This window comes from Vicia villosa, linkage group LG3 (genome assembly GCF_029867415.1).
Source record: "Vicia villosa cultivar HV-30 ecotype Madison, WI linkage group LG3, Vvil1.0, whole genome shotgun sequence".
Lineage (NCBI taxonomy): Eukaryota > Viridiplantae > Streptophyta > Magnoliopsida > Fabales > Fabaceae > Vicia > Vicia villosa.
In genome coordinates this window covers 19,701,721-19,773,298 of record NC_081182.1, presented here as the reverse complement: position 1 = coordinate 19,773,298, position 71,578 = coordinate 19,701,721, and the positions used below count along the sequence as shown (strand labels likewise).

Sequence of the window (71,578 nt, the reverse complement as noted above, 5' to 3'; positions counted from 1 at the left end):
GAGATCACAAAGTATATCACAACAAAGATATACAAAACCAATTATTGTGTAAGCTGTCTGTAAGCTATACCATTCAGAAGTGTAAGCCTGGTGAGGCTAAGAATACATAGAAGAAAAAGTTGTTGTAAGAAGATTCAATAAAGGATAATCTCACAAGGTGTGGGGACTGGACTAACCACATTGGTGAACCAGGATAAATCTCTTGTGTGATCTCTCTTAAACTCTACTTTATTTATTTATTATATACTGTTAATCACATTGTTACACACACTACACTAAATATTATATGATATTTACTCTAACCATTCTTCTCCAAGGATTCCTTGAGAGGTTGTGTTTTTTATTAAAGTAAATCTAGATTTTAAAAGGGTCACAATTCAACCCCCCCTTCTCGTGACATTTCTATTTACTTCAATTGGTATCAGAGCACTGACTCTAAGTTTAAGCACTTAACCGTGTAAGAGGAAAAGATCCAGGAAGAAATGTCAAAACCAACAAATTGTGTACATGTAGTTGGAACCTCAAGTAGACCATCATTTTCGAATGAAATGGTTAAGAATAAAAAACACTCCCAAAGAAATAGAAAGACAGAGCATCAACGTTACACTCAACATGTTGAGGATGAAGGCGAGTTAGTGAGTTCAAAAGAAATTCAACAAATGCATAAAAGACCATCCTCAAAATTAGAAAAGAAAGAAGCCAACATGTGTCTAATGACAAACTCATATATCGAAGAGGTAGATGTTTCTCAATCTTGCTCTTTATGTAAACATCTTGAAATAGAGTTTGATAATCTTTTAAATGACTCAAACACTTTGTCTAAAATATGTTTATCTCTAAAAAATCAACTTTATGAGATAAATAAAGAAAAAGAAAAATTGCAAATTAAGAATGATGAGTATCTTAAAATCATTCAAAATATGCAACTGACTCAGTGTAACAATTCTGAACAACATAAGATCCTCAATGAGAGGATAAGTGAGGTTCATCCTCAAAGTCTTTGTGAAACTCAAAAAGAGAACAATTCTTTGAAAACAAAAGTTGAAGAACTAACAAATGATCTTACTAGCTTTGTGAAATCCACTGAGACATTTCAAAAAATTATGGGATCTCAAGTTGGAATATTTGACAAAGCTGGAATAGGTTTTAGAACCTCACAAAAACAAAAGCTTTATGAAAATTTTTTTGTACCTAAAAAGGAAGATTTAAAGTTCAAAAAGATATGCTCTTACGGTAAAAAAATTGGACATGTTGTGTTAGATTGCTATCATAAGAAAAAAGTTGGAAATTTCAAAAAGGGATGTTCTCATTGTGGCAAGCCTAACCATCATGAATCAAAGTGTTATTATAAATCTTTTGACAAAATTAAGAAAAGATGTTCTTTTTGTAACAATCATGGTCATCATGAATCAAAGTGTTATAGTAAGAAAATATTTCATAAAGGCATTAACCATCAAGGACCCAAATCATTATGGGTACCAAAATCACTACTAACTTGTGATATAGGAATATCTTCTGGCAAACAAGAAAAAGCTTTGGTACTTGGACATTGGCTGCTCAAGACATATGACTGGAGATAGAAAATGCTTCTTATCATTCAAAGAAAAAGATGGTGGATTAGTAACTTTTGAAAACAATGTCAAATCCAAAATCAAAGGTATTGGTATCATTGGTAAGATTTATTCTATTAAGATTGAGGATGTTCAATACGTGGAAGATTTGAAATATAATTTGCTAAGTATAAGTCAACTATGTGATAGTGGCTTTGAAGTTATTTTCAAACCTAACATGTGTGAAGTAAAACAATCATCCTCGGGAAAAACCATTTTCTTTGGATCAAGAAAGAAAAATTTGTATTTATTAGACTTAGATGAACTCTCAATTAATTCATGTTTTATATCCATTGAAAAAGAAAGATGGATCTGGCATAGACGAGTTGGTCATATAAGTATGAAGATTATTTCCAAATTATTCATTCTTGATCTAGTTAAAGGTCTTCCTAAAATCAATTTTGATAAAGAAAAATTATGTGAAGTTTGCATCAAAGAAAAACAAGTAAAGAGTAGTTTTCAATCCGAAAATACAATTTTTACAAATAAACCTCTTGAACTTCTTCATATTGATATTTTTGGTCCTATCAAAACTACAAGTCTTAATGGAAATAAATATGGTCTTGTAATAGTTGATGATTTCTCTAGGTTTACTTGGGTTTTATTTCTAAAACAAAAAGATGATTCTTTGGATGCATTTAAATTTTTTTGCAAAAGGGTTCAACGTGAAAAAAGTTTATACATTATTTCTGTAAGAAGTGATCATGGGAAAGAATTTGAAAATTCATCCTTTAAATCTTTCTTTGATCAAAATGGAATCACTCATAATTTTTCTTCCCCAAGAAGTTCTAAACAAAATGGAATTGTTGAAGGAAAAAATAGATCTTTGCAAGAAATGGCTAGAATTTTTTTATTTGAATCAAATGTTGAAAAACAATTTTGGGCCGAAGCCATTAACACTGCTTGCTATATTTTGAATCATGTTTCAATTAGAGATATCTTGAATAAAACTCCATATGAACTTTGGAAAAATAGAAAACCAAACATATCATACTTTCATATTTTTGGATGCAATTGTTATATTTTTAAAAATAAAGAAAGTATGAAGAAGTTTGACTCAAAATCAATCAAAGGTATATTTTTAGGATATTCTACATCCTCCAAAAAATATAGGGTATACAATCTCAAAAATCAAAGTGTAGAAGAAAATGTGCATGTTATTTTTGATGAATTTAATGACTTTGATGATAAAAGAAAGGAAAATGATGATGAAGATGAACAACACTACAATTTTGATATAAACAAAAATAGTGAGGTTATACAAACTCCATCCTCTCAAGATCCTCCAAAGAGTCGGAAAATTATCAAATGTCATCCTCAAGATCAAATTATTGGAAATATTTATGATGGAGTCAGAACAAGACAATCCTTTAAAGAAGATTCAAACAACATGATCATTATCTCTCGGTAAGCTAAAATTAACAAATGAGCCTGAGGACAATATAAAATACAACTTGAAGATGTTTTCACCATTGATACTAAGAGTAAGAAACATCACTAAAAAAAAAGGTACATGTTATTTCTATGTCTTATTTATATGCATTTAGCTCAGATTTTTCGATGATTCCTCTCTTTCTCCATGATATTGCATATATTGCCCATTTCCTTTTTCATGTATTTCCCCATACTTTTTGTATGATGACAAAAGGGGGAGAATGACTATGGGAGAAATTATTTAAAATCAAAATATATAAAAATCATCAATTTTTTATGCCTAAATTGAGGGGGAGCACAATCTATTTATTGATGCATAAATTGAGGGGGAGCACAAAATTTCTCCAATTTAAAAAATCAAAATCTTAATTACAAGAAGTTTGTCATCATCAAAAAGGGGGAGATTGTTGAGGAAAAATCCTTTTTGATGTTTTGAAGATAACAAATTCTTGTGTAAATATAATTAAGATTATGATCTTATTTGTTATTTGACGTGTGCTCTTTAGTGGAAATAAATAAGACAGGTTCATTCATTCTCACTCAAGATATTATACTATGATCCTTAAAAGAATAACATTATGAAAAGTCAAGAGTTACTCTTAACATTACCAAGAATAAATCTCAGAACAAGTCAAGAGTTACTCTCAGCATTACCAAGAATAAATCTCAGAACAAGTCAAGAGTCACTCTCTCAGAGTTACTAAGAGTAATTCTCAGCATCTGTCCCAGAGTTACCGTCCCAAAGTTACTCTTCCAGAGTTACCGTCCCAGAGTTACTCTCTCAGAATTATTGTCCCAGAGTTTCTGTCCCAGAGTTACTCTCCAAGAGTTACCGTCCCAGAGTTTCTGTCCCAGAGTTTCTGTCCCAGAGTTTCTGTCCCAGAGTTACTCTCCCAGAGTTACCGTCCCAGAGTTACTCTCCCAGAGTTACCGTCCCAGAGTTTCTGTCCCAGAGTTACCGTCCCAGAGTTACCGTCCCAGAGTTACTCTCTCAGAATTACTGTCCCAGAGTTTCTGCCCCAGAGTTACTCTCCCAGAATTACTTTCTCAGAATTAGTCCTTGAAGAATGGGTCAAAGGTCAGAATTACCAGATGCCAGCATTACTCAGAATAAAGACCAAGTCTTGCCAGCATAAGACTAAGTCCTGCCAGAATAAGACAAAGCTCCCAGCATTACTCAAGTAATTCTCAGTACTTCTCATACAAATATTTCAAGGGTTATTATGGTACTTGCACTCAAGCTTTGGCTCTATAAATAGAAGACACATTATATTTTCACACTACCGATTTGTTGAAGCACACAAAGAAAGCCAAGATCATAAAGCCAACATTATCATTCACTCTACAAATTACTTTCAATACTCACTACCAAATAGTGAACACATAAATTTTAGAGTTATCATTCTAAATCTCAGTTCATATACTCACTGCCATATAGAGAGTATCTAGAAACTTATTGTAAACATCCTGAGATCACAAAGTATATCACAACAAAGATATACAAAACCAATTATTGTGTAAGCTGTCTGTAAGCTATACCATTCAGAAGTGTAAGCCTGATGAGGCTAAGAATACATAGAAGAAAAAGTTGTTGTAAGAAGATTCAATAAAGGATAATCTCACAAGGTGTGGGGACTGGACTAACCACATTGGTGAACCAGGATAAATCTCTTGTGTGATCTCTCTTAAACTCTACTTTATTTATTTATTATATACTGTTAATCACATTGTTACACACACTACACTAAATATTATATGATATTTACTCTAACCATTCTTCTCCAAGGATTCCTTGAGAGGTTGTGTTTTTTATTAAAGTAAAGCTAGATTTTAAAAGGGTCACAATTCAACCCCCCCTTCTCGTGACATTTCTATTTACTTCAATTTTTGCCAAATATGACAAGTCTCACAATCAAACCAAGATGGTTCCTTATCCTCATTCTCATATTTTTGAATATCTATCATAGATTGCTTTAAAGCTTCCATATTATTTTTAGTTTCTTCAACCTTAGATTCAAGATATGAAAATATTTTCTTATTTGAAGCTAATATTTTTAAAGCTTCAATAGCATCTCTATCTAGTTCATCAAAATCTAATTTCAATTGAGAATGGGACACATTATCTACAAGCTCGGGTTTCAAGTAACTTACATGTTTCTTCTTCTTGTGTTAATGAGCCATGAGACACAAATTTATCATTTATTCCTCATCGCTTGAGTTATCTTTACTTGATAATTCATCACTTTCCCAAGCTATGTAAGCTCTTCTAGAATTGTTGTGATTTTTGTGTTGGCTCTTGTCTTTGTCCTTCTTGAGTGATGGACAATCTTGCTTGTAGTGGCCAAATTTTCCACAGTTGAAACATGGTCCTTTAGTTTTTCCCTTCTTGTTTTCATCTTGTTTGAATTGTTTGGATTGATTTCTATAGTTGGTTAGATTATTGTCCAAATGTTTCACACCATTCTTTCTTATGTACCTATTATACCTTCTAACAAACAATCTCGTTTCTTCATCATCCGAGTCTTCGTCATCACTAGAGTCACTCTCACTTTGCTAATTGTATTAGGTTTTAGAGCTAGAAGCCTTTAGAGCTATGGACTTCTTCTCTACCTCCTTATCTTTTTTTCTTCTTCTTTATCTTTTTCTCATGCTTATCTAGGCACATGAGATGTTGCTCTTGTTCTTCAAGCTTGTCAAATAGTGTTGTGATGTCCAAAATTGAGAGATCATTAGCTTCCTTTATATTTGTGACCTTAGGTTTCCATTCCCTATTTAAACATATCAAAATTATGTTAGTTGTAGTTTCATTAGAAACTCTATTGTACGCCCCTTTAGGTTCGGAAGCCATTTTTCTAAGAAGTATTTTTCAAAACAAGGAATAAACCAGAGCTCTGGATGCTACTTTTTAGACGCTAGGATACGATCTAGAGGGGGGTTGATAAGATCCCACTAAAAAAAATTTTAGTTTTTAAAAATTGTTTTTCAAAGATGGCTTGTGGAAGCACTCTGGGATCGACTTGCGTCTATTATGAGCAGCTATTGGTAGAATCGGATTTGCGACTAATTCTTTAATAAATGTGTGAAATGTTTAAGATGAGAACTATCTTGAATCAATTTGTTTTGAAATATATATCGTTTGAACAATTTAAACACTTAAGCACCGACTTCCAATGAAATATAATTGACAAAATTGACTTAGTCAATTTGTCGAACAGTTGTTGTGCAAATGTTATTATGCACAATCAATTCCACAAACACTTGGTATGCAATTTATTGCCCGCCAATGTTGTCTAAGTATTATAGATTGTGAAATCCAATTGCAATTAACAATTATAATTTTCTATATAAAAACAGTTTTGTATCATAATTTAAACATTTAGAATTATAAGCGATTTAGAAATTGTATACCAATATCTATAGTAAGTAATAGAGAAATAAGGAGAGAGGAACACAGAGATTTATTTAGGCAGTTCATCGACCGTCCTCGCTACGGCTACGTCTACCCCCAATTCCAAATGGGAATTGAGATAGTTTTTATTTCTTTGCAAGTGTTTATACAAGAAAAGTTAAAGGAATAAACAAACAAACTCAGCTTTGATATTGATTATTTATCTTCCCTCCCCTTGATCTTAAGCAAGATCAAGTCGCTTAACAATGTCGAATCAATCCTCCGGTTACCATTACTCCCTTGACCGGATCCATGTCCTTCAAGGCTTTCACTAATTGTTGTCACCCAAGAACTTTGGTTGATCCTCTGTCTATCGTTACTCCCTTGACCGAACCCATTGTTCTTCAAGGCTTTCACTCGGCTAAATCGAATCCAAAGATTCTTGTCAAAAACCCTCAAATCAAACTGATATGGGAGGACAAAACCTCATTGGTTTTATTCAATGAAACCCCCAAAATTCTTCACCCAATTGGAATGTACAAATTTCTAACTTTGGACGTTATCACTCTCAATCTATGATCACTCAACAAGAATTATTATGAGTAATTGATGAATGATCATGATGAAGAATAAAGATGAGAATAATGTTTGTCTCTTTTAGGTTTCAAAGTTGTATTGATTTTGATGGAAGAATGTATTTATGTGTGTAAGAAAGGGAGTAAAATATGGAAAATTCGAGCACAAAAATGCCCAGAAATATGCGATACGTCGACCTCTACAAGGCAGTGAGGTCTGGAGGTAAGCAATACAGTATACATCGACCTTTGGTCCCCTGTGCTTCGACATACACAAGGCAGTGAGGTATGGGATTGAAATACACAGTATGGGTCAATCTATAGCATTCCATATGCCGACCTATAGCCTACTATGCGTCGACCTGCAACTTCTGTGCATCGACCTATGCTAGGCAGAGGTGTTTTTCATGAAAACTTTCTTTTTCTTACTCAATCTAATGATGTTTGTCTTCTTCTACCTCAGTCACAAGCTCCATTCGTCTACCACTGTCGTCTCCCTTTGAGTTTCAGGTTTTTTTCAACCCTAGTAATAAAGACTATATGTTGTGTCAAACTATTTGAGGATTTTTGGGGAAACAATAAAAAGCAAAGCCACTATAATTAAAACTATAAAAATTAAAATCTCGTCAGCATCGTTTATCATGTTATCTTTTTTTAACTGAAGGTTAGCGTCAAGGACAAAAACCACGTTATCTTTTTTTTAACAGAAGGTTAACGTCAAAGGACAAAAACCAAATGAATATCAACATTTAAAAACTTTTTTAAAAAATAAAAAAGATAAAGGAAAAAAAAAAACAGCTTAAAGATGTGAAACATATATTTAAGCCAAATATAAATGATTGAATGGTTGATTTGATGTGATTATCTTCTCTCTTTTTTATAAAAAAAAAAAAAAAAAAACATAACCTCAACCCTTTCCAATTCAAATTCTCCAACTTTTGGGTTGGAAAAAAACATAAACAGGTTGTGCAATGCAACCTATTAATTTCTTTTAATTTTTTTTATATTTCTAAACATAGTGTTAAACCACAATGTTGTAGATTAAAAGGAAGGCATATCCTGAATGAAATTTTAATTGCTAATGAGGAGGTGGGTGGGGGAAATGAAAGAAGATGCACTACAGGTAAATTGAGACTACAGGTAAGAAGATCATATACACTACAGAATATGAAAATAAGCTTATACAGAAAATTGTTTGATTAATCAACTGCATGGTCCTTCCCATCATAACTTATCTTAAGGAGACAGGTTTCTACCACACAGTCAACAACCAAAAACATGTTACAATGTTACAACATTTGGCTGCCAGAAGAAGCATCAAATCTGCTTCCAGTAACAACCATTTCCCACATTTGTGATTTGAACGAGTATCGTACTCATGTAGATAAATAAATTCTGGTTATAAAACCGGAGACACTAAAACGGCAGTGTTTCCGGCTGTAAGTTTGAGACTGGCTGCATGTTCTAATTGTCTCCAAGCTTCTTTCCGTTTCTCGGATTCTGTGTTTAGCATTGCTTCTTCCTCCTTAAACTGAGAACGACAAGAAAGGAACAGATTCTCGTCCATCTCTATGAACATCTTTCTAACATTATGAGTTAAGTTGAGCACTGCGGGGTTCCAGTGGCTCTGAGAGTTTCTCTCAAGTGCGGGAATTATGATAGGTAGTATCACTTGACGGTTGTGAGCAATCAAATTGACAATGTGGTCGTTGTTCCATAAGTAAAGGGCTCTTTCGGATACCTGAAACAATTCAGGTAGAACTTTAAAAAGGGTAGCTTTAAGAAATTCATAAGCAAGTCAAAGCAAACCATTGAAAACTACCAATAAATGATATACATGTAGCGCGTGTTTAGTTCTACGATGACAAAATTTTATTTTAAACGAATTGATCTAGACTAGAAATGAGTTGAATGTAAATTGAATGTAAAAGTATGTTGAACAATAGATTTATGGCAATTGTAGATGAAAAAACATTCAAACACGTCAAAATCAAACACGCATGTAGAAAATATAGAGAGCTCCAAAGAAACAAAAACATAGATACAAACTACTTTCACGCCCCATCGATTACCGCCAGCTAACAAAAGATTTAGAGCATGGATTCATTTTTCCTATAATAAATATAACATTGAAATAGGAATATCCAACAAAAAAAGAGGATTCTTTTAGCAAATGGAATCAATGTAAGATTACCTGAAAATGCAAACTACTAATGCAGCATCCAATTCTCCAAAACAATGGCACCATGACCTTTTGGAACTCAACCATGTTAATTGTTTCCAAAATTTCTTCCAACTCACCGAGGAACATCACCTCTTTCTGACTATGTGTTATTGGCCAATATTTCAACAAACCTCTAATCACAATGCTTGCCAACTTAGGCTCTTTCTCTATAAACTGCGTAACACAATAAGACAATTGTTGGAAGTAAGCCCCCATAGATCTAGGCTTGTGCAAAGGGATCAAAATTCTCCACAAGAATATTTTGTGTTCCTCTTTCAATGGCAAAGCAAATCCACTTACTACGCTCCCGAAAATCTCCAACAACTCCGCAATCCCATTATGCTTCTCGGTCTCAAACACGAACCTATGAAACACATTGTTAAACGATTTCCGAATGTAAGGTCTATGAACCATGAATTTGCCATACACCCTATGCATTATTGTCTTTAAACAATCCCTTTCTCTAGGATCCTCCGAATCAAACAACTCCAACAATTTCGAAATAAACGAATGGTCGAAATACTTTTTCGCAGCCTTAGCATCAAGACAAGAAGATGTTATAAATTTAAGCAACAATTCATAAACAAGTTGAAGATGAGGCCAAGCAGGATCGAAAGACGGCTCGTCATCGTCATTCTCAGCACCACCACCGCCCCGATTATTGGCTCGATAATTCGGCGGGAAAACACGAAAGAGATTAATAGCACACATTCTACACATTGCAAGAATAGCAGGCTCACTAAACCTTGCAGACCCAAAAGAAGAAACAAAATCAACAAGTTCAATCAAAGTTCTTCTTTTTACATCTTTCTCCACAATGTTCTTACCGGGATCGGTGAAATCAAACGCAACGCAACAAAGACTCAACTTGCTCACAAAAAGGTTCATCTTTTCAGAACCCGCAACATCCTTAAACGGCACCAAAGGTTCTATCAACGACACGGTGCTTGTCGGGAAAACAGCCGCCGATGAATTCTTTTTCGCTGCATTGGTTTTGGCACCATCATTTCCGCCGTGTGACTTGCTACTCTTCCCGGCACGAGGCGAATCGCTCCGGCAGGACGAGTCACCTCGGCTTGACTCGTCCGAGTCAGTTTTTGATGTTTTCCGAGGAAGTTTACTTAGGATTTGCTTGAGCATGGTGACCCAGAAGCCGAAATCGATAAATTTTGAATCTTTAAAGGGAACCCATGAAGGAAAAACTCAATCCAGCACGAAAAACGTGGATTTGTTGTAGAAGAACCATGGAAGGGAACAATGAGGGAAGAACAGGGTTAAGAAACCCTAGATCTCGGTCACCATGAAATCTTTGAATTCCGAACAATGTGAGAGATGCTGCGTGAAATTGAGATGGAGAATTTAAATGGGTTGAAGGAAATTTTCGATTTTGCAATGTGTATCATGCATTGATGAGAAATCAATTATTGAAGGTTGTTGTGGGTAAAAGCAAAAAGGGGAAAAGAAAATGAAAATGAAAATGAATTGTAACAAATCTTGCGGAAAATAATTAATTAAATTAACATGTGAAATTAGCCAATTTTTTGTGTGTTGGGAATGAAAAAAGAGAAAGGAAAATTGTGAATGGAATGTAGAAGAAAATAAAGGGGGTTTGATTTGATTTTGAATGAAGGAAGTTATGATTGAGGTATGATTTTGAGGAATGAAACTCTATTGAGCTGTTAATTTGGGTATGATGATGAATAATGTGATCTACTATGGACAAAAATAAAGAAAATAGAAAAAGTACAATGAGGCAATGGGTTGGTTTTTTAACTTCTTTTTATTTAGTAATAATAATGATCAAATAAAAAATAGTAATAATGGAGAAGGGATTAGATCTTGCATTTCACTAGGTTCATCATAGGTAGATAGAATAATAGAGGAGTAATAATTGTAATTGAGATTGAAATGAAAGAGGAGAGAAATGTGAGTGGATTTTGGACAGAAACAAACACGTGTTAGTGAATAGAGAGCATGTGAAAGAAAGGGCACAAACAAAAAATGGGGCAAAAAGTTAGGAGGGTAAACCTAAAAACTAAGGACATGGTAATTGATCTTTGTGATGCGGCTATGCCAGATAATTGGGTTATTATACATATTTGATTTATGTTAATAATTGGTGGTATATGATATGATTTGATTTATTTTTGACAAAGTAAAGGAACAAGATGTGATTGGGCTATAAAATGGAATAGATGTTGTTTTTATTTTTGGTGAAAAAAATTATGTTATTTAAAATTGATTAAAATATGACATAAAAGAGTTTATAGAGTGTGTTCCGGGTTGGACATGGGCTCAAGGAAGGAGATTTTCAATTATAAGAAAGTTTAGTTTATGGAGTGTATCCAATTAGATGCTAAAGATTTAGTATACCTGTGATCAAGTGATTCGCAATCAATCTTCGCCGTTGAATAATGATTCACCATTCGACGTAATTGAACAGTCTCATGCGTCTCACACGCGAAAAACATGGGGTGGTTCTAACCGCCTCCCATATATAAGAAATATCACGTAGGGTTCATCTCATCATAGCTCCTGTTCTGGACTGGGCCAAGGCTAGGCCCAACACCGCTTTCGGCCCAATAAGCCTCAGAGGCCCATGTATAGTTCATGGCCTTCCGACACGCCTTGCTCGGCACCAACACCGCGCTCGGCGTTCATTCTCCCCCGGACATCATCCTTGCCGAGGACCCTGCTCCGCGCAGGGCTCCTTCATATCCAATCCTCCGAATAACTCGGATCCCACGTGGCTCCTAAAAGACCGCGTCTTCCCTTGGACTTCGGAGCGGTTGACCAGGACAGAGGGCATACACGCACCTCCGATATTTCCGCTCAGGAAACCTGGCAGTCTCCTAGTTGGGCTTGGGAATCCAACCCAATAGCGAGATCATGGCCCAGCGCTGGGGGCTATATATACCCTCTTCAACTAGAGGGTCAGGTATTCAATTCTTACTCACTCTTAACTAGTACTTGCGCTCCTTTGCTCGTCAACTTACTTTGGCATTGGAGTACCTTGCAGGTACACCCCCCCTCCTCCTCCTTCCTAGAAGATCCAGTCCGTGCAGCCTACGACGATTCTTCTGATCAGGTACGATCAGTGGCGCCGTCTGTGGGAAACTTGCTTCCCCATCTTTAAAGAACAAAGATCAAAGCTAATCATCTCCAATCGTCATGGCTGACAACAACAACATCCCAAGCGCTGACCCTTTCCTCCTCCACGAGCTGATCGAGGAATCCTCCCGCGAACTAGCTCATCATCGTCGGGGGGATCGTCGGCGACAAAGGTCCGGGCATGAAACCCAGGACACCCAGCTGTTGCAGGTCCTACAACAGGTCCAGAATGTCGACCATGTTCCTCCAGAAGGGCACGTTCAGAACGGTGAGCAGATCAGAACGACCAACGTGCCGGAACATGCCCAGAATGTGAATGAGACCGACCCCCGAGACGGGCAACATGCTTCCTCGTTCACCCACACCTCCGAGAGGCGGAGAGCCCGTCATGGGGAAGAAGAGGAACCGCTCAACATTCCCGAGGATGCTGACCCCATCACCGTCCGCTTACTCAAAGAAATACAATTGACGAACAGCCTCCTCAGAATTCAGGATGACCGAATTCACGAACTGGAAAGACAGCGGCGACGTCGCCCTTCTCCACGGAGGCGCTACAGGTCACGCTCCTATTCCTCTTCACGCTCGCCGCCGAGAAGATACCGTCGGCGTTCCCCGTCCTCTTCAAGGTCTCCCCCGAGAAGACACCGCCGCCGGAGGACTCGTTCCCGTTCTCCACACAGAAAGAACAGGAAGAACCAGAAACCTGAAACCGCTGAACAAAGAAGCCCCTCCCCCGAACAGGGCCGTCGGGGCCCCTCCAAAGCTGCGACGGGTAACAACCAAGAGGATCCCCGACGAAACAGGCACTACAATTCACCAGGACCGAGCGACGAGGAGGACTTCCGCAGCCCCTTGTCCGCCAGTATCCGGAGAGCCCGCCTCCCTCGGGGAATGGAAAAACCGCCAGTGTTGGACCAATACGACGGAACCACTGACCCCGACGACCATATCCGGAGCATCGAAGCGGTCATGGACTATCACGTCGTCCGAGGCTCGATCAAATGCCGCATTTTCCCGACCACCCTCAGGAAGGGAGCGATGAATTGGTACAGGAACCTCCCTTCGAACTCCATCCATTCTTGGACCGAGCTCAAAGAACTCTTCTTGAGCCACTTCACAGCCTCCCGACGGCAACCGAAATCGGAAGCCAATCTCGAGGCCGTAGTACAAGGACCCAACGAACCTCTTCGAGATTACCTTGAAAGATTCAACAAGGAGGCCGTCCAAGTACAGACAGAAGACTACATGAAGAGGTACATCTTGGAGCGAGGACTTCTCCCCGGCAGTGACTTCAAAAAAGCTATTAAGATCGAGAAGGTGCACTCGATGAATGACCTCCTCAACAAAGCAAAGGCATTCATCGATTTTGAGGAAGGCGAGGCAGCCGCAATCAGAGCCCCGAGGGGCAGCGGTGCCTCTCGCAACTCAAACCTCGAAGACCCGGGGTCACGCCGAGGACAAGACAAAAGAAGGGACGACCGATCCCGAGATGTCAAAGAACGGCGAGGACCAGCAGGGCGTTTCAACGACTACACTCCTTTGAACACCTCCCGGGAGAAAATTCTGGCCGACTGCCAGAACGCCGAGTTCAAGAAATCCAACATCAGGCCCCCGAAGTCAAATCCTACAAGACCGGGGACAGACAAGTCCAAGTACTGCAAGTACCACAAAAGCCACGGACATATGACCGACGAGTGCATAAATCTCAAAGATGCCATAGAGACCCTGATCAAAGAGGGCCACCTGGCAAGATACACCAAGAAGGGAGAACCCCCCAGAAGAGGCATCCCTCGAAACTCGGACGAGGGGAACTCACCAGACAGCAGACCACTTCAAGTCGCACTGTCCGTAAGCCGACCGGAAGACTTCATCCCTTCGCTCGGCGTGACGACCGCCCTCAGCACCTGGGAACATTTCCCCACCGCTATGGTCATCTCCAACGGCGGGGACCCCGGCTCTCTCACGGTCAGTTCGGTCAAGAGAAAGTTCGACGAGCTACTCAGCGCCAATGCAGATCTCGGCCCTACTCTCCGGAAATTCCGAGGAAAATCAGAGCCAATCACTTTCTACCTCGAAGAACTGCCCGGCGGAGCTCCAAACGCCACCATTCCCCTTCTCGTCCGAGCCAGAATGGCAAACTTCGATGTGCGACGGGTCCTGGTAGATGAAGGCAGTTCAGTCGACATTATGTACTCCCACCTCTTCCACACACTTCAGCTGGACGACTCGCACCTCACTCCCTATGTGGGTTCCGACCTCCAAGGTTTTAACGGAGCCACCACCAAACCATGGGGCTACGTCGAGCTGATTGTCACCTTCGGGGAAGGGGAAGCGTCCAGGCAAGTCAAAACCAGGTTTTTGGTAATCGACTGCAAGACATTGTACAACTGCATCATCGGGCGCCCCACACTGGCCGAGCTAACCGCCGTACCCTCCACGGTCCATCTGAAGATGAAGTTTTACACGAGGACAGGGAAAGTGGCCACCATCAACGCCGACATTGAAGCCGCGAGAAGGATCTTCGATGCCTCCGTCAAAGGACTAGAGCTGATCGCTCCTCCGACCAGCTCCAACAAAAAACCAAGAGCCGAAGACAAGCATCCTCGGGAAGATCAGGTTCCAACGGCCAACGTCAGCTCAGTCGACCTTGACGCAAGGTTTACACAGGAAGAACTGAAATCCGGGGAAGAGACACTATCAAAAGCCCCTCATCCCGTCCGGCCTGTCCCCGACGGAGACTTCGAGCTGATCCCCCTGGGAGACAACCCCGACAGAGCAGTGAAGATCGGCAAAGGCATCCCTGACCTGCCGAAGAAGCAACTCGTAGCCTGCCTTCGAGCCAATGCCGACCTGTTCGCCTGGAGCGCCGCAGAGATGCCCGGACTCGACCCTGAGGTCGCCTGTCACCACCTCTCCATCAATCCAACCGCCAAGGCCGTAGTACAACGTAGGCGTCGGCAGTCTCCCGAGAAAGCGGAGGCTGCCGAGAAAGCTGTAAAAGACCTCCTAGAGGCAAAATTTATTTCCGAGGCCAAGTATTCAACTTGGCTCTCAAATGTTGTACTTGTTAAAAAATCTAATGGAAAATGGAGAATGTGCGTTGATTATACTGATGTTAACCGGGCATGTCCAAAGGACGCCTACCCTTTACCTAATATTGATAGACTGGTCGACAACTCGGCCGGCTATAAACTGTTGTCCTTCATGGACGCTTATTCTGGTTACAACCAGATTCCCATGGCGAAATGCGACAAACAATGCACGGCTTTCATGACCGAATCGGGCAATTATTACTACAACGTAATGCCCTTCGGACTCAAAAACGCCGGAGCCACTTACCAGCGGATGATGAACAAGGTCTTCCGAGGAGAAATCGGCGACACGCTCGAGGTGTATATGGACGACATGATCGTCAAATCTCGAGAAGATTCCGACCACACGCTACATCTCGAGCGGGTTTTCGAGCAGGCCAGGTCCTGCAAGATGCGCTTCAATCCAGAGAAGTGCACCTTCGGAGTGCGGGCGGGCAAATTCCTCGGCTTCTACTTAACAGAGCGAGGAATAGAAGCCAACCCTGATAAATGCCGAGCATTCTCAGACCTCCCTACTCCCACCAACAAAAAATCCATCCAGGTGCTAAACGGAATGCTCACGGCATTATCCCGCTTCGTCGCAAAATCCGCCCAGCATGCACTTCCATTCTTTAAGCTTCTTCGGAAGGAAGCAACTTTCGAATGGTCCGAGGAATGCGAACAAGCATTATCCCACCTCAAACAAGTGCTCTCCAAACCCCCGGTGCTATCCCGACCAGACAGCAACGAGGTTCTCTATCTCTACTTGGCCGTTTCTGGCGAGGCGGCCAGCGCGGCCCTGATCCGAGAAACGGAAGACGGGCAGAAGCCAGTGTACTTCACTAGCAAAGCCCTACAAGGACCCGAGGTCCGCTATCAACAGATAGAAAAAATCGCGCTGGCCCTAATAACGGCCGCCAGAAGACTGAGGTACTACTTCCTCGCCCACACTATCATCGTCCGGACAGACCAACCGATCAAACAGCTTCTCAGCCGACCAGATATGGCCGGAAGAATGCTGAGATGGTCCCTCGAACTGTCCGAGTTCGACATACAGTACGAGGGCAGGAAAGCGCTAAAAGCCCAAGCACTCGCCGACTTCGTGGCCGAGATGACGACGATCTCCAACTCCCCAACACCCACCGAGAATAAGTGGACCATCTACGTCGATGGCGCCTCAAGCCACGCGGGCAGCGGAGCCGGTATCATCTTGGAGAACGACGAGGGGCTCCTCATCGAAGTATCCTTAGTCCTCTCCTTCGCCACATCGAACAACCAGGCCGAGTACGAAGCCCTCCTAGCAGGCCTACGCCTTGCCAAAGACGTAGGCGCTCGGGAAGTCGTGATTTATACCGATTCACAACTGGTCGCGTCGCAAGTTAGCGGCGATTACCAGGCCAAAAACGATACACTAGCCGAGTATCTATCGCTCGTCAAAGAAAAGATGAAAGGATTCGCAAAGGCAGACGTCGCTCACATCCCTCGGGAACACAACTCGAGGGCCGACCTCTTATCCAAGCTCGCAAGCACGAGAAAGAAGGGAGGGAACAAATCGGTGATACAAGAAATCTTGTCCGACCCGAGCGTAGGCAAAAACGCGCAGGCCATACAAGTGTTTGCCATCGGAGACGACCATTGCTGGATGACTCCGGTATACAATTACCTCATGAACGACGAGCTCCCCGACGATCCAAAGGAAGCTTCAGCTATTAAAAGGAGAGCCTGCTCGTACACAGTCATCGAAAATAAACTCTATCGGCGCGGCTTCTCCATTCCCCTCCTCAAATGCATCGACGACTCGCAGGCAATGGAAGTACTGCAGGAGATCCACGAAGGGATTAACGGCCAGCATCTCGGCGGCCGGTCGCTGGCAAGGAAAGCCCTCAGAGCCGGCTACTATTGGCCGACCATGCAGCAGGACGCCAAAGAGCATGTTCAAAAATGCGACAAATGTCAGCGGCATGCCGACATGCACCTAGCTCCCCCCACCGAGCTCAAATCCCTCTCCTCTCCTTGGCCTTTTTCCACCTGGGGAATGGACCTCCTCGGCCCTTTCCCGGTCGGATCGTACCAGAATAAATATCTCGTGGTCGCCGTCGATTACTTCACGAAGTGGATAGAAGCCGAGGCGCTTGCCAAGATCACATCTCAAAACGTGCTCCGTTTCTACAAACGAAACATACTTGCCCGGTTCGGGGTCCCCCAGGCCATAATCACCGACAATGGCACCCAGTTCACTGACAAAAGATTCCAAGAGTTTGTGGCCAAGCTCGGCACGAAGCAGCACTTCACCTCAGTCGAGCACCCTCAGACGAACGGGCAGGCCGAGGCAGCCAACCGAGTCATCCTCCGGGGATTAAAGAGAAGACTCGGCGAAGCCAAAAAAGCCTGGGTCGAGGAACTACATAGTGTACTCTGGGCGTACAGGACGACACCCCATTCGAGCACAGGCGAAACTCCTTTCCGACTAACCTACGGCACCGAAGCCGTAATTCCCGTAGAAGTCCGAGAGCCTTCTCGGCGCACCGAATTCCCCCTCGAGGAAGAACTTAACGACGAGGCCATGAGGGAAGAACTCGATATGGTAGAAGAGATTCGAGCAGGGTCAGCCCTCCGAGAAGCTAAACTAAAACAGCAAATAGCTCTTCGCCATAACGCCAAAGTTATAAAGCGCGAATTTGAAATCGGCGCCCTGGTACTTCGCAGAAACATGAAAGACTCGCGCGAAGGCAAGCTAGCCCCAAACTGGGAAGGCCCGTACCGAGTTTATGACAAAACCGAGAACGGCGCCTACTACCTCGAGAATCTTCTCGGCGAAAAACTTGCTCGACCCTGGAATGCTGAAAAACTCAGACGTTATTACAGTTAAACATAAGCTAAAACGCCCGGCCTCTAACCCAAACTCGGGCAACGGACGGGCACGGATCCACGTCGTCAGTACGGACGTGAGTGTTCCACGACAGCAACGATCGGTTCCTCTCATCGGATAGATGGACCGACCCCTCGGCGGATTCTACACCTAGACCCCCCGTGGAAGTACCTGCATGGCAGAACCCCAGCTCGCGATGGGATCGTTCACGCCGCGAACGCTTGCCCGCAACCGCGGTCTCGCGCTCGCTAAAAGCGCATACCCGCTCTGCGCACCCGGCCCGTACTCAACACGCCCGGGCAATCAATCTAGGTCGAGCATAGCCCACAAAACCAATAATATCTCAAGTATACTGGTGACCCTCCGGCATGTCCGAGCATTAGTCATCAGCCACCTAGAACAACCGCAAAATACTCTAAGTATAGAGGAAATGCCTCGTCATACAAGCACGGCAGGAATGTTATCAAAAAGAACAAACATACGGTGATAACGCCGAAAGTGAAAATAAACAGATATAAGCAAGCAGAATTGTAAGACATCAAAATTGCCGACCAACTTGGCCGGCGAGGTCAAAGGTTACAATCATTGCCGGGCACGCAGGCCCCAAAAATTATCCGGGCATAGCCCAACAAAAAGAATGGCACGCAGGCCGAGAAAAACGGACACGCAGGCCCGGAACTACACTTCCTACTCTTCGCTCCCCGGGGACTCAGGCACCAACACGCCATCTACGATCCTCGAAGAGAGCCCGACATTATCCTCCTTCAAACCAGGGTTCAGAAGCCTCAGCTGGTTAAGAGCACGCTCGAAACCGACGTCGGCCATGTCGGCCAGGCTTATCTTCAGGTTTTCTATCTTCTCTGCAAACTCAGCCCTAGACTTCAGAGCTGCCACATCCGGCGACTCGTCAGCCGAGGGAGCCCATTCGAGTCGAAGGTCAGCCAGCTTCTTCTTCTCAGCCGCGACCTCCGCATCTTTCTGCTTCAGGGCCGCATCGACCTTCTTCCTCAACTCCTTGCGCTCGACCTCCATGGTCCTCACCTTGTCCTCGGCCACCTTCTTAGCCGCCTCGGCCTCCTTCAGGGCCTCGGTCGAGCCCGAACCTCCACTAGCCAACACTTGGGCCATCTCCAAGACCCTCACCACGGCGGCACTGTCGCACGCCAACTGTTTCTGAAGAGACGGGGGATCCATATCACTGATCCGACGAGCTTCATCCGGTGAGGTAGCCAAGGGGAACTTCTCAAAATAGCCTCCATCCTTGTAGCAAGAAGGCAACACGAAGGCGCGCCCGGGACCCAGGTTCGACTGATCCGGACGTCCCCCCTCGGAAGCACGAGGTCTCTTGGGTAACCTCTCGTCGACATGAATCTTGTGAGGGGAGCCTGCCGAGCCGGAGTTCTCTCCAGCTCCGGTACCCTGGTTCCTCTTCTTCTGATTCTTCCTCGCATCCAATGCTTGTTTCAGGATATTATCCTCCTTCTCCGGCATAGCCTCTGCAAAGAAAAAATAAACGAGTTAGCAAAATACCGGACAGAGATCACAAAGCAAGGGGAATAGACACAACCTAACAACGCCCAGGTCTCCTCGGGAGTCCGACAAGCTAGCAAAGCCTTGGTATTAATAGGCCGCTGCTCCGTGATCGGCACCCCGTCCTCGTTCAGTATGGGATCTCCGTTCCTCGTCACCCAACGAGACAGGGTAAAACTATCTACATATTTGCAGAGGACCGAGTACGACTCCCGGTCTTGATCATCCAAGTCATCGTCCTCCCAAGCGTAGTATTTCGGAGGAGACGCAAAATGACCCTTCCACCAGAAAAACGGAAACGTCGTGCAGAACTCCCTTACTTCCTGCCCATGTTCATCCCTTACTATCTCCCCCTCGGCATCCCGCTCGGCCACCATATCCGACACCGAAGAATAGGCCGTCGGACTTAGGGGGCGGACAACGAAGTATCGATCCTTAAAACCCTTCACGGAGTCAGTATACATTCCGAAGAGTTTACGCTCGGCGTTCCTGAACGAAACCCAGCTGTACCGCCCGTTTGACGCCTGCCGTTGAACACGAAAACACCTTCCGAACAACGCAGACGTCGCACCTATACCCAAATAATCACAAACAATCTCGAATGCCCGCATAAAGGCAAAGGCATTCGGATGAATTTGGGACGGTGCCAGAGATAGAAACGCCATGACTGAAACCTGAAAATCAGAGAAGGGTAATCGGAAGCCGAGCTCCCTAAACACGTAATCGTACATCGCAAATCCGTCCCCGGCAAACCGAGAACATATGCGTTCGTCTGGAGACGGGCAACCTATTTGATAATTGGGCGGATCACCTTCCCCCAGGACCTCAATTTCTGTAAACGCCCCATCCAGAGACGCGGTATACCGAGAAACAACAGACAGAGCCTCCTCGGCTATCCAATCGGGCGCAACGGTATGTTCATAACTGAATAACGGCATAGGGGAAACCCCTCCCTCGGCATTCGAACCAGGGGATCCCGTGTGAACACCTTCGGCCGAGGGAGTGCCCTCTTCCTCAATAATTTCGACGTCGGAACTAGTTGCCGTCGAGCTGTCGGAATCACTGGTCGTCGAGTCGGTGTCCGAGCCAGTTCTTGAGGAAGCGCTCGAATCTGATTCACCTGCACGCAGAAGGGAGAAGTGAATTCGATAGTCTATCAAATCCACCCTTCCACCGCAAGACAAGCGAAAGGGTAGAGCAGGAGCAGCGGAGCCCCCGGCCAAACCCCATCGAGGAACAACGCTCGTCAGCCGAGGACTCACAGATGACACGACAATCGGAAAGATTATCTTAACGCCAACGTACTACGGCCTGCCAACCCACGCCGACCCCGGGCATCGCTCGGATAACCCGGGGAGGATGACGATGGCGAAGACCTCGAAAGCGAAACACAAGTTCTATGAAAAATAGTAAAGCAACGACAGGCTAAACGAACTTACTTGCAGACATGATGTAGATGGCCGGGGAGAATCCTTCGCTAAGCAACGATCTGGATATGACGAACGAGCTGGGAAATTATGCCCCGAGGAACCCTTGATCGAAGCCGAGCAGATAAATAGAGAAAGGAAAATTCCCTTATGAGAGAATTCGCCCCCTTTTATAGGGAAAAAGGCTCGGAAGGCGAAGCGTCACCTCTCCTGACAGGCGCCGCCTCCTAGACCCTAGGCCATCAATGCCTATGCCACGTCAGCGCGTGGTTCCCACGCGCGACGTTTCGCCCACCACTGGACTTTCCTCCGAGCGCGTATATGTAACGAGGACCGATCCACCGAGCAACCACGAGAAATGAGGGTCCGAGCGTAGAAGCAAAGTCACAGTTTCTTAACCGGAAAACTCCGACTTGGGGGGCTCCTGTTCTGGACTGGGCCAAGGCTAGGCCCAACACCGCTTTCGGCCCAATAAGCCTCAGAGGCCCATGTATAGTTCATGGCCTTCCGACACGCCTTGCTCGGCACCAACACCGCGCTCGGCGTTCATTCTCCCCCGGACATCATCCTTGCCGAGGACCCTGCTCCGCGCAGGGCTCCTTCATATCCAATCCTCCGAATAACTCGGATCCCACGTGGCTCCTAAAAGACCGCGTCTTCCCTTGGACTTCGGAGCGGTTGACCAGGACAGAGGGCATACACGCACCTCCGATATTTCCGCTCAGGAAACCTGGCAGTCTCCTAGTTGGGCTTGGGAATCCAACCCAATAGCGAGATCATGGCCCAGCGCTGGGGGCTATATATACCCTCTTCAACTAGAGGGTCAGGTATTCAATTCTTACTCACTCTTAACTAGTACTTGCGCTCCTTTGCTCGTCAACTTACTTTGGCATTGGAGTACCTTGCAGGTACACCCCCCCTCCTCCTCCTTCCTAGAAGATCCAGTCCGTGCAGCCTACGACGATTCTTCTGATCAGGTACGATCAGCTCATATCACCATTTTTCTTACATTCTATTGATTTAGATGTTGGAGTGCTAATTTTGCAAGTATATCTCGTTCTGTCGCGCCAGAGAGCACTCGTCGCCGCATAGATGGACTTTACACCTTCATATTCATTATTTCTAACTCTAATACGGAACAAGATAAAACAAATAAGTGCATAGAAATCAGTATAAAATTGGTTCTTATTCTGATTCTTTAAATCTAAATATTTGGTTGTAGTAGAGGTGTTTTGGACATGGTTAAAGTATGTTTTTGTATTGGATTATATTTCGTTTCAAATCACAATGAGATATACCATAAAGTCACTATAGATAAGGATCAAACGATTCATGTTGCCCGTTAAATGAGAAAATTTAAAGAATCTCCTTACATCGGTCTAAGAAGACAATTGTCTTATAAAAGTTTTAAGGGCTTAAAACGATACTCCCTTATTATAAAGCCTAATGTATGGTACAAACTTCAGTAGGCATAATATCTATAAGTCTCACGCTCACAGTCTTTACTAACTTGATTGTTAGGGTACTTTTAGGTACATCGTCAACCTTCGAAAGTTATAGATCAATGGTTGTCAAACAACATCTTTTCACGTTCAACCATACTAAAGATCCTAAGTTGCGATCAAATCAATATGGTATTTTATTGACATTTTACTGAAATTATTTTTAAATGGTAATAATGTTTTGTTCCTGTTTATGCCAATGTATAAATTTCAAAAAAAAATATCAATTGAGACTTTAAACTAAAAGGCAAATATTATATTCATAAAATAGGCTTAATTTCTCATGGAATAGGATTTTATTTTGTTAACTTTCACTAGAAAATGGTGGAGAAAAGTGAGTTGCAACTATGACAAAAAATTTGTCCCGTTTTTGGAACCCCTGTAGGAATTTTAAAAATTGTTTTAATTGGTAACCTAAATAGAAAAGAAAATTTCATATTCATAAACTAGACTTAATTTTTATAAAACAGACACTGATTTTTTCTAAATTCCATTAGGAAATGGTAGATAAAAAAGAGATGCAATTCTAAGCAAAATGTTGTCTCGTTTTTTGAACCCATGTAGTAATTTCAAAATTGTGTTAATTGGTAACTTAAACTGAAAAGAAAAATGTATATTCATACGCTATACTTAATTATTCTATATAATAGGCACTGGTTATGCTAAATTTCATTAGAAAATGGTGGAAATTTGAGTTTCAAATTTGGTCCAAATTTTGTCATATTTTGAAACCCTCTTAAGCGTTGGTTTTAAATGAAACCAAATGTGTTTGAGAGTTAAGTATTAGTTCTATACGAGTGTAAAATTTTGTAATATCATGCTATATTTTTTATATTTATATATGGTGATTTCACAAAGTTCATAGTGGAAAGAAAAGATATTACATAAATATGTATATGCATAAGTATATGACATAATATGGGTAATATCAACAGATATTATCAATTACATAGCAGGTGAACGAGATTTATATCACATTATAAACTCAAAATATACTGAGAGTCATAATAATTTAGGCGTCAATTATCGTCAATAAGACAAGGTCTCAGTAGACTAGACTTATTTAGATTGACTCACAACTAAATAATGGACCATAGAAATTTAGTCATATTATATGTATATACAACAATACAAATTTTATAAAGGAAGGTAGGATTAATTATGTTACTTTATTAATTTATTCTAACCTGCCTAAGCTCGAGGAACTATGCCCGACAACAATTGAGGAGAGTAAATTATATAGTATTATATTTATCTCTACCGACGACATTAAATAGGATCTTAGGATACATATTATTCATTAAGATTATGGTGTCATCCTATGTTAATTCTATATGGAACTCATTGACACGTAGTTTCACCCATTCAATTGTTGTTATTTTCAAATGAGCATATTACTAGAGCTAAGGGCAAGAGGAAATTTGTTTAGAAGATCTTATGCTTGTTTATTTTATGATTAAGAACCTTGTTAGATCTTATTTTTGTACTAATTGTGTAGCATTTTGTGTTGATTTATGGATATGTCTATGGTACCTTTTGGTTATTTCTTATAGTATTATGTTGTTGTAACTCTTGAACTATGTCTGAGTTATATCTATAAGTCATGTGTATTAAACCTATTATGACGTAATGTTAAAAACCTCACATGGTATCATTTACTAAATTTTGACGTAATCTTGATCGTGCCTTGGGTAGTTTTAAGAGACATTTCCCTAGTTGTTATATATATTTTATAATTATCATTAGATTGAATATTAAGTATGATCAACTTGATATTGTGTTTGATATATAAAAGTTATGGCTAATATGTAATACTTTGACACATATTATCGACTAATTAACACTTTAATGAATTGTTAGTATGGTTAATTAGAATATTAGTAGCGCAATGATCCTACTAATTGGAATTTTCACTAGAATTTGACCAATTAAGTATAAAAGGGTATATTAGTACTTTCACCCCTTAAGTAGATATGTAGAATTCTAGCTCAACTCTTCATTTCATCTCATTCAAATTGTGCCAACATCAGAAAGTAAGAGTGGGAGAGGAGGAACACGTGAAACAAGGAAAAGCAAAAGCAAGCCAACAACATTCATCTTCCTCCATTGCATACATCAAGGATAGTTCAATTCTTTGATTTTTTTTAATCATTTAAACTCAATTCTGAACCAACATATTTTCATCAATCCAGGTGAGTCCTTAGTTAGGACTTGGGGATATAGAAACCCAGGGTTGTATAATCATGGGAGGGGTTTGTGATAATGTTTGGAAATCTTGTCATTTGTGTGATAAGTTGCTTAAATGTGATACTTGGTGTTAATTGCATGCTTAACTTGCAATTTGGCCTACTCTGATCCACGCATCTTGTGTTTGTGAAATCTGTTTCGTGCTCAGAATGTCCCATTTTCTACATTTTATGCTATTCTTGCTTAACGAGAATAATGGTGGCTAAGTGAGCCTTCATGCAAGGTTATTTTCAGCTTTCTGGGTTTGCTCGCTGAGCGACTCATAGATCACTAAGTGAGCCTTCATGGATGACAAAACTGGATTTTTGGGTTTGCTTGCTAAAAGACACAGAGCTCGCTAAGAAAAAGTCATATTTTTGAGGAACTTTCAATTCTGTCTGACCTTGCGTGGCTAAGCAAGCCTTTGAAGTTTAAAAATCTAGTTTCACTAATCTAAGCGTATCTTGAGTACTGTAATTTGTAATGAGTCACGATCGGTTGAATTGGGAAGCTAACACAGAGAATTACAACATAATGGAGACTTCCAGGTCCTTCCACTTTATTCCCCGTATGTATTTTCATTTCTGTTTTGAATGTGGTTTCGTTTCGTATGCTCGAGTGAAGGAATGAGCCTAAGCTACTAGGTGTTATGCATTTAGATATGTCGTATCCGAATTTTGTCCTTTTTTTAATTTATCTGGTCAATTTGTATTTTGTCACATTCTTCATATTTTGCACTTTTTATATTTTTTATTTATACCTTTTTATTTAAAATATCATATTGGTTTCTACATTATGATCATATGCATTTTTGTTGCAAAATGATTGATTATATATTTTTATGCATTTAGATTTTTGATCAAGTTTCTAACTTGCATATAAGATAAAAACAAAAAATGTTACATGTTAATCCATTCATCATCAAATATCCTCATACATACCATACATGTGCACAGAAAGACAAAATACAAAAGTCTCATTTTTATTATGTACATACATCACCATTACACATGAAATATACATAAAAAATGAATTACAAGATTTCACCGATATATCCCATTATTCATGCTTCTTTCACATACAAAAGATTCCACCAAACTTCACACTTTTCTCACCATAACAACTTTGTGCAAGGATCACCACTAATTCACACACCTCAATCCTTAACTATGAAGTTCTTATTTGTTAGGCTACTGAAAACAAGATTTATCTTATTGGTATATGTAGTATCAATCAATCCCTATAAGTATTCCTTTAACCATACAGTCAAAAACCTACATAGCCTCAGGATCACTCTCATTTCTATGTGAATTCAATTTTTTCCTAGGAGCTTCCAAGATCCACTCATTGTCATATCTCGTGCATCGATAACCATTCTCCTTCCTTGCCAGCCTCAAGTGTTACATGACCACTAGCTTCCGCTTGGTTCGCCCCTGAACCACGTTGTACTAGGAGAGGTATATGATCTTATACCATTTGTAACGCCTCAGACTGCTTTCAAGATTACTGACTGACCCCACAAACCAACATGGGTCTTTTCAGCATGTTTTATCCTCACTCACGTTTTCTAGAAAACTTTCTAGAAGGTCATCAATCTAAATACCATTCCAAGTCAAACATGCTTAAATATGGAGTTCTTATTTATTAGGCTATCGTTGAAAAGATGTATCTTATTGGTATAGGATGTACCGATCAATCCTTGTAAGTCTTCCTTTTAACCATGCAATCCTTTCCCCGCATAACGTCAGGATCGTTCCCATTCCAATATGGCGACCATTTTTCGCTCTCTTCGGCCTTGATTATTACATGTGACCACTCTCCACCCTCTTCGGCCTCATGTGTTACATGCCCACAAGCTTCCGATTGGTTCATCCCCGAACCACATCATACTATGAGAAGTTTGCTCTGATACCATTTATAGCGCCTTATACTGCTTTTAGGATTACCAACTGTCTCTTCAGCATGCTTTGTCCTCACTCACACGCTTTTTGGAAAACTTCCCAGAAGGTCTCCTATCCAAATACTACTCTAAGTCAAGCATGCTTAACTATGGAGTTCTTATTTGTTAGGCTACTGAGAAAAGATGCATCTTGTTGGTATAGGTAGTACTAATTAATCCTTATAAGCTTTACTTCCACCATGCAGTCCCTCTCATTCCGATTTGAATTCGGTGATCACTTTTTACCCTCTTTGGCCTCAGGTGTTACATGTGATCACACTCCGTCCTCTTCGGCCTCAAGTTTTGCATGCTCACCGACTTCCACTTGGTTTGTCCCCGAACCACGTTGTACTGGGAGGGGTCTTCTCTAATACCATTTGTAACTCTCCAGACTGCTTTCACGATTACCAACTATCCCTGTATACCAACACGAGTCTTTTCAGCATACTTTATCCTCACTAACACGCTTTTCGAGAAACTTCCAAGAAGGTCACTCATCCAAATACTACTCTAAGTCAAGCCTCTTTAATTGTGGATTTCTTATCAGGTAGATACTAAAAAGATGATGCATCTTGATGGTATAGGTAGTACTAATCAATCCTTCTAAGTCTTCCTTCAACTACGTAGTCCCATACCTGCCTCAAGATCCATCTCATTTCGATGTGAATTTGATTTTTTCTAAAAGCCTTTAGGAGCCGCTCATTGTCATGCCTCGCGCACTGACAACCACTCCCTACCCTAATCGCCCTCGGGTGTTACATCAATCCGTTGTAGAAAGCTCTTACAAACATCTCATAGGTTGAATGGATAAGCTTGATAGCCCTCTAATTGAAACAAGCGAGATACTCCCTCAAGGATTTGATGACCCTTGGTGAATGTTGAACAAGACGATGGTGGAAATCTTCTTGTGTTTGCTCAATTGGTGATCTAACTTCCCCTCCAGGTCCTAATAACTAGTAACTGACAGACGCAACAGATTCATATGCCACCTTAGCACGGTCTTCGTAAAGGTGGTTGAGACGAGCTTACACTTCAAAGAGTTTGAAAATCCAATGATTATCATTTGTATGTTAATGAAGGCGACATGTTTCCGAAGGTTGCTTCTTCCATCAAACTTTGTGAGTGAAGGCAGCTTGAAGCTTTTAGATATTGGAGCTCCCCAAATCTCATTAGAGGGAGGTTAGGGATCCAAAATTTATGTCTCTACTGCTTGAGGACAAAAGTAAATTTTATAATTATCGTAGCCATAGAGACAAGTGGTTTAAAAAACCGTTCAATAGTTTTTAAAATTCTAAGTAGAGAATAATTTCATACTTATTTTGATGCGTGAAAGTAAATAACGTAAAATAAATGATAGAAATTAAATGACAGAAACTAAAATAGAGATTTCGGTATTAACAGTAAGGAAGTTTTACAGGGATAGATTTCATCACTATGTATTTATCATGCATAACCATAGGTCAGTAATACGCTCCTCTACCTAGCTATTAATATTACCACTAGTTAATCTCATTCGTATCTCTTATCGGTCACAATGTCTTGAGATTAGTGCATTACCTAATAGTTGATATCTTGGTCTACTAACTAATGTAAAACATTACATTCCAAGACTTATAAAGCAGCAAAAATCCACACTAGTCCCACTATAGTACATGTGAGTATTGAACCTAACTTTATGTATAATCATTAGTGTCCAATGAATGATTATCTTGGATCTAATAATGTCAAGCACCTTTTGATTGTCAAGTGATACCATGAAAACAAGTTTTAAGTAGCAAATCTAAAATAGGAATTAAGATTAAAGAGTCCTAAATATTAAAACTTGAGTATACGTACTTACGTAAAACGTCATGACCTATTTAATATATGAATATATTTAGTCTCCAACAAAGAGATTTTTAGCTATGGTTACTCATCGTAGCTCTACCAGTAATCCTGCAAAGTTGAGCTTGGAAGTTTATCTACCTTGTCATTTGAGCAGCAATATTGAGTTAAAACTCCCTATTTTATTCTCGTGTTGTAGACCTAGGTGAACCTACTCCAATTATGTACTAACTCATCCCACCGAAACTCCTTTTGCAATAAATTGGAAGCCTATATTTATAGGAAAGAATTTTAGGCCTCTCTCGGCACATTGCCCTTGTGCCTAGCGAGTCTGCTTTCTTTTGAGCTAAGCAACGCTAGATGTTTGACAAGTGGCCCTGGTCGCATTGCCTTACTAAGCATATCGCCTATGCGCTCATTGCATAAACCCTTTATTCACCCTGAAATACTTGAACCTAGAAGTGCCACCTGGCCTCATGAGCTCGCATAGTGCGCCTATGTTTGGCCTAGAGAGCCTTGATTTTTAGGGGATTACTCTGGCTTGGTCATGCTGAATCTTAGTTTTCCATCCCTTTTTACTTGTTTTCAATTAATATATAATATAAAAGTCCAAACAGATATTTTATCATTTTTTATAGACAAATTGAAGGTTTTTGCATTAATTGCTTGTAAAATAAGTTAACAAGTGCCTACATATTTAACATAAGTTTAACATTTATCACTCTTCTTAGTATGACCAATCTCCCGCTGACGTTGATGGATGTTATGAACATTATCATCCAAAGTCTGGTTGTGACGATGTAAGTCCTTCATAGTAGTGTGCATTTATGATATGCCTTCATGGTCAGCGTCAAAGTTGATGTCGGTTGAAGCAGTTGCTCGCCTGGTCAACATGCTAGAAGAGATGGCAGAAGTGGGTTGTGCATTGGTTGTTGGTTACGAGTGTGATCATGGCCTACCTTAGGCCTCCAAAAAAATAGGGGCAGCAAAATACATTTTTTTAATAAATTTTAAATTTGAAATAAATAAATAAATAAATATTATTTGTTCAACTTAATATCCAATGTAAGCTAGTTGTCATAGTGGTAAAGAAGCTCGTTTTTAGCTTAAAGGTCAATGATTCGATCTATGGTGCCTACACTTTTACTATCTATAAATTATCAGGCGACCCTGAGTCTGACTCATGTCAGTTTTACTATGGACACCACGGTCGATGCCAATTCTACATTCTAAAACAGTACAATGAGGAATTATTAGGAAGATCCTAAAGTCTCACATTGGTTGGAGATAGAGCATTGAAAGAGTATGTATAGAGGGACACTCCTCACCTTACCAACCGGGATTGAGAGAAAGAAACTCATTCTCCCTTAAAATATGAGGAGGGGGACAATTTCCCCACTGACTGACCTCTTCAATATATCATTACTTGGACACGTCATCACTCACGCTTATAAAGTAAATGGATAGTGAGAGTTAGTTCAAACAACCCAAATCCAATAAAATAGTCTCTCACCCAAATTCAGACGACCATCCTATATCATACAGCCTTTCGCTCAAATTCACACGACCTCGAGCCTCGTATCATTTCCCCACGCCCAATGTTAAGACAAAGGGATTGTATGGTGAATAGGGGTGGGAATAGGCTAGGCTAGGCTAGGCTTTATAAGGCCTGGGCCTGGCCTACGATAAACTTACAAGGCCTGAGCCTGGCCTATGGCCTACTATAGGCTCGTTTTTCAGCCTGGCCTGGCCTTTTTAAAAGTCTGGCCTGGCCTGAAAGCCTATTTAAAAGCCTCTTTCTTATTAATGTTTTCAATTAATTCATATTACTTAAGAAACCTTGTAGGTCGCATATATATGAACATTTAGACCGACCTATTTAGCATTTTTTTCCTAATATATATGCATATATAGACCAATCTATTTAACATTTTTTTCTAATATATATGCATATATAGGCCAACCTATTTAGACTAATTTTAATATATATGAAAATATAGGCCGGCCTACAAGGCTTTATAGGCTTTTTAAATAGCCTAGGCCTGGCCTATTTTATTAAATAGGCTTTTAAAAAAGCCCAAGCTTGGTCTTTTTAACAAATAAGCCTGACCTGATCTGGCCTTAAGTAGGCTAGGCTATAGGTCCCTGTAGGCCGGCCTGGCCTATTCCCACCCCTAATGGTGAACTTACGGGCGTTCATAAATAAGTAAACAATAAAAATTGTGCTTTTAAATCAAATACATTAACTTATTTTAATATTTAAAACCGGAGCAGTAATCCCCGTCAGTCGTTTTTTTAAGAGTAAAGAGGATCTTACACGGTCTAATAAACCGGAAAATCTTGACGAAAACGAGACCAATCCCCAAAGCCAAGATTAAAAAAGTGTTCCCATTCCTAAATCCATGGCCTATTCATTTTTTTAGAACCCATTCATTTCTTCCTTCTCATTCTCTCCGTTCTCCATTTCACAACATCGGATTAAAGGGAAGGCGGTTGGCGGACCCCACTGCCTCCCTTTCCATCATCTCGTTTTTTCACTCAACTCTAATCAAATCACCTGATTAATCTAATCATTAATTAACCTCTTTCTCTTACACCCATTAATCACAATCATAATCATAATCAGATTGGCCATTAGGTTTCAATGTTGTTCTTCTTCTCCATGAGAAGAACGTAGAAACCAATCGTTGATGGCAAACCCTACAACTCACCATGTAATCATCGACATAGCAACAACAACAAATTCAAATTCTGAAGCTTCACCTTCTTCTGTTGATGTTGTTTCTAATCAATCTTCAAATTCTAGGTTAACAAGAGGCGATGAGGTTTCATTAGGACGTGTTTCCAGGACTCCGTTGAATTCAGGATTTTGTGTTTCTTTGGAATTTGTTTTTACGTTTACTCAGATTATTGCTTCTGTTATTGTTCTTCGTTCGTCGAGAAATGAACATCCTCACGCTCCGTTGTTTGCTTGGATTGTTGGGTATGCTTCTGGATGTGTTGTTTCGCTTCCTTTGTTGTTGTGGAGGTATTTTTCTCGGGGAAATTCGGAGTCGAGAAGCTCGACCACGGTGGATGATCCTTCCGGGATTCTGCTTTCGAATCCGACTACGATCAGAGGGGAGGATGTTGTTCCTGTTTCATCGAATCAGGCTTCGTCGTTGTTCACGAATACGAGGTAGATAATTGTTGTTGGCGTTGTTTGGTTATGATTAATTCAGTTAATTCGCGCGATTTAGGTTCTGTTTGGATAAACAACTTAATTAAACGGATGTAGGTGTGTGAATTCATGTTTATTGATGTTGTTCTTGAGAATATGTTATGTATAATGATGCTATCACATGCCAAAGATTTCCAAGACTTGAGAATCTATCTATAATAACCAATGAAAAACTTAATATAGTCTGTTGAATTTCGCTGTTTTTTTGTTTGAAAATTTACTATTCGGTCACTCACTAATAGCTGTGACTCTGGTTGTGAGAAGTTTATAGAGTTACTGAGCTCTTTCTTGCATTTAATATGCAGAATCAAGATACTTGTGGAATACATCAAAATCGTCCTAGATTTATTTTTTGCATCATGGTTTATTGTTGGAAACATATGGATATTTGGAGGGCAATCATCTGCTAATGAAGCTCCAAACTTATACCGGTATGTGTAGTCTTTAAGAACCTCTTACATTTAATATTATGTTTTTTCGGACCCTGCATGTTAAATTTGCTTCCTTTTGCTTGACAGGTTATGTGTAGTGTTTCTTACTTTTAGCTGCATCGGTTACGCGTTGCCCTTCATTCTATGCTTAACAATATGCTGCTGTCTTCCCTGTATAATTTCCACTCTTGGGGTCAATGAGGATATGGCACAAACCAGAGGTGCAACCTCTGAATGCATTGATGCTTTACCAACTCACAAGTTCAAATTGAAGAAAAGCAAAAGCATAGATGAAAACACTCCGGCTGTTATTGAAGGTGGGGTTGTTTCTGGAGGAACCGAAAAGGAACGCATGATCTCCGGAGAAGATGCAGTAAGTATAAACTGATTTTTAATTATTCTCGATCCTTAAGTAAAACTCATGGCATTTACGTTGTTCTTTCAAGATACTGACCTAGGTAGAAACCTTTATCTGACAGTGAAAGTAGAGTCTTAAGAATGTTTTGTCATATTCATATATGTCCATTTGACGAGGCAGTGAACTTCAATTTGGTGTCAATGCAATGTTATCAACTTTTGATAATCGTACAGCAACAAATCTATAATATCATTGCTTAATTCATGGAATCGTATAAGATAATCTGAACATCATGCCAATTTGTTTCATTGTTACATCGATTGTTGTTATTTATTTTTTTATGACTTTGATTATTGTTTGTGTTTTATGAGTTTGTCTACTGACCTGTTGTACTTTCCGCGTTTGTGTGCAGGTTTGCTGCATATGCATAGCGAACTATGAAAACAACGATGAATTAAGAGAATTGCCTTGTTCACATCTTTTCCACAAAGATTGCGTAGACAAGTGGTTAAAGATAAATGCATTATGCCCCCTTTGCAAAAGGGAAGTTGGCAGGAATGAAACAGAACCAGTCATCCAGGAAAATGCCAGCCAACAAAGGGGCGAGAGCAGGATTGAGAACAGTCCTGCCAATACCCCGCCGTAATATAGTTGCACATATATGATCATCTATTTAATCCAGACTGCAGTTTTGTAAAACTTTTCCTTCTTATCATCTGCCCACTCTTTTTCTTTGATTGACGTCTGAATCTTAGTGCATCTTTGAAATTACAGTGAGTTTGACAATATTACGGGGCCACACCGTATTTTGTTGAAGTTTCAAAGTGCAATTTTTGGCCAAAATCACGATGCTACATTGTGATTGTGCTAAACTCAGCGTCTTTCCAAACATGTACTTAGTTCAATCATTTTGTTTTGTTTTGTTGATAACTAGTGGGTTGATATTGACCAATGTTTCACTGGCCGATACTGGAGTTGTAAGTGAATGGAGGTTATATTTGCAGAGGCTTTGATGGGGGAGAGAATATTAATAATAGAAAGATAGAGATAAATGAATTGAAGTGTTTCTTCTTCTTCTTTTGTATTATTTGGTTATTGATTCTACTTTCTAAGAAATAATATCCACCAAGAATAGTGACTTTATAGTAATGAATAATGCTAATGTTTTTCGTATAAACGCGATACTGTAACAAAAATATGACATTATTTTCACATTTTAGATAAAAGCATACCTATTTATTGGCTGTGTAAAATAGAGTGTGGGATGTCCAATTATAAAATTGGGTTAAATATGTAATTGATCTCTTAAATATTTCAAACTTTACTTTTACTCTTTTAAAAAAAATATTTAAAGAATGATCCTTCAAATATTTTCCATCCACACTTTTGGTTCCTTCTGTCAACATTTGTTTATATATCCACACTTTTGGTTCCTTCTGTCAACATTTGTTTATATATCCACACTTTTGGTTCCTTCTATCAACATTTGTTTATATATCCACACTTTTGGTTCCTTCTGTCAACATTTGTTTATATATGATGATGTAGCATATCACGTGGAATATTTTTGGTGATTGGGTATATAGGTGATAGTGACAGTGTGACAAGGATGCTGATGTGGCATGCCACGTCATTTAAGATCAACATTATATACTCACTATAAAAAATGCATTAAAAACGCATTAGATTGCGGGGGTTGCAGACCTCCTTAAAATCAAATACTCCTTAAAATTGCATTAAAAACACATTAAAAAGTTATTGTTTTTGTTTTCATTCAGGTTCCATTTCTCTTTATTGTTATTATTATCATCGCAAATCATGTATGTTATTTACACTTCTGCTGCTTTACCAATTTTAATGTCTGAGTACAATTTCCATGTCCGAGTAGTTTATTAAGAGTTTAGGATCTGATAAGTGTCAAAATGTCGATATTTTGAGTATATAATTGTGGTACTTATCAATTCTATTCGTATAGTTTTTGTAATAAAATCCCGACTTTTATGTAAATATTAGCATAATTGAGTTTTGATTTGTTTTGTGTACTGTTTAATAGTTTTCCCTTTGTTTTTATAGGTATTTATGCATTTAGGAGCCTCGAGGAATAAAGTGTCAAAGGCACAACTTCGATTGCGCAATTTTGGAGCTCAATAAGCAAAATTATGCAGAACAGTCCGCTTAGCGGAGCACCAGCGCGCTTATGCAATTGAATTTCCATAACCCAGCTGCAAGCGGAGCAGGGCAGAGGCTTGAAGATTTTTTGGGTCCGCTTAGCGGAGGTAGGCCGCTTAGCGAGCCTACATGTACTGTTACAGATATTTTGGGAAATAAGTGTAGTGCGCTTAGCAGAGGTAGTCCGCTTAGCGGACCTGCGCAGATTTGTGTTTATATTTCTTTCATTTGAACCATTTTAGGGTTATGGTTTTGGAGAGTTTTTGGTTCCAACTCCATCAATTTCATTCTTAGAGTAGAATTAGCTTAGAAAACAACATCAGATCATGCACTTGGAATATCGGAGGTGGATTTCTCATCAACCAGAGCTGACAACCCGCGAGATGTTTGGTTTATCTCTTCTATTCTCTGTGTATTTCTTTGTGTTGGATTTGTTTGTATAGCTACTCGAATCTTATGTATATTTACCGATTATAATGTTATGTTTAACTTGCTTTACAAATCTGTGTTGATGTTGTTATGGATTTTTGCTCTGTGTTGGAGATTTGAGTTGCTTTAGAGATAAACTTCTTAAATCTTTATTTAGGATGATTATCTGTTGGTTCTGAACTCTAGAGATAGATTTAGAGTTAGCATTCACCGTTTGTATCTGTTCTTAATGCTTTCGTGTTTGAGCGGCGCGTGAGAGATCGCCGACGCGAGAATACAGATGTTCTCGCAACTTTGCGTTAGAGATAACTTTAGTTGTGAGATGATCTCGTTTGTGCTCCAGAGATGGACGCTTATGTGAGAGATACGTGATAACATGGACGAGTATCGTAGGTTGAGTATAACGGGTTGGTAAGTGTATGTTTGTGAAGAGTGAATATATTTACATTCCTGATAAGTTATTTCTCTTCTAAGAATGTGTTTATTTTTTCCTGTCTATATCCTTTTATCTTTTGTTCATTCAAACCCGAGCTCGAAACCGTAGAAACTATTGAATGACATCTCTCCATCTCAGAGGACGATAATTCCCGGATCTATATTTCCAAATCTTTTGTTGCTTGCCGCTATGCCCGCTTCAACAGGATCAAAATGATTATATTATGACAGACCTCGTGTAGATTTTTCGATAAATTCATGACGAGAATGTAGTAAAAATCGTTCTGGTGTTTTTGTTTTTTTTAATGCTTAAGTTTTCTAAAAAAGTAGGAACAAGTTAGATATCACTTATACGCAGAAAGAGTATAGTGTAATATCTGATCATTAAACACCAGACTATCACGCCGAGACGATGAAAGTGTGTTAAAATCGATAGAGAAAATTTTCTTTTTAATGACTTGTATTCAAAACTTGTTCTGAATAAATATACTACGCCAACAAAAAGTGGGTAGGATATTTGCTCAGAATAGGACAACACGCCGACAAAAGTGGGTGTTGTCCACTGTTTTTAAGAAAGTTTTACTGGTAGCATATTTGATCAAAATAGGACAATACGTCGATAAAACGGGGTGTTGTCCATCTTTTCAATTTTTCTACAAAATTAGCGTTATTCTCGTAATGAGTCGGAATCAAAAAGAGGTTAAGAGAAATGAATAAGAAATTCTAAACTATGCTTACTTTAATCATGATATTTGCAAATAAAAAAAAATTCAATTTCAAACTAGGTTGAGATCACTTTAGCTAAATATATAAGTGATAGAGTTCAATACTTAGAAAATTGTTCTTAGTGGGAACGACAAATCTTTTATACTACTATGGTATTGTTGTATGCTCGTGGCTTATCAGACGTCGCCAATTTTTTGTTGGATTTCCATTATATGCAAGTATACATAGTCAAAGTGGCAACAAGTGATAGAAGTAAGAGTATTGCCCCACATAGATTGTATTAAGTTAAATTGATTTTCAACTCAAAAGTTATGAATAGTCAGAAGCCGAGAATAATAATGAATGTAGTTGTCACTGGATTGGAATAAAGATTCTTTGAATTGATGGTAAGGAAGCTTATCAGATATGAAAATATGCTGAGTAAAGACTCATTTAATAAGTTTCACCAAAAGTGTTAGTATGATGATATATGTCGTGACATATGAGATCAAAACGTGATCTAGTGGTGTATGCTAACAACGTCGTAGTATATGTAACAAATAGCTATGGAACAAGTTCCTAAGTCTTACAGTAACATAAGTGTACACCCTTGCTAAGTTCAGCTATCCCATATAGTTCTAATTCTTTATCCCTAACCAGATGACAAATATTCCTATTTACTTTTCTATCCGTATTTGTCATGATTTTCATTTACCAAATGACTTGTCAACATTGACATTTTTTTGCCTATTACTAAGATGAACAGTCAAAGTAACAAACATACGTCATTAAATCATATGACAAAATAAATCACTAAAATAACATCACATTACATATTTAACTTCACATTGCTCAACATAAATAAAGTTAGCTCATAATGAGTTGAAGAAATACATCAATATAAGCTTTCAAGCTTAAAATTTCTAAACAACGAGGAAAAGAACGTTTAAATCTAAAAGTGTCAATTTTACTTCCTGCAGTCTTCAACCAGCAAGAAGCAAGAGATGGAATGCCATATTGAATGTTATCCTTCATAAATGGTAGGGCGAGATGGACGTCAGAGACGTGTTCAACTACTCTTCCTTCTAGGTGGAATATTTTCTCTAAGTTGTAACACCCCAATTCTCCAACGGTAATTTAGTAAAATCAGAGTAAATTATTTTCAAAATAATATACAGCAATTAGGATGCTACACTTCATCAACAATAAAATTTGCGCAAACATGCATACATAGATATATAACACTTTTCGGATGAACAGACAAACAACTACAACTTAGTCTTTAACTTCAACTTTATTAATGTAGCGGAAGGAAATCATATTTTTTACAAAAATATTCTCTGACTATATCGAAAAACTTTTCTTCAAAATAAAATAGAGTTTATAATACTCAACATAATCACCAAAATAAAATAACAAATAATAAAGTAAACAAGCGTTCATCCCCCGATGTTATATATCAGAGCACTGACGCCAAACCAAAATAATAAAAAAAGCTATTTCTTTTAAACTCCGCATCTTAGCTACTTTGGGTCATCTGCCGTTACCAATATAAAGGTAACATTTAAACAGAAAGGGTGAGAACTCAAATCATTGTAGAAATAAACAATAATGAACAATGTATAACAACATCAACCAAATAATTCATCACATTGCATAATCATGTAAACAACATATCTCAATCTATTTCACATATTTAATTATACGACATGGCTCAACGGTTTAATCTCCAAAAGAATTGAATACAATTGTCACAATTTATAACGATTCACATAATTATAGCACATAACACATATATCGCATATATCCCACATACCACCAATGTAAAAATTAGCAAATTATCACATAATACGCATAAAAGCAAAGATCACATAACAAAAATGTGACTCCAATGCAATCAATGCGACTCATGCATGTGGTATCAATGTGAACATCAAGCTCACTCGCTCCCGATTCCATATTCAAGAACCAGAGCCACGCTTCTGATCCGAACAAGACCAAAGCCCACCAATATGAACATATAGTCCACCGCTTCCGATCCACATAGGAACAAAGCTACGCTTTTATTTTCGCACAAGAATCAAAGCAACAAACCAGAATAATAAGATTTTCCATGAATGCATGTGCAACAAGACCAACAACATATACGATTAAGATTATCTCTTGCAACAACACAAGGAAAAATGGTTAAAAAGGACGTTAGATTAAATGAGGGGGAAAATGAAGAAGAAAAACTTGTCTTTCTTGAGTTCACAGTGGAACAGAAGAAATTTCTCCCCTATTTCTTCTTCCAAAACATGTAACACCTCTTCCACGAGGGAAGGAACTTTTGATTTTTCTCCTAAAGAGACCAAACACATATGCACATATATAACCAAGGTTAAAAGACTATCCCATCCTTCATTTAATTTAAGAAATCTTCATCACGTCCTTTTTCCCTAATTAAGAATAATTCACTTAAGAAGAAAAGAACTCTCGGTGAATTTTATAATAGTACCCCTTCCATAACAACTTCCTTGCTAAACAGAAGAACTTTTTTCAAAGCATTATGATTAAAGATGTGAGAAAATTAATATTTTAGAGATAGAATGAGAGAGATGAGGGTGAGATATATCATGTTTATGGATATTTAGAAATGAGGGAGAATGCCTCTATTTATAGTCTAGAGGATCCCTAAAAAGGAAACACTCCCATGACAAAAATTAATTCACCTAATCGATTAGGTACCACAAATAGTTGGTTGTTTGAGCCCAATTTAAAAGGTTTTGATAGAGAGTCATTTCCATTCATTAAGACATTGTCACAATATATTATAGAGTTTTCTTACCCTTATCTAATCGATTAGTCACTTGGTCTAATCGATTAAGTAGTTCAAAAAAATTGCCCTGATCAATCTCAGTGTTTCTAATTCATTTGGATAGGCTCTAAAACATTTTTGGATGATTCTATTTTAAAATTATAGGCTTCAAAAATAATATTTATGAGTGTGTGATTTAGCCATGCTATTTTACAAATAAGCCCTTGTGTTCTTACAAAACACTAGACACTCATACACAAACATACAAACTTTCACACTTCCTCTCTTTCACACTTTAAAACTTTAAGTTATTTTTCAGAATATAACAATAACGATATCACTTTAATTGAATCTTCTCGAGTATGAGGCTTGAAATATCTTCAAGTCATATGCCATCATCCAAAGATATTGTTGGTGATCGTCAAACCATAAATCTTCAACTTTATATGGAGTAATAGTTTAATTATCTTTCAACTTTATTTTTTAAAATTTTTTTTAATAAAAAATAGTAATTTATATTAGAAATAAAAATAATTATAAATAAAATGGAAATCCAATATGCCACATCATTATTTTAGTTGACACGTTATAAAAAAAAGACTCAAATAAAAATAAAAATAAAGTAGGGAATTAAAATCCCAAAAAAAAATGAAATGAAGGGACCAACAAATTAAATTTTAAAATGGGAGGGTGAAAACTCAAATTATTTTATATAACATTTATTTCATAGATGAGTGTGATATTATATAAAACTTTAGAATTAAACTCTAATTTTGTAATGCTTTTTTTGTTTATATATTGTGCAACTGAACGCTGCGTTTAGAGGATAAAATCGAGAGAAGAATCAAGACGTGAGAAGCGGCTGATATTTGGTGCTGTTATACTGCTACTTGTTTGTTATTTCTCTCCTCATTCATTCCATATCGTTATCGTCTCCTTCTTCTTCGTCTTCCTCTCTAGGGTTTTCACTTCCCACTCTCTTTTCACTTTTCACCTTTCGCCAGATCACAATTTTCCTCTCCCAAGGTAATGCAATCGATCCGTTTCATTCCAATTCCAATTTTCCATTCCATTCGCTCTTACACCAATTCCAAGTAGCTCTCGTTGATTTTTCGAAAAATTAGCGTATATTTTTCATCTGTGATTTTATTGAATTTATGCATGTTAGTTTAATTTGATTTAATTCGTTCTAGAGTAAACACTTTGTTTGTGATGATTTTATGATTTTGTTTTGAATTGAAGAGTGTTGAAGCTGTTTCTATGGTTGATTTTGTTTTTTGACTGTGTTGTGAACTATTTCAGGTGCGTTTTGTTTGTAAATTGTAATTGTGTACTCTATGGTTGATGATTAATGCTAATGGTTGGAATGTCGAATAATTTGGTTTCGGAGCCTGTTACGAGCCGGCAGATGGCTCAATTGGAGCCTATTTTGAACAAGGTTGATTCGTCGGGACTCTTGCATCCTGTAGCCAGTGATTCCGTGTCGCAGAATCAGGGAACTTCGAATGGTGAACCTAAGTCTCAAGGCTTACCGCTTTCTAACCAGCAGAGTGGCCGGGTAGAAACGCGGGATGGTAATATGGGAGTGCATCGGCTTCTTCCCCAGAAACAAGCCGTGCAAATGGGGCCACGTCAACTCTCAGCAGCTCCTAAGCGGAAGGCAACAATTGAGCTGCCTTCGGGTAGCTTCATAACACCTAGTAAGCGGGAAAAACCAGCGGCTCACAGAACTTGGACACAGCAATCATCAAGCAGAGGCTCTCAACAGTTGCAATCACCGACAAATGCTTCTAGAGCGCAGCATTCGGCAGCATTTAGTAAGAGAAAAACACAAATGGAGTCTACCTCCAGCAAACCTGTGACGCCTCGGTCCTCAAATTCTAAGAGTCAGATTGCACAGATGAAAGAATCCTCCAAGGTTCAAACTGAATCATCTGAGAGTGTTAGGTCCAAGATGAGAGAGTCATTAGCTGCTGCTCTGGCATTGGTATCCCAGCAAGATAAACCTCTGGTTTCAAATGATGACAAACCTAATGATGCGGCCAATAGCTCTCAGTGTGCTGAATCCGCATCTGCATCTGCCGACTCTGCTCCAGAGCAAAAGCAGGAAATTTGTCAATCTGTTAATTCCTCTTTAGCTGTGGCTGATTCTGCTGGCCCTGTGATGGGAGAGCATATGAGTAATACATCTATTGGAGATTTTTCTGAAAAACCTAAGGACTATGAAGCGGGATTCACAAATGTTTTAAACAATGAAGATATGTTGAGTTCTGACAAGCAAGATTTCCAGTCTAACTACACTTTGACTACTGATGATCTTCCTTTCAGTGACAGTTTCTTTGTGAAAGATGACCTTTTGCAGGGAAATGGTCTTTCCTGGGTATTACCTGATATGGACCATATGATGGACATGGATGACCAAAGGGAAACTCAAACTATGATGGAGAAGAAATTGGAACCTGAGGTACCAGGTGGAGTTTGTAAGGCAGTGGTCCCTTTACCTGAACTTTTAGCATCAAGGATAGAAGCAGAGCTCTTCAAACTGTTTGGAGGTGTGAATAAGAAATACAAAGAGAAGGGAAGGTCTCTTTTGTTCAACTTGAAAGATCGAAATAATCCTGAACTCAGAGAAAGGGTTATGTTTGGTAAAATTCCTCCCGAACAGTTATGTTCCATGACTGCAGAGGAACTTGCTTCAAAGGAGCTTTCTGAGTGGCGGATAGCCAAGGCTGAGGAGTTTGCTCAAATGGTGGTTTTACCTGATTCAGATGTTGATATTAGACGCTTAGTCAGGAAGACGCATAAAGGTGAATTTCAAGTGGAAGTTGAACACGAAGACAATGTTCCAGTGGAAGAGGTGTCTGGTGGCAAAACTTCTGTTGTTCGAAGGCAACCAGTTAAAAAGGACGTGGAAGCCTCTTCTGCTTCTAAACCTGCCGGTGTAATCAAAAGAGATGTAAGCACTGACAATGAAAAGAGCAACATACAAACAGACAATCAATTTTCCATTACCATTTCTTCCAATGACGGGACTGATCCAATGCAAGGGCTTATGACAGATGATGATGCATTGAAGGACCCCGACTTTCTTCCCCCAATTGTATCTCTTGATGAATTCATGGAATCCCTTGATTCTGAGCCACCATTTGATAATTTACCCGCAGAGTCTGGAAAGGCATCTACCTCAGACAAGGATGTTTCTGGGGTTGGAACAAAATCAAAATCTTCAGATTTAATTCCAAGTGAGAAAGGTGATGCCAGTGCTAATAAGTCTGGTAAGCTTCAAAGTACAGATGCTGAGGAAGAAAAAAAAGTTAATGCTGAAGCTGGGTCCATTTTGTCTGATACAAAATACAGTGAAATTCGATCTGACACCAAGCCGGCTGATGGTCATACCAAGGAAATGTCAATTGATGGCCAAAAATCAACATCCAATAATGCTGAGTTAAGAGCTAGTCAGTTTCAAACAGAAGATAGATATGGCAAGGATAATGTGTCGAAAACTACAGTTCCCATTAAGGGTGAATGCCTTTGGGAGGGAATGCTTCAGCCAAACATCTCAACCACTGATTCAGTCATTAGCATCTTCAAAAGGTAGTCTACTACCATTTTTTAGTACATTTTTATCGAAAACTGTTCCTTTGCTCTGAACTCAATCTGAATATTGTGCAACTGATTAATTCTCTTATATAGCATGTTAAGCAAAAAAAATTTAAACTGTGTACAAAAGAGGTGAAAGATCAATAATATCATTGAAGTTATTAATCCATCCATATACAAGGGCAATGATGACTTTGGGATGTTATTTTGGAATCTGTAACTGTTTACTTTTCTCATTCTTTTATGCTTGTGATTTTTTCAGATTTTATTTTGTGCTGACTTGTGATTTTGTTTTAACCTGCACAATCTCGTAAAAATGTGGCAACCTACATTTAATGTGGTCCCTTATGGTCAGTGGATCAAAATTTCATGTTCTAGTTGAACACGATGGCAATTGGGCAGAAGCATAATTTAATGTCATGAAAAACAAGCTTGACAATATTTCTCTAGGGCGTGGAATTTGTTTTATTTGATCTCTTGTTCTAAGCCTTATTTATATTTATTTTTTTCATCTACTCCTATATCATATGCCATCTTACTAAAATGTAAGTTGTTTCTTGTTTTCTTTTTGGGTAAATAAAACTGCAAATTACAGTTTCTTTTTGTGAATGCGGTTTCAGTCAGGTTTTTTTAGAAGTTTTCTAGTTTCTTCACAGGATTCATAATTGACTCTGGAACAATCCTCAAAATTTTGGGGACAATATTTAGTAGCTGTTCTTCAATATTTTAAGGTTCAGCTGTGTTATTTTTAGATCAATTCACTTTTAGGATACTGTTGTTTCATCCAACTTATGGTAACTAGGCATGTTCATCTCAGATTATATTTGATTATTTGTGCTTTTCAATGGCTTCCTTGTCTATTCAAACAATCCCAAAGGTGGCTTTCAAATCCTGTTTTATGTTTATCTCGAAAAGGGTGAGAAATATCTTTTTGAAATTAGACTATTATTTCTGTTCCTTTTTCCCCTAAAGAGGTCTATGTTGTGGGGGTTGATGTGTTCCACAATAGACTGTATTCATTTTCTTCTTATTTCATTGAAAAAAAAGAAGATATTTTTGATCTGTACTGTTTGAAGAAGATTAATATTTCTCATGTTTTTCCTTTTCCTGATCTTACATTATATTTTTTGTGAAGCGGCGAGAAAACTTCTACCAAAGACTGGCCTGGATTTCTCGAGATTAAGGGAAGGGTTCGGCTGGAACCGTTTGAAAAATTTCTGCAAGAGCTTCCACAGTCAAGAAGTCGTGCCATCATGGTATCTCAAGTTTTCTTTTGTTGTGCTAGACTTGTGTATCACCTGTTTATCTCACCAGCCATATATATAGCAATGATTAAAAACCGTTGCAGCTTGATACTAATTTTTTCTTTTCATCACATTTTTCGTATGGTAGATTTGTGTATTGCCTGTTTATCTCACCAGCCATATATAAAGTAATGATTAAAAATGAAAAAAAAAATAATGCAGCTTGATGCTAAGTTTTTGTTTCAATCACATGTTTAAACAATATCATCGTGAATTACAGTGTGCTTTCTTCTTTTTCCTTTGTTGATGCGATGATGTAGTCACTAGAGTAGTACTAGTTGGTAGTTGGGGACGATTAATGACTGATTTTTAAAGTTGTCAGGATAAAACAAAGAAAATGCCTTGTTATGAGGGAGAAAATGAATTTTAGCATCTGTATAACTTGAAAAAACAGTTCTCACAGTTAAATTGGATTACAAGATTCATTTTTTTGTTATTGGTAAATACTCTTAAGATGCGGCAAAATTGCGTAGATAATAGCATTGTGAATTATTGCGTGCTTTCTTCTTTTCCTTTGTTCATGAGATGTAGTCACTAGAATAGTAGTAGTTGGTGGCTGTGTATGATTAATGACAGATTTTAAAGCTGTCAGGATAAAACAATGAAAATGCATCGTTATGAGGGAGAAAATGAATTTTGGATTCGTATAACTTGAAAAAACATCTGTCACAGTTAAATTGGATTAAAAGATTCATTTTTTGTTGTTGGTAAATACTCAAAGATGTCTGGCAAATTGGTTAGAACAGATTCTCGTTTTCTTGGTATGTGTCTTTACAACTGCTCAATCCCAGAAATTCATGCACACACATGTATGAAATGTTGACAGGAGTTTTATGAAAGAATCTCCCCATTAGACTCTCCTATTTTAGGGGAGGCTGGTGTGGGGGGTGGATGTGGGGTATGAAATGACCCTTAAGGCTTAAGTTTGGTGTGGATGATATACATGGCATGATTTCACAGCTTAAAATGGGTTTAGTAACGTAGTTTAAGTGTATTTCCCCCACTGAAGCCACTTGCTTTTTTATTTGAATATTAACATAACTAATAGAGAGCTCTGTATATGATGAAAACTTGTTTCACACGTAATTTTCTTTTTGTGCTATGTATATATATTTGCAAAGTTTCTGTCAGCAAACAAAAAGTTAATAAAGTTTCTTTGTATGGCAGGTTTCACATTTTATTTCTAAAGGGTCAACCCCTGAGGAGCAAGCAACTCTCCGTGAGGTAGTGATAATTAGTATTAGGTTGGTTAATTATCCCAATTTTTAGCTGTGGATTGTTCTTTATAATTAGGTAATTTTGCATGCAGGTGGCTGATTCTTATATTTTGGACGAGAGAGTGGGATTTGCAGAACCTGTGCCTGGAGTTGAACTTTACTTTTGCCCACCTCATAAGAAAACAGTTGAAATGCTCACCAAGATACTTTCAAAGGAACAAATTGAGGCAGTTAATTCTATTGATAATGGTCTAATTGGTATTATTGTATGGAGAAAAACTAATATAACTACATCTATATCTCCCACTGCGCAATCACACAACAAACATAGCTCTAAAAGGCATAACTTGAGTAGAAGACAGCAAGATACTAATGCGAATGCCAATTCTACCCATAATGCTGTACCCTCTACGGGGTTTAAGACCACCGAGAGTGGGGATGTTGATGGTGATGACGATGACGTTCCTCCTGGATTTGGGCCACCGGCTGCCCGAGTTGAGGATGACCTCCCGGAGTATAATTTTTCCAGTAGTTCAAATCCATCACACTTGGTTCAAAAACCTATGGGACCAAGTACAGTCCCATCTCACTCGGTTGGTCAAACCCCTTCCCGTCCTGCACAACATATGAGAGAACTTGTACACAAATATGGGCAAAACCAAACACCTGTGTCTTCGGTAAACTGGCAGGACAAATTTAGGGGGTCAATTCAACCTTGGAATGATGACGACGACGATGATATACCTGAATGGCAACCAAATATGAATCAGAATCAGTTTACTCCCCAACAAACAGTGCATAATTTTAATCTTAGACCTCCCATTATGAATCAATCATTTGTGGGTTTACCCCAGCAACAAATTATGCCGACTCAGTATCTGCAACCCCCAACGAATGTGGCACATGCCCAACCAAATTTTGTCCCTCAGTGGGTTCCCTCTATCCATGGTAATACCAATATACATCCAAGCAATGCACCACCACCACCCTATGGAACACCTACACAAGGAACTCCGTGGTCTCATCATGTTTCTAGAAGTAGAGGACTTTAGTTTCTTTCATTTCATTTTATTTTACTTCTCTTTTTATCTTTTATACATCTGTAGCCATGTAAACTTATGATAGTGTCAGATTCTTTTATCTTATCTTTTTGTAACATCAATACTTTTTAGAGGTAATAGACCAAGCAAATGACTTCTTTTCATCTCCTGTTTTATCATGCGACGATTAAAGGATAGTTTCAAATTTCCGTTAGAACTAATAATTTGATATTATTGAATAAAGAACACAATTAAAGGCACAGAAACGTTCCTTTTTGACTGATATGTGCAATGTATGACCTATTGTATATTAGTATATTACTCTTGTACGAAAGCGCACAACAATAAAATGGGTCATGTCAGTGTTACACTAAAAAAATGGATGGAAAAGTTATACATCCTCAAGAAAATGACAAATGAAAAAGCAACCAAGAATTGAAAAGTAGCATAATCAATCCTGGATCAACCTCCCAAAACTCTCTTAAGTGCAGCACGTTGGCTTGATGTCAATTTTTTAGGGAACTTAACCTCAAATATGATCTTCAAATGACCCCTATGACCAGGTTCCTTTGTTATTGGCATTCCTTCATTAGAAACAATAAGCTCATAACCAGGACTCACAATGTCTTTCACTTGAACGCGTACGATACGTTTGTCGAGCGTTTTTATATTTATTAAAGTTCCTCCAATGGCTTCTGCTAGTGTTATCCTGTGGGTCACAATAAGGTCATTCCCATCTCTCTTGAACGATTCGTGAGGCTTCTCATCAATCACAAATACAAGATCTGCTGGTAGTTGATTCAATTGCTGATTCCCTTTATCCGGGAATGTGATCTTTGTCCCTTTCTTCCATCCTGGCTTTACTTCAATGCTTAATACCTCTGTTTCTTTGATTTCCCTTCTGCAATTTTTGACATCACAAACAAACAAAGGTTATCATACAAAGTTACATCAATTGACCCATGAAACAAACATCTACAATCTGTTTTCATATTAAAACATAAGCAGTTTTCATCATTTTTATTGAAGAACTTGTTGAAATAAGCTGAAAACAGCTTATCCATGTGTCATAAACGTTTTTCATGAGTTCATCTAAACAATCTCACAGAAAAACATATCAATAAGAGTAAGATAAGTAGGATTGGGATCTTATGCAGCGTCGGCTACACCAGCAGCCGCGCTGCATACGATCTCCAAACACAAGCAAGCGAAACGTACCCGTAGGCATTGGGATCCATTACAGTCCTCGAGATCTTCATTTTCCTAGTAGAACCAGAATACAACTCCTCCAAACTACAAAGCAATTTAGTCTCCACAGCCGACGGTTTCTTCGGCATATACGTCCTTTCGCTCTGTGTCCGAAAATTAAAATCTCCGCCGAACCCACCAAACGGAACACTTCCTCCACCATCAGACGAGAATCTCTTGGACCTTCCCGGTCCAGACGATCCAAAATTCAAAGGACTACTCCCAAAGAATTCCGTAAAGATATCCTCCGCAGTTCGATTAAAACCACTCGACGAATCATTCCCCGGCGGCGGCTTATCTTTTAACCCTTGTTCTCCAAGCTGATCATATAGCATCCTTCTTTGAGGATCACTCAATATCTAAAATCAATAAAATTTTCTCAGAATCCAGAAAATCACCCAATTACAAAACACCAGAACAATACAATATACATAACTTCTTTGACAAGAAATCCATAATGAACAAAAAAAAACCCTAATTTTTTTTCTTCATTTTTTACAATTCCAATTTCAATTTTTTACCATGAATCTAAAACTAAACCAACAATTTCTCTCATCTGCATCCACATTCATAATCTTTAAACAATAAAATTACATTGTAAGAATAAAATTCAATTTTTTTATTTTATAAATTATATAATTCAATTTCCAAATAGCCAACACAAATCAAAAGAAAATTGAAAAAAAAATGAAAATTTTACCGCATAAGCTTCAGAAATTTGTTTGAAATTGGCTTCAGCTTCTTTTTTATTGGAAGGGTTCTTATCAGGGTGCCATTTCATGGCCAATTTTCTGTAAGCTTTCTTCAAATCATCATCGGTAGCATTTTTTTCAACCTTCAAAACGTTATAGAAATCCACACCCATTGTCAACAATTGTAAAATCAACTATTATTCTTGCAAACTTTGTGATGAACAAAGAATACAAAAAAATTGGTTGATTGAACAATTGAGAAATCTGAGAATTTTGGAATGAGAAACGATTTATGGGGTTTGGGATTTTTGTATTGAATATTACAGAAAAAGAATTTTGATTGGCATTATTATGTTGTTGTTAATGGAGAATACTAAACAGAAAATTTTGGATCATACAAAATTATATTACCGAGACTTTTGTTTTTATTAACCACTTGGATTAATCGTTATATGATTTATATTTTGTATAGTGTCCTAACAGTGTCTTCAATTTATTTAGTTTTTTTTTTTTTAGGTGAAAGTAACAAACAATGAGAATCTTCTTATATCTTTATTTTAGTTTAATTAGTGGTTTATTTTATATTTCTAAAGATAATAAATGGTTAAAGAAAATTTCTGACTTTATTCATGAAAGTTTATGGATTGTCATACAAAATTTATTTTATTTTATAGTTCTATTAACATTTTAAGGTTGTTTTGTGTTTTATCTGGAGACTTTTGACATCCAAGGTTCAATGAAAAGGGTCGGTAAGGAGGTGACACGATATCTCAATAATTTTTAGTTTGGTGTTGGGGTATCAGGTGGTGACGAGGTCATTTTATACCGTGCCAACAGTGTCTTGAGTAAGTGACATGGAGATGATTCTCTGACTATGCTCACGAAAGATTCCGCAAATGCTTTCAACCTGGTAAATCGATCTGCCATACTACGAGAGGTGAGGGTGAGATGCACATCTACTTTCTTGTGGGTAGAGTTTCTCTATGGTCAGACAGTAAGGTTATACTTTGGAGATGGACATATTATGTCAGTCACTTGAGTGCGACAAGGTGACCCATTAAGGTCGCTCTTTTTTGCTCTTGTGCTACACCCACTTATTCATCAAATCAACGATAGTTGTAAGCTTCTTCTTCATGTTTGATATCTTGATTATGAGACCATCATAGGAGATTCAAAGGAGGTCGCTAAAGCTTTTGACATCATCCGGGAGACCAGTCCAAGATTAGGTCTTGAAATGAATATTCATAAACTAAGATCTTTTGACCTTCGTGTGATGGTAGTAAACTTTGTAGGAGGTTGTTTCTTTCAAACATTGGGGGACTGATATTGGGGATGAACTTGCTTGGAAGGGCTGTTAGTCGAGATAAAGGCTTTATCAAGGGGTTGTCCATGAAAAGAGAATCCAAGGCTGTTGAGTTAATGCATCTTCTGTAACAACTAAGGGATCTTTAGAGTGAGCTTCTTCTACTTCGATATTACATGGGTATCATCAAACTCTTTTTTGGCCTTAGAACGTGTCAACCTAATCACATGGAGAAAGTAACTATTTGGTTGATAATGAGGTTAGAAAGGTGGTTGAAGACACCATGGTTGGTAAATGTCATTTCTTTGTGGACCTTCAATGGATAATGTCTTCTTTACCTATTAGAATTGGGGAATTGGGTTTGTACACGGCAGTAAAGGCTGCCTCTTAAGCGTTTGTGACTTCTATGGCCCATTTTTAGGTGTTACACAATCATATATTAAGAGAATATGAGATATATGGTATGGACCTTGATTTTGACAGAGCTTTGGATGGTTTTAGTGTTGTGATTCTAAATTTTGACCTAAACAATTTTACTATCAATAACACTGTCCATCCTAAAGCACAATATCGTTTGGCGAGTTTTTTTTTAGTAAAAGTATTCAAGACATGGATGTAAAGGTTGGCATGACCACAAGGAATGAAGCATTTTTTGGTTGTTTGCAAGCTGAACATGCTCAAGATTTTAACCTTTCTATCCCTATTGATGATCTAGACCAACATATATCCTTTGTAGAATATCATACCATCCTTAAATACCAGCTTATGATTCCCTTATTTTCTATTAATGAGATTTGCCCTGTCTGCTGCAAGGTGTACATATATACATTTCAGGAACATAAAATTGTAAGGAGCTTATATGATTCAAACACCGAAATGAATTTGTTAAGGATGTCTTATTTGATATATTTTGGTGTGTCTGGGTATATGTGAAGAAAGAGGCACATGTGACTTTCTTGATTGAACCATATGAAGGAAGATCGACACTTAGGCAATTTGATGTTTTGGTGTACGAGTGGATAGAAGGGAAACATGCATGTGTAGACTTAGTTGAGGTTTTTCCACCAGTGGGATTGAAGACATGAGGATGATGTACATGTAAGAGATAACCTTACTATTGAGGCATCACCCCTACAAATAGAGGATCGGGAAGTGAAGCAGCTGCATGGTAAAGAGATTAACTTGGTGAATGTAGCTTGGGAAAACCAACTGGTGGAATCATGACTTTGGAGCTTGAGAGTCAGATGAGGGAGTCGTATCTGAATCTGTTTAATTAAGGTAATTTTGGAGGGAATTTTTTTTAAGTAGGGAAGATTTGTAACACGCCGGTTTTTGATTTATTATAATTTGTGTGCATTCATTTAATTATTGGATAATATTAATTAAATAAATATGGGCGATGAGGGTGTGTGACCTTGAGGTGAGAGTGTAGAGAGTAATTAGAGACCGATAGAGTTTAATTAAAATTATTAGAGTTTCTTTTAAAAATTAAAATAATAGTATTTTATTATATTTATTCAATTAATTGAAAAATAAGAGGTTTGGACCATTAGTGGAAATTATGAGAAGTATAAGGGAGGAAAGAGTCGGAGGGATAGGAGTTTGAGTCACAATTATAATAAGATTTATCCTAATGATATAAATTAGGGGCATAATCTAAGTTAAGGGTTTTGGTTATCAATACATAAAAACTTTGGAAAAGAGACAAAGAGGCTAGAGGCCAAGGGAGAACATGAAGCTTTGGGTGAGAGGAGAATATTCTAACTAGTTCTGATTCAAATTACTTGCTAGGAATTGAGGTAAGGGAAATAATTGAATCAATAACAGGTATATATGCACGTGTGATAGAATGAGGAGTCCTTAACCATCAATAGGGCATTGGGTTTTGATTTGATTTTATAAATTGATGTTAATCGATAGTATGTGTTGTGAATGTTGATGAAATTCGTGCATTTTGATTGGTGATATTTTCTATTTTGATGTGTTGATGTATTTTCACCATTGTTGAGATTTTGAAGGTTTTAGGTATAGTTGTAAAGTCATGAAAATTGTCTAGTAAATGTGTTAGTCTGATGAATCGGTATGTGATAATAGTTGTATAACATGTGGGATTATTTTGGGTTGTTGTGATTAATAATTTTATGCACAAAACACATTGAGATGGATATTCACTTTGTTCAGGAGAAGGTCGCTCGTGGTCAAGTCTGCGTTCTTCATGTTTCTGAAAAGAAATGTGGTTGGGCCTAACTCATCCCTACAAAACCGGCTTGTAGGGTGAAGATTGCCCCCACTTATAAGGACATGTTCAGACCATATATTGTCCGATGTGGGACTGTTAACAAATTATTGATATCTTCACCAAAGACCTTTCTAAAGTTCTCTTTGATAATTTTTGAACCAGTTTAGGTTTCCGCCAACCTCTTTGCTTCGACAACGGGGTATGATAAAATATATATTTATTAAATAATATATATTTATATTTGTATATAAATCTCACATCGGTTATAATAATATAGATATGATAGAATATATATTTATATATATGAGGAAAGATATTTTTACTCCAAGATTAAATTATTATAACTTACTTCACATTTTGAGTTCTTGACCATTAATTATTCTCAATATAATGGTTGAAAATAATAACTAATAGTTTTCTCTATCCACATTTAATTATTTATTATTTTTAACCATTAGATTGAAAAGAATTAATTATCAAAATGTGAGATAAGTTATAATAACTTATTCTTGAAGTAAGAATATCCCAACAATATATATATATATATATATATATATATATATATATATATATATATATATATATATATATATTCAACTCAATCCAACTAATTATAATTTTTAAATTTTACTTTTAATATTAAAAATAGTGCTAACATTACATAATTCCCTCATTATACTTTGTTTTCACACATTAAAGCTTTTATTAAAAGAATCTTACATAGATAGAAACCATAGAAAAAGCATAGGAAAGAGATTGATTATATCACATGCGACTTTGTTGGGGTAAATACTGAATTTAACTTTAAAAGTTGTAGGATAATGTTATAGAAGAGGGTGATCGAATTCGAAGAGTTGCAGTGTTGAGCAGCAATGGTTTTACACTCTCTATGTCTCTCTCCCTGTCCCTCCAACAACAACCTTATTCTCCCCAACAACAACCTTATCTTCAGGAACAACCACAACAACAACAATAATAACACTTCAAAGTTAGTAATCCTTAACCAAAACAAATCCGACCAAAAAAGCGACCTTTCAACTTCTTCTCTAAGACCCACTTCGCAAACCAGAAGGGATTTGATGCTGTTAGGCCTCACTTCACTATCTCTAACATGCCTTCCATTGTCTGGTATCTCTCTTGCATTTTCTGCTAGATTTGAGACACGTTTGTTTTATTATCATAATTCTTTCATATTATGTCTTGCAGCTACTCATGCTGAAGAAGAACAACAAGACCCTAAAATGGCTTCCTTTACAGATGAAGTCAATGCCTATTCTTATCTTTACCCTGTTGAGCTTCCTTCTAAAAAATTTGTCTTCAAATGGTATCTTTGCCAACTATACTACTTACATATTCAGATTCATTGAATAACTGATGTATTCGATCTCAATTATAAACTGAGTACACCGTTACTCAATGTATCTAAAAAAAGATTATAATAGTGTGTGGCATGAGTATGTGTTAATGGAACTATAATTGAAGTAATTGGTTTACAACTCCATTTTTTGCCTGCAATTTTTCATATACTGTTATAGGAAAAGCTAACTCTTTCCATATATTTAAAGGGTAGAATCCCGAAAGCCAGAACGATATTCATCAGCCGCACCACTTTCTCGTAAGTTTCCTTCTCTTCCTTTTAATGGAAAAAGTTTATCTTATAAAAGAATTTCAGAATTGAGATTGTGTTTTGTTGCAAACTTCTTAGCATTATCACAGTACTGATTTTCTGCATAATGATTTTGGTTGATTGTTATGTAGTTTAGTTTCCCTTTTTCTCGATATAAATTTCTCTGTAAATTCCATACAGCTAATGCACGGCTGCGAATTGTGTCTGAACGTGTTGATATCTTTGACAACCTCATCATTTCCGTCACGGTATTTCCTTAACCTCAAACTTGTTGCATCAAATTATATGTATTCGTTCAATGCTTTATCAGTTATTTTTGGCATTAAATTCAGATAGGCCCTCCAAATGCAAGCCTTATAAACTTGAAGGATAAGAGCAAATGGACTGCAAAAGATGTTGCTGATTCAGTTTTAGCTGACAAATCTTCACTGGTAGCTTGTTGCTCCTTTTTCATAGATTTTCGCTCGTACTATTCTTAACTGTTGAAATTTCGTATTTGAAATGCTTTATGTTGCTGAAAGGTGCTTTGTCTGTGATCTGTAATGAAAATCCTTCCAACTTGTTTTTGATATTATTTACAATATTTTGCAGCGAGTTACTTCAACTGAGCGCTCCGCTGAGAGTTCAGTCCTCGACGCACATACTGATGAAGTAAGCTTTAAACATCATTGTTATTTCATACTTATTGGTTTCCACCACATCGACAATGAGCATGTTGTATCGTATAGATATATGATTGTTCATTAAATGAATTTGATATGAGATTGAAAATTTTGACGCATTTACATATTCTAGATCAAATGTATGCACTGTTGAGTTTATCTGTCTTCTCACAGATTAATGGTGAACCTTATTGGTACTATGAATACCTTATCCGTAAATCGCCTAATACAATGGTAAGTATTCCCTCTTGGTGTATTTTTATTTTCTTTGTGGGATAGTTCTGGTGTATGTGATTATGATTATTACTTTGGACTTGTGAATGATGGTTTTGTACAGTCTGAAGAATCGGGAATTTACCGGCATTATCTCGCTTCAACAGCAGAACGAGATGGTATTGACTCTCAAATTATTGCTACTGTAGTATTGCAAACATGCATTATCTCACATCAAGTATCAACTGTTATTAATTGTCATTGATTTCAGGTTATCTGTACTCGATCAGCGCTTCAACCCTCAGCCCGCAATGGAAAAAAGTACATACTCTCTTCCTTTTACACGGTGTTTGAGCATGTGCTCATTTACATATTACACTCGTCTAAATGATTCTAATAATTTTTTTATGCAGATGGGGCCTTTATTTCAACAGACAGTGAGTTCGTTCCGCCTTGTCAGTCCAACGGAAAATTATGTTCCTCCTTTCAAAGATCCCTGGAGATTTTGGTGAAAACTCAAATTTTGTTCTTATTGTATTCATGTAGTAAGTAACCTTTGCGAGGTGAAAAAAATTCATGTTAACATTTATGTTCTTTGAAGACCGAAATTTTGAATGACATCTCTTATTCATCGAGTTATTTCAGAAATTTCCAGACCCCTACTCAAATGATTTATATATCCATTATCTATCCTATTAACAAGCTCAATCTGAGCAAAAGAATGATACATAGTTATCTACTTTGTAGTTTACATCCACCCTTTCCTTTAAAGGGAAGGAGCAAGTTTCATATACCTAAACCTAAGGTGAGAGCAACAAGTCCTAGGTTGTAGCATAATATTCAAAAAACAGGCATAGTATTGGAGAAGATTGTAGGCGCAAATGCAAGCGACTTGTGAGTTGATAGCTCAAAGACCAGTGTGTTGCCATTTCTGAATCCTTCATTTGTCTAGTCACTTTGGCCTGCACCATAAAACAATTGCTTTCTCAATGAGTAACACTAGTTAAAACCCCAATAAGTAGCTTATGAGAAGCCGGTTGACATAAATAGCCATGTCCAAATTGAGGGCATGTCTGGTGTCCGACACTGACATATGTAGTTACATTCAATCATATCATTTTCTCAAATTACTAACGGTGTCGGATGTATCAGTGTTGTGACCATGCTAGTGCATTGTAGTCTTGAGAAGAAGCAAAACTTTGAAAGATAAACTAGTTTTATTGTCATTACCTGAAGACCTTTTCCAAGCTGTACTTCAAATTCTGTTCCAAATGTTAAATTACCGGCAAGAAACTCAAAAGTATCTACCATCGCACCAGAAGATACTAAACTAGAAATCTGAGGCGAGTGCATTATCCGCCAGCTAGCATTGCCAAACTGACCCTTCTTTTCTATCCGCGGCATTAACTTTTGAAGAGTAGTGGTTGCAAGCTTTTCAAGTGTAAGTTGACCACTGCCTTTCGAAATGGATTCTGCTAACTGACTCTCAATTTTTCTGACAGTCTGCATAGGTAGAATATATTGAAAATACCATGCTGCCGGAAGCCGGAAGTCGAATGACAAAGTTTTGAGCTCCAAATTTATCAAACAAGATAACATATAGTAGAATCTTTTACCTCAATAGGTGATAATGTATCCTTTTCCACACTGCCGTGCCAATTGCTAGCCCGGCCTTGAATCTTATATTGGAACTGAGATCCAACCAACGCTAAATCTAGCATTGGATCTAATCCATACTCAGGCTCAAACTTTGCGATATTCAGATGATCCCGTGTTAACCTCACCTGATTTTGAAATGAATTTTATCAACGAAGGCATAAACCTGTGTTGCAACATGGAGGCATAAAACAAACTCATCACACAAACCTGTGTTGCAAGTAGCTCAACTTCACCATTCTCGAATACCAATATGCCCTTAGGTGTTATACATTTGGGATGTGAGAGACCATTTAACTCAAGCTCTCCACTAACAGTAAATATAAGAATCCAAGGATAAACTATCTTCAATTCTGGTCCGAGCACAAGCTTCAAATCACTAAGGCGGGTTTCTATACTTGGTTTTATCCGCATTTTCTCCACGTCCTTATCAACATCACTTGACCCATTCACTGTAATGTTGTTTAAATTTTCAGAAGAGAGAGATATCATTATATATATCGTAAAACAATAATTTGAAAGATATAAGTAAAAAGGGAGAAGATCAAATGCTAAACTGGTTAAAATGTAAAGTATTACCACCAGAGCTCGAGGATTGAGGAGATTTGGTCGTCAAAGCAGATCTTGAACCAAAATACTGTGAAATATATCTTGAAGCAAATTCACGACTATCACTTCCAGCAGAAAGTGCAGACTGATTTGAAGCAAGGGCTTGACTATCGCCACTACCCCCAGCCCGTGGCAAATATACATCTCCACGACTAAGTTTAACATTCCCAGAAATGATTGGTTGCAATATTGAACCAGTTATTTGCAACTGGGAGTCAACCTGAGCACTGACAGAAGTAGAAAAAGTTATCTTGCCAAAAGTCAATAGTATTTTAGATTTAGTAGTCATATCTACATACACCAATGAATAAGAAAATCAACCTTAAAATATTTTCCACATGCACATCTAGAACATCGCACTTCAACTCAATTTTGTCATCAATGGTTTCTTCACTAGTTCTGAGAGGAAGGTTCCCTTTTAAAAGCAGTTTCCCTTTTCTGCCTAGCCTACTCTCCAGTGAGGTGATCGATAACCTATTTGATTTCATTTGAATAGTACCACCAAAGTTGGTTAGCGGATTTCGAAACACTGGTGAAGATATAGACGCCCTTTGGAATATTGCATAGCCATTAAGCAATGGTTGATCAACTGTACCTCTCACCTATTAAATCAATCAACACAACAGGATTTAGAGAAGCGAAGCGACTAAAACTGAATAATTATATGACAGTTATATTGACCAGACCAACCTCGAGCATGACATCAGCATTTCCATGAAGCCAATCAGCATAGGGAGTTAAAGCTGTTATCAGCATCATTCCTCCATCTTTTATATCAGCATCAACCCTGACCTCTCCAACATCTAAAATTTGCGAATATAAACCTTCAAGGCTTTTTGCTAACTGACTGTTCCAAACCTCTTCATTTCTGTCTCTAAAAGTGTTCTTGTTGCTGGCATCGGCAGCGGTCCCTCTATTTTTCTTCCTCACCCAATCAGGAAACAACGTAGCCCCGTTCTGATCTAATTCTTCATCTTGCTGTAACATGCTATTTTGAACAAAAGTAACAGGAATACTTCCTTGAATTAATACATGACCATTTTGGATTGTAGGCTCAAATTTTGCATTGAAAAGAAAACGGCTGGATGATGTTAAAGAAGCAACAACTTCTGCTCGTTCAAGATCGATTCCACCAACGGAACCATCGAGGAGCCTTATTTGCACATCACATTCTGGTTTTGTTAAACTTCCTCTAAGATCTCCTTCCATATGCAAGACACCCTTAATCGGTGCTAACAATGGCTCCAAAGAATGAACAGAATCTGTTGCTGTAGATTCAACAAGCTGAGCAACGGTTGGGACCAGGCTAACTGGAAAGTTTAAGACCGCAAAATGAAGGTTGGTTTTAGGCCCTAACAGATTTCCATCAGCATGAATGGTGGCATTATCATTCTGGATCAAAAAATTCTTCACGTCCATGCCATTATCATTACTATAAGCACCAACTGCCACGACACACTGAGTTTTGTAGTCTCCCAATTCCCAGTCTTCCCCGTGAATGTCAAATTTTGCCTGAAATGACATCAACAAAGAATTTCGGTATTCATAAAGTTGAAAATTTATTCCAACTCCATGTAATAGTAATAAAAACAATGAGTTTTTACCAGGGTGTCTCCATCCCCTCCGCCACTTGCACCGACAGAGCCATGCCAACGACCTTTGAGATCAAATAAATCTGGCAGATTTATATCTTCAAGAACAGCATCATGTGATGAAGCATAATGTCCCATTATTAACTGCAATTTAAAAGCAATTAAAGACAAAGAAACCTCAATGTTTGCAGTGAATTTCATTAATATTACGAAAATATGAACATTGCATGCACTCTTCAAGTATTGTGGCTATTGAAAGGAAAATAAGATTATAGTGATCCCTTGATGATACCTCAAGCAGTTGTTCAGTGCTTGTTGAATATAATCCCACCGACTGCAAACTTCGAATAAAAAAATCCTACAAACATTAATGTGGCAAGAGTTAGTTATTTCTATCATATATCTCAATTTGGTACCAGTTTCGATAAAAAAAACATCCAAGACATAAAACATAATACCACCTTTGATCTAGAGAGAACAGTTGGGTCCATGCTTCGAGAAAGAAGCCTTGCAAGAGGAAGCATCTCAGCAATCTCCGCTCTACATACTTCAAGTTTCATTCTCCACCTGCCCATCGAGGATATAAGACTACTAAGATTCCTAGACACATGACTTTTCAAAAAGCCGTCCCCTTTTCCATCAACAGGGTTGCAATTGCGGTTTCCAGGCAACACATATTCTCCTTGAAGTTCATAATGACTGTTGCTTTGTTCGAAGATAACTTTTTCAATAGTGATCTGAAAAAAAAAGAACATTAACAAACAATCAGTATCCTCAAACACAATTCCAGAATAACTTTACCAATAAAATATACAAAAGCACGAGGTCATTACTACGGCTAGACATTGATTTCATATAATGGAAGTCAATGAACAACTTTGATTAAAATTACAAAAAGGTTATTATAATGGAAGTGTGGTGGGTCCAAAACTCTCTAGTCCCAGGATCAGAACCAGGCTTTGATACCAACTTGAATAATATAGAATGAGTGACTTGTATATTACAACGTTGTTGTACAAATTTATATACTAGAGGGACAGTCCTAGTTACTCACAACATCTCCACTCCACCTAGCCGCCACATCTAGTGATTTACCAAGAACACCAATGAATTTTGGCTTAAGAACAGATAGGATTCCGTGTCCTCTTCTTTTTTGAAGATTAGCCTGGATTTCCGCCTGAAAAATACCAACCAAAAAGCAGCATGTATTATTTTCACTACAAGATCATTAAATAATGCATGGACCAAGTCATAATTCAGACAGAACTGAACATAAAAATAGAGCGTTGAAGAGATAAAATAAAAAGCAACAAAGTCGAAATTTGCACATTGTTACGGTGGAAACCTTGTCTAATCTCCCTAAAGGTCAACCTCATTATGAATTTATGATCCAAATATGCATAGGAGGAGGGCATAGATACGAACGAAAATGACACAGACACATACACGTGAAGTCAAATACATAAAAATGGACTTACCCTCTGAATAACCCCCCTGAGAGAAGCAAGCTCCAGCTCATCTAGTGGAAAATTTTGTACCTCCAAACTAGCTGAAAGACTTTGTTGGATATTGACACTGGCCCCCATTTTCCCTTTTTGAAGTGAAATAAACAACAGTTGTCCGCTTTTCAGATCATCTTCATCACTGGACTGTAGTGGCCTGATAAACTCCACTTCAAGACTTTCATCAGGTCTACCGGAGGTATCCAACTGCATACCATAAAATTATCTATTAGAATTCTTGTCCATGATTATATTGCATTGACGAATGAGCTACTACCATGGAGTCTAATAAACAGTTTCATAGTGTCGCAAAACAAAACACTTTTTAGGAAGACCGAGTTTTATTCCCTACCTTGATACATTCAGGAGAAGCTCTTAACAACCCCGATAGTTGAGGTGCGAGCACCAATTGATTCAATTTGAGACCAGAGAGTGAAACCTCACCAACAAGACAATCTGAACTTCCTTTCTCTAAAAGCTTTCCTTGAAACTTAACTCTTCCAGATGCTTTCAGAAGCAAAGGTTTTGGAAAGTCCAATGTATAAGTAGTAACCAAACGGAAGAATTCAAACTCGTGCATGTTCAGATCAAACTCAATATTCTTGTCAACATTAAACGGAATGACTTTTGGAGCACAAAAATCTTCACTTGGGAGCGAAAAATCATCAGAACTAGATGTTTGAGCTTTCATATAAAAATCAAATGCAGCTGAAGCAGATTTAACAGAAACGAAATCATGTGAAATTATGATATTTCCTCTAGCATCACTAAAAGACCCTTCTGCAGAAGGTGCAGTCCAATTTATATCAAGCGTTCTGCATAGAAAAATAAAATGAGAAAACAATTTCCACAAAAAAAAATCGTATTAGAGACGGGAACAAATCGTATCAAAACAGAAAAGGTGATGACTTACGGTCTTGAAAGAGATCCCAAAATTTTTGTTTCTCCATGTATAACCCCTAGTTTGAGTGGCATCATATGATAATTGGGAATATAACGAAGAAATATTGTTTCAACGGCCAAATTTCCAGAAAAGTTAACATCTATGGCTGTCTCATCCTCTTCACCCTGAGAACAAAAGAGTATATATTAGCAGCATAGGTGTAAGGACAAACTCTAGAGAGAAATGCGGGGAAAGCAAACATTCGAAAATTTGCTTTAGCAAAATCAACGGGACATCTAATTTCCAGTTTTGCAAGTGAGGGAGTCAGTATATATAGTTTACAGGCCATATACCTCCGGGCATATCCAAGCAGTCCCGGCTCCTTGAATCTCACCACCATCCACAAGGCTTGCTCTAATTCCATACAAATCAGCAACCTGTGGAATGCAATGCAAGGTTTCAAATTTCAATCTTACTCAAAACTAGTTGCTGATCCATAAAATTGTAAGTTCCAATAGAAACTATTACCACTTTCAACTTACACAGTTATCAGTGTTGAAAGTAAAATTGGCAGATACATATGAAAATGGTACGCGGTCAAATGCTGCGACTGCACCAGCTTCTCTACTTTTAGCAAGTGCTTCAGATGCTACAGTTGCAGGAGTGTCAACATGTAACGAAGGTGATGTCCTAGAAACCATTGCAGTGCCCGCAAATACAGGATTATCAAGCGGACCTTGGCAATTAAATAGAGCAGTTACTGATCCTGCTAGCTACAATCACTAAACCTTAGTTATTAATGATAGAAATGAAAAACAGTGTTTGATATTAGATAGGTAACTATCACTCTTTTTCGGTAACAGTTCTGTAACAAGTATCAAGAAATGATGATACTTCAAAAATATTAAAGAAATCAAGAAGAAAAATGATATAACTTTATGGTAATGTAGAAAGTAAATTTTCATATCACTTAATATTCATGTTTTCAAATTTAACATACCGGGAACGAGAAAGATTTCATGTTGAAAGTTTTCATCAATGCATTCACTTCAACACCAGGTACCTGGAAATTTGATCAAGAAAATATCATAAGGAATAAGTGGACCGAGTGTTTGCCACATTCTTTCGTTGAACAGCTACATACGCAATATCAGAGAACAGTTACGTGTGTAATTTTTAACATAATTGTGTTTGGAAACGTACATAAGGCTAAAAGTACCTCACACTTAATATGCAATTCTCCTTCCTCGGGGTGAATGCCGAAATCTCCTGATGCTTCTAAAGGGATGCTGCCAAACCAGCCACATGCATTGTGTAAAAATATTCTTTGAACACGAAAACACAAACTTGCTGATATGTTCTGGAAAAACCAAACTATTTGATCACCTTGAAGGCTATAAGTATTTTTTTGGTGAACGATAAAAATAAAGTGCATATGCAATGGCTCAGTTTCCTTTCAAGAGAATTACAATTTCCAAATGAAACATATCAAAAAGGGATTGCACAAAGCATTCTAATTCGGGATAAAGGAAGACATACAGAGAAACACGATGCAGCATCTAATAGTTGGAAGTTCAATCCCATCACGTCTAGTTGTCCGTGAATATTTGGAAAAGTCTCACCCTTAGACATGCAAAAGTGAAGCTGTAACAAAAGGAAACGGTATTTCAAACAGATGAAACAATATCAATTATCAAGAATAAACTAGCAAGTTAAAGACACACCTCACCACTGGCCCTTCCTTTAGACCATGTAATTGGAATTTCGAGGATCCTTTCGAATAGCTGCATAGAACTCAAGCCAGGCATAAATTATATAAGCATGCATAAAGAATAAATGTCTAAATAGGTGGAGACAAAGCTTTGGAACTTTAAATTACTATATACCTTACCGGAACATAAAAATTGTCGATTTTCAAATTAGTATGCCATTCCTGCTTAGTAATGTCAATAAAAACATTTGCAGACAACCAACCACCATCTTTGCATATATCATCTGACCTCCAGGGCTTACAATTTCCGTTCAGGTGTACGTTTATATGGTTGTAGTGGTTACGAAACTTCACATGACCATTGACATTCTCCATCTCCCTGAAAGTAAAACATACAAAACATCTAAATTCATGCAGCTTATCATTTTTTTGAATAAGACTAGAGGTTCCAATATAGAGGTTCGTAGAATTTGGGTTGAGTCTAACTCAACTCTATATAATCGGTTTGTAAAGTGAGAGATGCCTTCCACTTATAAACTCATATTTAGGCCATATCTCATCAAATGTGAGGCTCTTAACAGACACTCTCATGTCTAGGACAGGACATCTGAAGATTGACTCGAGTGGTTCAATGGATGCTCTGATACCATCTTAGAATTTGAGTCGGATTTAACTTAAACTACAAAATCAGTTTGTAAAGTGAGGGAGGGTATGAAGCACAGACTCCGACGCAGACACGTGACACTACTAATTTAGAAAATATAGGACACCGGAACCATATATATATATATATATATATATATATATATATATATATATATATATATATATATATATATATATATATATATAGATTATATATATATATATATATATATATATATATATATATATATATAGATTATAATTAAATAAAATATTAACATTTTCTATAAAAGATTTAAATTGAGAATTAAATTATACATGTGCATCTAAATTGAGCAATTCGTTTCATAACAAAAATGTTCTTAAATAAAATATGATAGCTTTTCATCTTCATTCATCCATCAACTATACCAAAAAGTTAAAAATGATATAATCAAATTCAATGTCTTCACCCCCTTCATTTATAATCACTGCTTTGACAACATCTTTAACCCTCTAGAAGTGTCCAAAGAGTGTCTAAGGTGTGTGACACTTGCCATACGAGTGACGGACACTGAGACGCGGCTAATACCAGAGATGTCTGTTGCAAATTCATTTTCAAGATCTTATCCCATCATGACAGGCTAAACTTTGAAATCTATCTAATGCTGCAAAAGCTGTGTGCAGCTTAAGTAAGATTGAATAACATTTTGGAGTCAAACAAACAGAAATCCCAGCTACAGTTGTTATTTCAGGATTTGCAGTGAGAATTAATTAAGACACTAAATAACATTGTAGAAACTAAAATGACAGTAATGGAAATTATATGGTTTTAGATGTAAAGTGAAGAGAAAGAATAAACTGACTTTGAATTATAATTATGGTTTCGGACTAAATATTCAGAATGATTAAGTAATTGGTGACAATAGTTCTTACCTAACTTCATTGTCTCCATATGCAAGTAGCATCACAGTTGCACCTCTGAAATGAACAGAATCTAACATTACGGGAAGAGTCTCGGTAAGGCCTTCAGACTGCAGAGCATCTAACCCATTTTCTGTAACAATATCTTTATCATCTTCACCACTGGCAACCGATTTTGTAACTTTATCAATATCATTTTCTATCAAATGTCTATCAAGATTCATAGAATTAAAGCATCCAGAAGATGAGGAAGGCTCCTCAGACTTTCCCCGTGATCGACCGCGAAAGTACGCATGTGCTGCCGACGCACTGCATTCGAAAATTCTTTTCTTAACGGCAACACCAGATGCAGATATGTCACTCCTTTTAGACTTCCTCTTAAACTTGTGTTTCCCGTACCTTTTTATAACTCTGGACCAAAACTTAAGCCCTGATGAACCAGGAAACTTCACTCTAAATGGCTTTTCCAACTCCCCATGTTTCATATCATAATCAACACCCTTGTCTACACAATAATGATCATGTTTCCCCTCACTCATGCAGAAAAAGGAGTTTGAATCGGTTGCTCCTCTCGAATGAACACGAGTCTCCTTTAAATCATCCCCTTGGGAGGACTCAGAAACAAAGTAACCAATCTTTGCAGCTTCCCTAGCCGCGTCATCCCGCTCTCTCTCCAACCGAACCGCTGCTTCTTCTTGTGCAAGCCTCCTCGTTCTAGTCCGACGATCAATCCCTTCTTCGGCAGACAAGTTCCTCTTTATACCGCCTTCACTCTCCGGTATCCCTAACCAACTATAGTCCTTCTTCTGCACAATCAACACACTTGGATGTGACAAAACTGCATCAACCACAACTTTTCCCCTCATCAAGCTAGCAAAAGGATGAAGTCGAAGCTTAACAATAGGGACCTCACCACAAGAAAACTCCTCCTTATGAGGCCCAAATGAACATGATTCCAATGTCAAACTCAACGGCGAGATCCTTCTAACCTTTCCAATGCGAAATTCACGCTGAATTCGCTCGCTGATCACTAAACAAACAGAAGGCAGTAGTTTGGCTTCAACATAACCCTTAACTTTATTACTTCCAAACCAAACCAACAGAAACAAACCAGAGATAACAACACTGTAAACACATACCCTTATCAAAAAAATCCTTTCTTTCCAAAATGGGGCAAAGAAAAGAGAAGAAAAACGTGATTTTTTGGTACATTTCAACCTAGACCCACTAATGGAAACATGGTGTAACCTCAACAAGTTTACATTTTGGCAACAGAAACTAAAATCTTGCCTTATTGGGTGTCTGTGTTTGGCATATACAGTGCACCAGTTTTTGGTTTTCTTCAACAAGGTTCTTCTTTTCAACAACTCCAAATGATTGCTGCTAGTGTTGTAAGCTTTGAGAGAAGAATGGAGTTTGATCCCAAAGAATGAGGAGTTCATTATCTTTCTTAGCCCCTCAACGATTGTTGAGATGTATATGATGATAAATTGAGTGTGCTGTGATTGAGACAGAGAGAAGTGTCAAATTGAGAATGCATTTTGATGAATATTTTGTGGAAAATTTGAACTTGAATTGTGTGTGGGAAAGAAGAAAAGAACAAGACAAGATGAATATTTTGTTGCTTGTTTTGATACAAATGGAATAATCAATCAAATATACTTATAAAATGATATATGGAATGCTCTCAAATTTCACTTTTACTTAATTAGTATTTTACTTCCTATAAAATTTACAATACATAATTACATTCTCCTTTCTACCTTATAAAAATGAAAAATCACAAGCTTTTAACTTTTTTGTCAAATTCTAAATTTATCATTTATTTATTCCCTTCAATATTATTCTATAGAAAGAAATTGTATAATTTATGTTATCGTTGCGAAAGTAAAGTTTCTCGAAAAACGGTGAAGCAGCGTTTCATTACAGTAACTGTGAATTTTCAGTGTGATGGAGAGAGAGAGTTGACTTGAAAAGTTAACATTCTAACATTCAAATTAATGGAAGAGTGAAAAGTAATATGAAAGTGAAAAATAGACGTGAATGCTTGAGAATGATGCGTATTTCCTCTTATACAATGGGAGTGGTTGAAATCGAACGCGGAGAGTGAAGACAGGATCATAGTCAACCATTAGGTTGATCTGGACAGTTAGTAATCCTTTAGAGGTAGAATTATCTGCTTTAGACGAGGATAAAGAAACACATGTGTTTAGACGAGGATAGAGAAACACCTCTTTTAATTAATTTTGTTGTGGAACCAGAGTTGTTCAATGAATGATGAAACAGTGCTTCGCACGACGGTCTTGGTCTTCTGATACGGTGGAGATGAGACTGATTTGCAAGATTAGCACTTTAACGCCTAAGTTAGTGAGAGAATGAAAAGTGATGTTAGAGTGAGAATGAATTTGAATATCTGCGAATGACATGTTTTCCCTTATATAGTGGGAGCACTTTTAACCAAAAGTGGTGAATGTGATGTAAATCGCGGTCAGTCGTCTGATTGATCTAGACGGTTGGTAATGCTACAGAGGTGGAATTATCTACTTTATCAACCATAATAGTATTCAAGCCACTTGATTCGTCGTTGCATACATCTTTTCAGAAAGTGAACATAATTTCAATTGTCATCAGAGTAGGCATCCTGACCTACATGGGTGAGCTCCAAGGAACTTACGAGTTCTGTTCAAATGGATAAAGACTAAGAAGGAGAATCTGTTTGCCGGCCACCTATTCTAGATGCACAAAATATGACTATTGAAATGTGCGCATGATAGCTTTCATCAAATTCATGTACAACAAAACATGGAAGGTAGTCATCAAAGGATGGACACATCCAATTGTTATTATGTTTGACTTGAGACTTCACACACAAGAGAGGGTGAATTGTGTAGTTTGAAAAATTTTGGTTTTGAAAGTTTTTGGCAAGTTAAATCAGAGTTTAAAAACATTTTCAAAAAACTAGGCAGCGGAAGGTAAATTGCATAAATTGAATAATTAAGAGAAGAAGAACACCAAGAATGATACACGTTCAGTAAAAAACGACTTAGTCCTGTCCTCAAGAATTAGTGTTGAGAGTTTCCAATAATAGTTGAGAGCTTTTAGTAAAAAAGGATCACGAACCCCTTTATACAAATAAAAGATCGTTGATCTTCAACCAAATATTACAAGATGATAAATATGGGCGTTTGTGCCTTTTCTTTGATATATTGTTGAGAATGAAGTGGTTAATCTTCCTTCTCAATAGTGCATTGAAGCTGTTAGTCTCCTTCCCACGAACACAGACCTTGGAGCGGTACGTCTTCAAGTTCCAAAATATTTGAGCTCAATACCTTTGGTTTTACCATGACAAACCAAAGAACCTACGCGATTTTAAACGGAATAATCTCTAACCTATGCAGATTTTAATACCAAACTAATCTTCAACCTATCTTGGTTTTGACTAAGCTAACCAAGAGTCAATGAAGATTTAAACAATGACTAATCTTCAACCAAAACCTAGGATTGATCACACAATCCCCAAATCTAAGCTTTTATCGGGTTTAGATTTGAACCACAAATAATCCCTAATTCGACAGTATTCAACCAAGGAGTATACAAAATATTTCTTTGGTCAATTTTACAATTATACCCTTTTTAGAATTACAACATTATCCTCACTCATAAAGGAACTTTTCTCACAAAATCATTTGGCTATAACATCTAGTGAGATAAAGTTAAATAAAACATTAGAGAGAGAAAGTGTGAGAGATGGAAGTGTCATAACACGATTCTGGATGATTTGAAATGAGAAATGAGGCATCTATTTGTTGGCAGGAGGTGTGCCCAAAATAGAATTTGCATTTAACTATTTTTACTATTAGCTAATCGATTGGACAAAAATGCTAATCGATTAGATATTAAAAACTAATCGATTATAAGTTCTCAAATTGAAAGTTTAAGGTATATAGTCGTTGTATAGAGTCAAGGTGCATTCAAACTAGTTAGGGCCTCATGTTGGTGCATTTCTAATCGATTGACTATTTGATCTAACCGATTAGAAAAGTCAAAATTTTGCCCATGGCTATTTTGGTTGCAACTGATTCATCGGATACAACTTCCATATGTTTTTCAAAGTGTTTTCTTGTGATAAAGCATTTGAAAATAAGTTATAGTATGTGTTTATAGCTTTATACTTTTACAGAAAAGTCCCTTTACTTACATAATTTTGCTCACTTACTAAATTAGGAGATTAACTCCTTTTTTACAAGCCCTTTGTCAGATACAATCTTTTGAGTTGACACTGCTTGAGATCACTTATAGCTTTAGATTATTTCCACTTTGTTTGCTTTTTCGGATAGTCAAGTTCATTAAACTATAATACTTAGGTTTGTGTCTTTAACCGTTAAAGTATTGTGCTTGAATTATCATTAGTTGTCCTTGTTGTGAATTCAATGCCAAGAACAAAGTATAAAACAAGGAAGAATAAAGGACAAGGAAGAAGAGGAACACAAGAATTGGTTATAACTGCTATTCTTTCACTTTCTCTTAAAACAAGATTACAAGTTTACAAGAATAACAAATAACCTCTCTCACCCTAAATTAGGATTTGCAGCTTAGTAATGATGAGAGACTAGTATGCTATTTATAATAAAACCTAACATACTAACTAATGGGCTTTTTCAGCAAGGCCCATTACACAAGCCAACTTAATAAACAAGCTAACTTAACAAATTAGGGTTTAAACACTAAAACCTAATTTAACATGCTAACAACCCTAGCATCTTCGACATCTGCATGCTAGACCCATCTTCGACTACAGCATGCACACTTCGACACCAGCATGTGAACAATCCTTCGACTTCATGCTTAACTCTGTCGAACTGTCGAACCAAGAAGCTACCCTTCGACAATACTAGAGTTCGATCCAATATCTCACAAATCTCCACCTTGGACCTAACTCTACAACGTCAAGGAACAAACTAGCTTTCTTCATGCAGCTTTATCAACTGCATACAGTGGAAAAACTTGCAACTCGGCAATGTCTTGGTGATCATATCAGCAGCATTGTCTTCAGTCAAAACCTTCAGCACTTGGACTTCTCCACGCTCGATTACTCCTCTGACGAAATGCAGCCTCACATCAATGTGCTTAGTTCGCTCATGATAGGCTGAATTCTTCGACAGGTGTATTGCACTTTGACTATCACATTTAACAGTGATACCTCGACCTTGAAGTTTCAGCTCCTTCGCAAAACCTTCAAGCCACAATGCTTCTTTCACAGCTTCAGTTAGGGCAATATACTCCGCTTCAGTGGTTGATAGAGCAACAACCTTCTGAAGTGTTGCTTTCCAACTAATTGCAGTGCCAAACATAGTGAAAACATATCCAGAAATAGATTTTCTGGAATCCATACAACCTGCATAATCAGAGTCGACATATCCTTCTATTATTGCTTTACTATCTTCACCCAAGGCTCCACCATAAATTAGGACTCTATTCAGAGACCCATTTATGTACCTTAAAATCCACTTCAATGCTTGCCAGTGAGCCTTTCCAGGATTCGCCATGTACCTGCTTACAAGACTTACTGCGTATGCTATGTCGGGTCTAGTACAGACCATAGCATACATCAAAGAACCAACTATATTAGCATATGGGATGCTATTCATATAGGCTCTTTCGACATCAGTACTGGGACACTGATCAATACTCAGCTTGAATTGAGGGTTTGTTGGAGTCACAACTGGCTTCGAATTCGACATACCAAACTTTTCAAGAATCTTCCGTAGATATGCCTCTTGAGATAGGCATAACTTCGACTTTTTTCTATCTCTTCGAATGTCAATTCCAAGAATCCTGGAAGCAGCTCCCAGATCCTTCATATCGAACTCCTTATTGAGTTCAGCCTTCACCCTCATCACATCTTCGACATTGTTGCTTGCTATGAGAATATCATCCACATAAAGCAACAAAATAACAAATGAATTACCAGGTCGAAATCTGAAGTAAACGCAGTGGTCGAACTGACTTCTAATGAAACTTATGCGTGCCATGAACTTGTCGAATCTCCTATTCCACTGTCGAGGAGATTGTTTCAGCCCATACAAAGATCTCTTTAACTTGCACACATAATCTTCCTTCCCCTTTTGGACATACCCTTCAGGTTGCCTCATCAGGATCGTTTCATCTAGATCACCATACAAGAACGCAGTCTTCACATCCATCTGTTCCAGTTCAAGATCGAACTGTGCCACCATGGCAAGCAACATTCGAATGGACCTATGCTTCACAACAGGAGAAAACACATCATTAAAGTCGACACCTTCTTTGTGAGTGAAACCCCTTGCAACTAACCTTGCCTTGTATCTTTTCGACGTCACTCCTTCAATTCCTTCCTTAACTATGAAAATCCATTTACAGCTGACTAACCTTGCCCCAACAGGTTTCTTGATCAGTTCCCAAGTATGATTATCATGAAGAGATTTCATCTCATCATCCATGGCCTTCAGCCATTCAGTCTTATTTCGACTCCTCATAACTTCCTTATAGTCTCTAGGTTCTTCGTCTAGAACCTCACTTGCAGAGATTAAGGCATAAGCTATAAGATCTGCATATCCAAGTCTCTGAGGTGGCTTGATGACTCTTCTCGACCTATCTCTCGACAATAGGTAGTCATCGTCAGTTTCCTCAACTTCAGCATCTTCTGCTTCTTCTTCGACTTCATCTGGGATATGCAATTCAGCATCAACATGCTCCACCTCAACAGGAATCTCTACATGTTCCAGCTCTTCGTCAGATGTTTCTGTACTTCGACCAACATCATCAGTTTTCTTAAAAGCCATTTCAGCTTCATTGAAAACTACATCTCGACTGGTGATACACCTCCTGTGACCTGGCTCTAGGCACCATAGCCTATAAGCTTTGACTCCTTCAGGGTATCCCATGAACATGCATTTCAGAGCTCTAGGTTCGACCTTGTCTTGCCTAATGTGAGCATAGGCTACGCAGCCAAATACTCTCAGTTTGTCGAGATCTGGTGGATGTCCCGACCAAACTTCTTCAGGTGTCTTCATATCTAACGCTGTCGAAGGACATCTGTTTATCAGATATGTTGCTGTCGAAACAGCCTCAGCCCAGAACACCTTCGTTAACCCCGCACTAGTAAACATGCATCTGACTCTCTCCAAAATAGTTCGATTAAACCTTTCAGCCAAACCATTTTGCTGTGGAGTACCTGCAGTAGTTCTATGCCTTGCAATACCAGAGGCAGCACAAAAACTGTCGAATGCCTCATTGCAAAATTCAAGGCCATTGTCGGTTCTCAACCTCTTGACCTTTCTGCCAGTCTGATTTTCAACCAGAGTCTTCCAACTTTTGAAATTCTTAAAAGTTTCATCCTTAGTCTTCTGGATGAATACCCATAATTTTTTGGAATAATCATCTACTATGGATAGAAAATACCTTGCTCCTGAATGTGATGGACACCTTGCAGGCCCCCAAAGATCAGCATGGATGTAATCAAGGGATCCATGTGTTCTTTGTTTACCTTTGTTGAACTTCACTCTGCAAGATTTTCCAAGTACACAGGGTTCACAAAACTTCAGCTTTTCGACTTTGTCTCCACCAAGCAGATTTTGTTTCCCTAATTCGACCAGACCCCTTTCACTGACATGGCCCAA

At 38.2% G+C, this 71,578-nt stretch overlaps 6 protein-coding genes across 6 annotated transcripts; 3 read left to right on the top strand and 3 right to left on the bottom strand.

Annotated features, from left to right (window-relative positions):
* Positions 1-8,135: 8,135 nt before the first annotated feature.
* On the bottom strand, positions 8,136-10,956 carry LOC131660554 (serine/threonine protein phosphatase 2A 57 kDa regulatory subunit B' kappa isoform-like). The gene is made up of 2 exons (XM_058929806.1): positions 9,202-10,956; positions 8,136-8,748 (listed from the first exon to the last, which is right to left on the bottom strand). Exons 1-2 carry the CDS (start codon positions 10,369-10,371, stop codon positions 8,407-8,409), a joined length of 1,512 nt encoding a protein of 503 aa, XP_058785789.1. The 5' UTR covers positions 10,372-10,956; the 3' UTR covers positions 8,136-8,406.
* A 20,111-nt stretch (positions 10,957-31,067) lies between these two features.
* Positions 31,068-33,815, top strand: LOC131655066 (E3 ubiquitin-protein ligase At1g12760-like). The gene is made up of 4 exons (XM_058924970.1): positions 31,068-31,908; positions 32,256-32,381; positions 32,469-32,754; positions 33,152-33,815. Exons 1-4 carry the CDS (start codon positions 31,421-31,423, stop codon positions 33,383-33,385), a joined length of 1,134 nt encoding a protein of 377 aa, XP_058780953.1. The 5' UTR covers positions 31,068-31,420; the 3' UTR covers positions 33,386-33,815.
* A 6,277-nt stretch (positions 33,816-40,092) lies between these two features.
* Positions 40,093-46,599, top strand: LOC131660552 (uncharacterized). Its single transcript, XM_058929803.1, has 5 exons — positions 40,093-40,300; positions 40,577-42,868; positions 44,010-44,130; positions 45,346-45,402; positions 45,488-46,599. Exons 2-5 carry the CDS (start codon positions 40,626-40,628, stop codon positions 46,445-46,447), a joined length of 3,381 nt encoding a protein of 1,126 aa, XP_058785786.1. The 5' UTR covers positions 40,093-40,300; positions 40,577-40,625; the 3' UTR covers positions 46,448-46,599.
* A 77-nt stretch (positions 46,600-46,676) lies between these two features.
* Positions 46,677-48,756, bottom strand: LOC131660553 (uncharacterized). The gene is made up of 3 exons (XM_058929805.1): positions 48,384-48,756; positions 47,654-48,042; positions 46,677-47,336 (listed from the first exon to the last, which is right to left on the bottom strand). The coding sequence occupies exons 1-3, from the start codon at positions 48,546-48,548 to the stop codon at positions 46,898-46,900; spliced, it is 993 nt and encodes a 330-aa protein (XP_058785788.1). The 5' UTR covers positions 48,549-48,756; the 3' UTR covers positions 46,677-46,897.
* A 3,924-nt stretch (positions 48,757-52,680) lies between these two features.
* Positions 52,681-55,058, top strand: LOC131660551 (psbP domain-containing protein 5, chloroplastic-like). The gene is made up of 10 exons (XM_058929802.1): positions 52,681-53,045; positions 53,124-53,241; positions 53,483-53,532; positions 53,725-53,792; positions 53,877-53,975; positions 54,136-54,195; positions 54,381-54,440; positions 54,544-54,598; positions 54,691-54,740; positions 54,833-55,058. Exons 1-10 carry the CDS (start codon positions 52,790-52,792, stop codon positions 54,929-54,931), a joined length of 915 nt encoding a protein of 304 aa, XP_058785785.1. The 5' UTR covers positions 52,681-52,789; the 3' UTR covers positions 54,932-55,058.
* On the bottom strand, positions 55,051-65,493 carry LOC131660550 (protein TIC236, chloroplastic-like). Its single transcript, XM_058929801.1, has 22 exons — positions 63,933-65,493; positions 62,553-62,751; positions 62,386-62,445; positions 62,201-62,305; positions 61,881-62,021; positions 61,662-61,724; positions 61,204-61,434; positions 61,015-61,098; positions 60,692-60,846; positions 60,131-60,593; positions 59,755-59,985; positions 59,331-59,453; positions 58,738-59,013; positions 58,569-58,634; positions 58,289-58,420; positions 57,375-58,196; positions 57,006-57,286; positions 56,655-56,911; positions 56,286-56,527; positions 56,036-56,203; positions 55,650-55,922; positions 55,051-55,381 (listed from the first exon to the last, which is right to left on the bottom strand). The coding sequence occupies exons 1-22, from the start codon at positions 65,360-65,362 to the stop codon at positions 55,241-55,243; spliced, it is 5,943 nt and encodes a 1,980-aa protein (XP_058785784.1). The 5' UTR covers positions 65,363-65,493; the 3' UTR covers positions 55,051-55,240.
* Positions 65,494-71,578: the final 6,085 nt, after the last annotated feature.

Coding starts and splice junctions, on each gene's coding strand:
- LOC131660554 (XM_058929806.1), bottom strand. CDS start 10,371: ATGCTCAAGCAAATCCTAAGTAAACTTCCTCGGAAAACATCAAAAACT. Junction 8,749..9,201: donor TTAGTAGTTTGCATTTTCAG/GTAATCTTACAT, acceptor GAATTGTTTCAG/GTATCCGAAAGAGCCCTTTA.
- LOC131660553 (XM_058929805.1), bottom strand. CDS start 48,548: ATGGGTGTGGATTTCTATAACGTTTTGAAGGTTGAAAAAAATGCTACC. Junction 48,043..48,383: donor AAATTTCTGAAGCTTATGCG/GTAAAATTTTCA, acceptor TATTGATTTTAG/ATATTGAGTGATCCTCAAAG. Junction 47,337..47,653: donor ATGGATCCCAATGCCTACGG/GTACGTTTCGCT, acceptor CAAAAATTGCAG/AAGGGAAATCAAAGAAACAG.
- LOC131655066 (XM_058924970.1), top strand. CDS start 31,421: ATGGCAAACCCTACAACTCACCATGTAATCATCGACATAGCAACAACA. Junction 31,909..32,255: donor TCGTTGTTCACGAATACGAG/GTAGATAATTGT, acceptor TTTAATATGCAG/AATCAAGATACTTGTGGAAT. Junction 32,755..33,151: donor TGATCTCCGGAGAAGATGCA/GTAAGTATAAAC, acceptor GTTTGTGTGCAG/GTTTGCTGCATATGCATAGC.
- LOC131660552 (XM_058929803.1), top strand. CDS start 40,626: ATGCTAATGGTTGGAATGTCGAATAATTTGGTTTCGGAGCCTGTTACG. Junction 42,869..44,009: donor GTCATTAGCATCTTCAAAAG/GTAGTCTACTAC, acceptor TTTTTTGTGAAG/CGGCGAGAAAACTTCTACCA. Junction 44,131..45,345: donor CAAGAAGTCGTGCCATCATG/GTATCTCAAGTT, acceptor TTTGTATGGCAG/GTTTCACATTTTATTTCTAA.
- LOC131660551 (XM_058929802.1), top strand. CDS start 52,790: ATGGTTTTACACTCTCTATGTCTCTCTCCCTGTCCCTCCAACAACAAC. Junction 53,242..53,482: donor AAAAAATTTGTCTTCAAATG/GTATCTTTGCCA, acceptor ATATATTTAAAG/GGTAGAATCCCGAAAGCCAG. Junction 54,441..54,543: donor GTAAATCGCCTAATACAATG/GTAAGTATTCCC, acceptor GGTTTTGTACAG/TCTGAAGAATCGGGAATTTA.
- LOC131660550 (XM_058929801.1), bottom strand. CDS start 65,362: ATGAACTCCTCATTCTTTGGGATCAAACTCCATTCTTCTCTCAAAGCT. Junction 61,435..61,661: donor TGAAATCTTTCTCGTTCCCG/GTATGTTAAATT, acceptor TAGTGATTGTAG/CTAGCAGGATCAGTAACTGC. Junction 59,986..60,130: donor CTTCTCCTGAATGTATCAAG/GTAGGGAATAAA, acceptor TATGGTATGCAG/TTGGATACCTCCGGTAGACC.